The sequence below is a fragment of the Nicotiana sylvestris genome, chromosome 9 (assembly GCF_000393655.2).
Source record: "Nicotiana sylvestris chromosome 9, ASM39365v2, whole genome shotgun sequence".
NCBI classification, from domain to species: domain Eukaryota; kingdom Viridiplantae; phylum Streptophyta; class Magnoliopsida; order Solanales; family Solanaceae; genus Nicotiana; species Nicotiana sylvestris.
The window spans coordinates 102,919,510-102,991,336 of NC_091065.1; the positions used below are offsets into that span (position 1 = coordinate 102,919,510).

Consider the following 71,827-nt stretch of genomic DNA (forward strand, 5'->3'; position numbering starts at 1 on the left):
CTTTAAGAAGCAGTCTATTGAATAGTTAAACTCAGCTCTAAAATTATACTAATTCAATCAATTATACTTTACTTTCAAACTAGTTGAGATTGATGATATAAATTATTTAAATATTTTGTTCTTTTTTTTTTATAAAATTATTTATATTTCGCCATATTTGGGCATTTCATCCAATTTGTAAATTTAAGGCAAATTAAAAGTTTTCCCACTTATATTTTTGCCTTAAGTTCAATTAATTTGCATGGCTTATATAGACTGTTTGCTTTTTTAGCAGAAGATAATTTGCATTGAATGTGTTTATTCTTTAGCTAATTCAATATTAATTCATAGAGATATAAATTGTTTGAGATAACTTTTCTCAATGCAATTTTAAAATTTTCTCATTTAAGTATATTTAATTTCTAAATGCCCCACTTACCCAAACCAAGTCTGGTTCTTGCTATAAATCATGAGCATTAGTCGTACCATATGCCTGGTGTGATCATTTATGATAAAGACAATATTGAGAACTGAATTATTTTAAGCAAAAACACCAATATACATTCCCATTATCATGTTGCAGCATTTCTCAAGTCTGAACCAATGCAAATAGCTGACTGGAGAAGTTCATAGAATGTTGCTACCAATTGAATGATTTGACTATGTTACAAGGTAATTTTAGTTTGCATCTTAAACAAGATCTAGGTTTAAGTCCTTAGAAGAGTAAAATTGATCGTGCCAAGTTTTTCTTCTGCTAACGATGTTTCTGTTAACAGGAAGAATTTGCTCTACATTGTCATGACCAAGGTACACGAGGGCATAGAAACTTCTTAGAAAATGATACTTTAGCAAATTCCTTACAAACAAAAAATGGTAACCTAATAGCAGGGAAGACACCGTGAATAAAAGTACTGATTCCACTGTTCCATTGCCAATCATGCATCAATGAATCTGATGTTAAAGCTATCGGGGTGAATCTGCCACACATTTAAGGCTGCATATTCTTCCAAACATTCCTTTAGTTGAGCTTCAGTGTATCCCTGTTCCAAGATAATCAACATATCAGAGGCGAGAAAACCCATAGCAAAACAATCACCAATTCAAAGCAAACAGATATTAAAAAAAAGTCAAAGGAGAAAACAAAGAATCAAGTGAGGTAGCCTCAAAAATTATTTGATAAAGCTAGATATACATCCCAACTAATCTTTGCTGAGTATGAGTGAAGAAGCTACATCAATCTCTTTGTTCACCATAAGAGGACTCCCTGTGAATAATTTTGGGGATATACTGGTAGTCTAGCAATAGCCAGATTGAGCTATTTAATCTGATTTATTCTTTCCTTTTCTCTCTTTTGTATGGGGGAATGACAAGGTGGCTGGAGGGAAGTTCAGAACTAGCATACTTTGAATTTGCACCAAGCAAAACTTTTGCAAATAGCAAAAGGATGTTCTAACAAAGGCGCCATATTTATCATTCTGCATGCTTCCTTCCCGAAAGTATGAAAAGTCAATGCAGTGGTACCACCACTTCATTGAGAAATCATAGCACAAACAATTTGACTAGCTTAACAGATCATGTTCTTTTCTGTTTTAATCACAACTATCCACCATTGTTTTTTTATCAACTATATCATCAGATAATGTATAAGTGTGAAATGTAACATGTACATTAGATCCAAGTATATATCAAGCTACCAACTAGGGTAGTGCTTCCAGCCTGATCTGCATAAATTACCCACAAACTAACCTTTCTGGAAATCCAGTTCAGAGCCTGGGCGTAGCTTAGTTCCAGCCTGTTCATCCTAGCAGCCTCATCACGCAAAATTGAATAAATGTCAGATATTGCATCCAGACCAGATTTTTGCCTATCATCTGAATACAAGGAGAACTTCGACATCTGCATTAGCCGAAGAGCCTCATCCACATCACTTTGAGCAACTTTTTCTGAGAAACGTAGTCTGGCTAGTGCCTATTTTAACACAGTAAAATGTCATCAACAAAGTGTAAAAGGCAGCAATTAAAGAGGAGGCGATGTTATGAAATTCATTTGATTAATTTCCCGTTATCATTGTCTATTTGACCTCATAATTATAAGGAGACCAAACTATATTTACAACTTATTATCACCACTTGAGTTGTAGAACATATGATCAGGACAGGTAGGTTCAGAATTGTCTTGGAAAGTAAAGCCTTATATTTTCAAGGACCCATATTGTCCTACTGATAGCTAGCCCCAATTTCTGCTTTTTAGCCTGGGGAGAAAACAAGAAAACTTCATCCCTCTTTTTCTTCCACCTGGCACTTGCCAACTGTCACACTTGATTCAGTAAAAGTTCCCATTTTCAAGTGAGAGTTGAAGAAAGAAAAATAGTTCCAACTCTTACTATGATGCAATTAGATACTTTACTCTGGAAATTGATGCAGAAACTTACAGCTGATATTCTCAGGATGCTTAGCAGTGTTCTGACCGTTGTATAAGAGTGAGGAGTGTTGGATTTTGCTTCTTCTTGCCTAATACTAGAATATGCACCAGCAATATAATCCCCTAGCTCCTCTGGGCAAGAGGGAGACAACCTCCTAGCAGCTGAAATATAAGCCCTGAAAAAATAAGGATGTAGGTTGCTATGTCAATTCTAAGTCTCACTAATAACTAGTTAAGAGAGATTTTCTCTCGGAGGTTAAAACACTAGAAAGGTATTCTTGTATTTACCGAAGCACGGATGGTTCAAGTGGAGTGAACCCGAGAGCAGGAGATTCTCTGTTCTGATGCACATAAACAATGTGTCTAGCCATCTCAAGATCGGCATCCATATCTGCTCGATCTAAGATTAGCCATAAAAGATCAAACCTTGATAGAAGAGCTGGAGGAAGATTAATATTTTCAGCTGGCGTCCTTCTCATATCATATCTTCCCCTAAAAATGTTTTGAACAAAAATAGTGAGTGTTTTTAAAGTTTGTGAATTCCCAGTCAGCTGCCACCAAAAATAAATTGGATGACCATCTATTCAAAATTTAGCATAGTTTTACATACAGGGAAGGTCAAACTTCAGAGTAGGGGAAATAATATGTTTACCAGGCAGGATTAGCAGCAGCAAGCACTGCAGTCCTTGCATTCAGAGATGTAGTGATCCCAGCCTTTGCAATGCTAACAGTCTGCTGCTCCATTACTTCATGAATAGCTGTTCTATCAGACTCATCCATCTTGTCGAATTCATCAATAGCACATATACCCATATCTGCCAATACCTGAGAAGAAACATTGTCCCAGAACACTTAGGAAATAGATGATTTTGAGATCAACAATGTGAGGATACTGCATCACTGAAAGATACCTGATACAGTCCAAACTCCTAATGCACATTGCACATACTATGATGTTGTACAAAACTAGATGCAGTAGAGGAAAAAAAAGTAATTTGTTCTCACCAGTGCTCCGCCTTCAAGAACCATCTCATTAGTTACTGGATCTTTCTGAACAGCAGCAGTTAGACCAACTCCACTGCTTCCCTTACCAGTTGTGTAGACACCTCTTGGTGCAACATTGATTATGTGTTTGAGAAGCTGACTTTTTGCTACCCCAGGATCACCCATCAAACATATATGCAAATCTCCTCTGATCTGATTTTTTATCATAAAAGACAAATCATATTTTCTTAATCTCAGGAGATAGTCAGAAGATGAATTTCAATTTAGGCAGGCTGGAGCAGTTACCTTCATACCATCCTTCAACTTCCTATGAGGAGCACCTACTAGAAGAAGAAGAAGAGCTTTCTTAATATCCTCATGCCCAAAAATTTCTGGAGCCAAGGAACGAGACAACTTGTTATATATATCTCCATCCTCAGCTAACCGTGCAATCTGCTCTTCCTCATCTCCTCTAAGTTCATAACTGCATTCAAAACACATTGATCATATCTTCATTATTAAATTTTTTAGCAAGTATAAAAACTTTAATCTTCCATTTCGGTAGTGAACAAGTAAATGTATCTTTCTGAGAAAAGGGTTATGTGTAGCAAGTTACTACCCTAACATTCTAAATAGGAACCCAGAAAAGAGATAAATTTGATCTAAAGAAGTCTGAACCTATTCCAAACATAGTATATCAACAACATTTAAAGAGAAAAAGTAATAAAGAAACAGGCTAAATTACAAGATTTCAAATTTTGGATTTAAGGCTTTAAGCTGAATGTGGAATCAAAGTTTGACTCCTCAATGTGCTAAAAGTAGATTTGATCCTTTCAAGAAAAATCTGATACATTTTTCATTCAGTTAAGCTTTCAGTTGCTAGTACAAGACAGAATTCATCTCGAAAAGGACTACTAGCAGAACAGGAAGACGAAGAAGTTCAGTAGAAGAGGAGAAAAATAACAATGGCTTACTCTTCATATTTTTTCTTGAAGTGGGTAACAGACATCGCTTCCAAGTAAGTATCTGCAATTAAGCCAGCTCGCATAGCTCTAAATCCAGTGTAAGGCATAGGCAGAAAAATGCCTGACATTTCCACAACATCACCAGGAGATACCTGCAATTTTTAGAAAAGCGGCAGCATATGTTACACTTAAGTTGGTAGTAAAAGCTTTAGAGGAACCCCTATAAGAAGATGCTCACCGTGAGCTTTAGGTTTGTAGTAATTATTTGATATCACAGATTAACTCAATCTAAAAAAATCAGTTCACTGTTCTTATCATTTACTGCACCGAGACATACGTCTAGACAAGCTCCTTTCAAATACAACTTTAGAAGAAGAAACAAACGACAAAGATCACGAACCTTCCTTGTAAGTTCTCCTCTGAAATGCACAGTCATTGTTCTGGGAATGTGACCTTTGGGGACATGTTCAGCCAACTCTTGAATTTTGGCCTGATTCAATTTCAAGAATGTAAAACAACAGTGCTACAGGTTTGACATTGTGATCAAACTTTAATGCAAAAAACAAACCTCTTGAAACTTCAAAAACTTTGATGCCCTAAGTTGAAGGATGAGGTTCCCTTTTGCTTTATTTACATCGCAGCGTTTGGATGGGCACTCAAACAGAGGCATGAATACTCTAGCAGTTACTTCCTGTTCATCAAGTGAATTAAGATAGGCGCATTAGATCTAAAGCAATGTAGCTTTGACGTGTTAATTAACATTGTCGTGGCTCAATTTAAGGTTAGCATTGTGGCGCAATTGCATTTAGCATGTCAAAGTATTGAGAAATTAAGTTACAGATAAGCTTAAATAAAATTCATACCTGATAGATTTCAAAACCACATTCTTCACATGTATATACAGCCACCTGCATCAGCGGCTTGACATCTGAACAGCGTGTCACAATACCAGATGTCCTTACAAGCTGTCCAATATATGAAGCCTTGACTTCCCGAATTGTAAATGGCCGACCTTTTGGAGATGCTTTGACGTACACTTCACTGGATTCAACAAAGACAAACAGTTAGGTGGATACCTCATTCTGAATTTCCACCCACAAGCTGTCTTTAAGCTTAAGTTAAAGGACAAGCTGTTTTCGCCTGGGAACTTGACTGCCTAGTGTACTAAAACAAACAAATGATCATGCATATCATCATGTTGTTTCGAGATGAACTAAACAAGTCCATCTAATTCATGGCATACAGTTAACAAAACTTGTACTCTTAACAATGCTGAGAGAGAGAACAACAGATATTTATACGCAGAGAAAAGAGATAGCAAATCAATCCATAAAGTTAGATCCTTGAGGATAATTTTATGCTGCTTACTAGAATCGCTTGATCTCAGGGGGCATCTTTTGTTTTGGATCAGAACCATCAGTGTTCTCAGTTCCTTCCTCCGATCGCTGGGTCATCAAAATATCATGATCATCGTCTGGAATTGCCTCCGTTGGCTCTGGCATGAGCTCATCAATGGCACTTGCTATTATTTCAATATATCTTCGAGTATTCTCAGCGATTCTACGTAGAAACTCCTCATCCAAATCCTTGTACTTAAAGAGAAGTGAAAATGCAGTCTAAGAGCTACGTACTTCAAAAGAAAAGACAAAAAGTGTAAAGTCCAAAAATCTACAACAAAAGATTAATACAGAGGTAGTGGAACTTACATTAGCCAAGTCTTCGAGCTCAATCTCAATAGCCTTGATTTTACGATTAGCAACATCTTGCTAAGTAAAAACAGAAATTGAGAACAGTTAGCAAGTGTGTTCCATTGAGGCCAAAAAAGCACATTTTTTGGACGAATATATTCACTAAAATGGAAGCAGTGTTTTTCAACTGAAAAACAGCGATGGACTGAAAATGAAAGGAACTCACCAGAATGTTCATGTATTTGGCTTCACCATTAGAATCAGCAAAGTTTGACAGAAAATCTTTCGCCAGATCTGTAAATGAAAAACGATTAATTACAACAAAAGATAATTTGATCAGAATCTAAAGGCAGATCAAGAATTTGAAACCACTCGATGCAGTCGCACACACACACACACACAGAGACGAGCTCTAGGAATGAGGTCGAAGCTGAGACGAGTCTCTGTGTGTGCGTGAGAGAAGGGGGGGGGACCTCTTACCTTTGTCGCGGTTGTAATCAAAGTCCATTGTGTTTGGAGGGAAGCAGAGAGAGAAGCGAGAACAGTTGGAGAAAAATGAGGGTTTGAGGGGTAGGGTTTGGAGGAAATTGATAGACACTGGGATTTTGGCGGCAAAACTGTGCAGGTGTTTTGGCGGGAAAGACTGAGCTAGGTTATGCTCGCCTGCGCTACGGCCTACGGTGTACGTCTACACCAGACCCAACCAAAAAAAAAAAAAAAGAGAAGACCAGACGAAATGGTATCGGTGATTACTGATTATTGATTAAGCACTCGTCTGACCATTAGATTTGGGCAATTTTTTTATTTAAAAAAAAATTACAAACATTATTTGTTCATGGAATATGATTAGTTTTTAAATTTTTATTTCAAGTTTCTAAAATCTAGTTTAGGGTAGTTTTTTTGTGAATTTTTTTTTTCATTCACAAAGCTCCAACTTTTTCAATAAAATGCATGTCCAAACAAAACTTCAACTTCCAAAATTTATTTTTCAGCACAACTTTAAAAATTATATTTTCAAGTTTTCAGCAAATCTATGTCCAAACGCTAGCTAAGTGGACTCTTATGGAAAATTGAAAATAATTTCTTTGTGGTTTTTGCTCTTAATTGTTTGAAGGTATTAAAGAAGTTAAGAAGATGTCATAGTATTAAAATTTAAAATAACGCAACATAGTACTAGTAGTTAATGTTGCACTCCATGTTGCATACAGTATAATTTATCATTTTTTCGCATTTGAACATTAATTACATTATAGATCAACTAAATGTTAAGTATATTTTCATATTTTAATTCATTTCTGATTTTCATTAGTTTCTAAGAATGTGATACTTATTAGTATACTCGTAGAATGAATGTATTCATATTAAATTTTACTCTAGTTACTGGTCAACTTGATTTGGGAAGCCTGAAGTGCCAAAAGTTTTAAGAAGATAAATCTACTTAAATCGTGGGAAGGAAAATATATTATTAGAAAATATATCAACTTCTTAAGTCGAATGAAAATACGGATGGACCATCATTTGATGAACTTCAATATGATGAATTATATCAGAACTGATATCAATCTGATAAATAAATATAAACTGAGCTTAAATGACAAGTGTAATCACGTGATTTTTGCCCTATATGAGAAATATTCCCAAAAAATGCAAAATAAAATGATTTTCCTTGGTGTGCAATTTTGAGTATTTTTGTGACATTTTTGGATTATTATTTGTATTTGTCTGTGTTTGTTTATTTGCTAAATTAATAAAAAATACAAAAATATGTCGCATTTGCATGTAGGATTTAATTCTATAATTGTTAGTAATTAAATTAGTTTTATCAAAATAAAAATTTACAAAAAATATGCATCTTTTGCATTTTTAGCATTTAATGTCCAAATGAACAATTTTATGCTTAATTATTACTTAATTGTGCGTTAATTGTTATTGGTAGTTAATTTGCGCTTTTATAACTTAATTTAGTTCTTAATAATAATTTAAGTATTTTTATAATTTAGTTTTAGAAAATAAAAGAAGAAAAGATAACAAAAATACAAATAAAAATCGGATTGAGCCACTTCTTCAATTTTCAACCCCAGGCCCAAACAATTGTCCACGACCCAGTCCACTTCACACGGGTCGACCCGGTTCGCCCCATTAACCCAACACCCCTCTTCATTCAAAAAACAAAACAAAAGAAAAAACAAAAAGAACAAAAAATCCTAAAAACCTAAAACTAACTACCCGCCCCCCTCCATCTTCTTTCTCTCCCAAAACCTTCATCCCAAGCCATCCATGGCTGCTTTCCATGGCTGCCCTCGACCCCACTCCCTCATGTCCAAACGCCACTCACAAACAGTTCGTCTGCGTCGTCACTTCGTCTTCTTCGTCCTTCGTCAAGCTCGAGTTCGAGCTCGACGTCCATGGCTGCCCTCACCCTCGTCGTCACCACCAAGCTCACGTCAAACCCCCAGCTCCCCGCCACCACTTAACAACCAGTCAAGACCACCCCCGCACTCCCCAGCAGCGAACCAAACACCACCACCATCCACCACGAACAAAGCTCCAGCCATCGCCACCACCAAGCGACCCTTCCGGCGATCCACCATAACCCGTCACTGCCCGACGTCCAGTCCCCCCCCCCAGCTGCTGCTTCTTCACCTCCAAACAGACCTCGTCGACCATTGTTGCTGCGTCGATTGCCTCCCCGTCGTCACCACCGTTACGCCCAGTCGTTTCCATGGCCAAGCTCGTCAACCAGTCGTTTTGGCTGTGTTGTTGCTGCCTCAACGAACAGCTGCTTCTCTCTCTAAGTTGCTGCCTCACTTTCATCTTCTTCGTCGTCCGCTTCAAGCTCGCGCTGTTGCTTCATCGTCCACCATTTCGTTCACTTGAGTTGCTGCCACCATTTCGTTCAGTTGAGTTTTAGTCGAGGTCGTTGAGCGTAGTTTTGAGTTCGCCAAGTTTACAAGGAAGTCGAGTTCATCGTTGAGTTCGTCGTTGAGTCCGGGCAGATTTATTCCCATCTGAGGTTCGTTGAAACAGTCCATACAATCGAATCCGTCGTTTTTCATCTCCGGTTAGTAGTTTTTTTTAGTTTTATTTTGTCCGTATTTTGTTTTGATATTTTCGAATCTAAAATCAACAAATGTTTGTGTTGTTTATCGTTTGAATTAATTTTTAGTTCATGTTCATGTGTTGTTTGTTGAATTAATTTTCAGATTCCAAATGAAAGATTAATTAATTGTTTTTCATGTTTATTTCATGTTTGTATTGTTGTTTAAGTGAATATTTGTTAGTTTAATGTTGTTAGATTCAAATTGAAATTTAATTAATTATTTCTTCAATTTGTTTCATGTTATGAATTTTCCAGAAAATATTAATGTTGTTTGAATCGTTAGAGTCCGTAATGTTTGTTGCTTAAAAATAGATTTAATCCATGTTCATCTTTGTTTGAAGTTCATATGTAAATTCAGTGATTTAATGTGAGTTTATGTTTGTTTGTGATTTGTTAATTTAATTTGAATCATGCATATTGTTGTTTGTATTGTTGTCTCTTTGTTCATCCATTGATGGTCTAAATTAACCAGGATTGGTTCCCAATATGGTTGATTTATTTCCATTAATTTGGAGTTTGTGTTGTTCATCATGTTCATATGATTTGTTGTTGAAGATTGTTGAGAAATTGGTCATCTTGACTATATTTTGGTTGAGTTATGATTAATTGTTTGTTTAGAGCTGAGGGGTAGTTTTGGTAAATTGCATTGCATTCAGGGGTAGAATGGTAATTGCAATAGGGTCGGAGGGGTAGTTTAGGAATTGTACATTTTGTAGTTGTTTATTTGAAGCATGAGGGACAAAATGAAATGGGGTGGGTTGTGATATGGTTATTTAATATAAAGGGGGGACAAGACAAAATTTAGTGGGGGGAATCTTGCATTATTTTATGTTAGGCATGGGGGACAAAATATAATGGGGTGGTGTGATATGTTTATTTAATGTAATGGGGATGAGTGGGAAGATAATGGGTTTGGTAGAGAAAATGGGTTGATTTTAATTGATTAAAAGATTTATGGGATGAGATATAAGTAGAAGTCTTGAAATCAGATAGAGGGACAGACAAAAAAAAGAAGAAGAGAGATTAGAGAAAAAAAGGAGCTGAACATTTATTCCGAAAAAATATTAAAACTCTCAAGAAAAGAAAAAAAACCTACAAAGAAAATAAAAAAAAAGTTGAAAATTAGAAGAGAAAGTAGTACACACTTGACAAATATTCTGGTATACAGGTGTAGAAATTAAGGGTTGAAGATTAACTAGCCTTTCAAAAATCTGAAAATTTCCCTTGGTTTCTGTCCGTTATTTTCGGCATTCCTGGATTTTATTTTGAATTTTTCAAATCTGTCACTGGGATTTTCGTTGACTGGTTATTGCTGGTTATTGTTGTTGTTGCTGTGTTACGTATTACGTTGCTGACTTTCTTCTTCTTATATTGACAATATCAGGTACACAACTGTAATTTTGGCATTTTGTAAGCTGAAATGAAGAATGGAGTGTTAAATTTTTAATTTAGTTTAATTTAATTTTTTGTATTGTATTTAGGTTATTCATGTATTATTATTCTGTAAATCACTGTCATTTGGCATAACTAGGCATATTATAGCGACATATTAAATAACGCCTTAACCAGATTATTAGGAAATATATTTAAGCCTGATTATTAATTAAAACTGTTTAATAATAAAAAATAGAAGAAATAACGTAAAAAATGGCGTTATTGAATCAGTTTGGCAAAAATTGACTAAGTTCCTTATTCATAAGGTTTTTCGTCAACGATAAGTTAATCGGAATCATGTAGTTAATTTCAGTTAAAACATGAATTAGTTTGCGAATCAAGTATTAGGACATGATGTGAATTAAAACAAAGTTAGTTAAGGTTAAATTGTTTAAATTTTTTAGAAATATGGTTTAGTAATCAAGTTTTTTTTTCTTTCAATTTTCAGTATTTGTAAATAATTAGTTTCAATAAGCTTAAGTCTTACTAACAATTTGAATTTTAATCCAACTATGGGATAATTAGTTTTTTATTATTTTTATTTTTGACTATTCCATGTTGTATTTATGATTATAATTTTTATTACTTTCTGTTAATATTTGTTTTTCTCTTCTATTTAATATGTTATTTTCAAGAATGTAGATATTGATTTTATATTTATAGACAAACTTAGTAATAATAAAAAGGTAGTCATTAAAGGATATTCTTAAAATAAGGAAGGATTTCGCTAAAAATAAATAGATGTAAATAATACAAAAATTTACAGGATTCTCCAATCTCATTTATTTATTTAATTATTTTTAAAAAAATTACTTAGAATTTGGGATGGATTGTTTAGTGAATTTCACTTCCTTCCCCAAAGATAATGACGCGCTAGACTCTTTAGGCGCGATTTAATTAATTTTACCTTCTTAAACTCGGATGCGCATTTCATGCGACCCAAATCTAAATCCTAAAACATTGAATAAAAATGTGTTCCGGATTGCGGGTGCATTTCATGTGACGTAATCCAAAGACATGTTTTAAACGATGTTCACAATTCTTTTTTTTTTTTTTAAAATAATAATAATAATAATAAAGTGATAAAAAGTTAAAATTGGCACATCGGTTCATAATTGTATTAAAATCAGATAAATAAGCCAAATATGACAATTGAGCGACCGTGCTAGAACCACGGAACTCGGGAATGCCTAACACCTTCTCCCGGGTTAACAGAATTCCTTATCTGGATTTCTGGTACGCAGACTGTAATATGGAGTCATTCTTTTCCTCGATTCGGGATTAAAATTGGTGACTTGGGACACCCTAAATCTCCCAAGTGGCGACTCTGAAATAAATAAATAAATCCCGTTTCGATTGTCCTTTAATTGGAAAAAACTCTTACGTCCTTCGCGGGGTCGGAAAAAGGAAGTGTGACAACAAGTATTCAATTACAAGGAGCTACATTGCCATCATTGAGCCTCAAAGAAGACTGGAGACAACTAATCTTATTTGGAGTGAAGTAGCTCAGCGAAAGCATAGATTCATAATAACTTGGTTAGCTGCTCAAGCTAGATTGCTTACTAATGAGAGATTACACAAACTACACATACAGGTGGATGATGATAAATGATGCATGTGTGATGATCAAGTGGTGGAAACGAGTCGATATTTATTTGTGGAATGTTCATGGTCAAAAACAGTTAGGGATTCCCAAATGCAATGGGCTGGAGTTCAGGTAAAGCTGAAGAAATGCAACTTGTTATGGGCAACATTAAGAGGAAGCAATGGAAACAGGTAAAGAAAGAAATCATAGCTGCAATTTGGGCAGCAATGTGTAACTCATACCAAATTAATTATTCCATTTGTCCTACATTAAGTGCCATTTGCAGTAGGGCCACTTATTAAACTGTAACAAAAGTATCATTCCACTATCTTCCTCTTCATATAACATTATTATTTAGCTATTGAAACAACTTTTTTCCATATATATATATATATTCAAATATCTTGTTATAACAAATTGTAATTTATACTAATACTTTTGTTATCTACCTTCTAATTACGTAAATTTTGTTTTAAAAAGAATGAGTGATTGATGTCTGAACTTAGACAAAAAATTTGAAAGTCTTAGCAAGAGAGTATAGAATACAATTTAACTTCTAGCTGCAAAAAGACTAAGGTATCGTTTGGTACGATGGATAAGCAAAAATAATCTTGGGATAAAATTTAGTAACGTCTTATCCCTTGTTTGGTTACTAATTCTGGGATAAATTATATCAGGATTAATAATAGTACCAAAATAACTTATATTAGATGATGGAATAGTAATCCCATAATAACTAATCCCAACATAACTTGTCGTCAAACCAAAGGATCCCTAAAGATGTTAATAACAATTTGACGGTCAAATTTGGCAATGTTGACAATGAAAGTCAACCTAGCCAGTTAATTTAGGAAATAAACAAAACTAATGACCCATCTTGATTAAATGAATTTACAAATTACGAAATTCACTCTACGCCTACTTCCGTTTGGAAAATTCTACAACCATGTTCATGGTTGGCTCCTCACCAAACTAGTGATGCACATAAACTCAGCTGCAACGTGATTCGTAAAAAGAAGGCTTGATACATAGTTTACCACCCAATCTTTGGTCCAAATTCCCCTTACACACTTTCTATGGACGATAATAACCTTACACAAGAAACTTTTCTAAAGTGTATTTAGTACCCACCTCCTTTGACCAGATCCTGTTAATAAGACATCCGTGTATGTCACGCGTTTGAATTTACATAATTTTAACCCATTACCTTATAATAACTAACCCGACCCTACCCGACCCACAAGGTAAAAGCGTTAAAAACAAACTTACCCAAGTCAGTACTCAAAATCCTATACATCTAGAAGGAGCTACTGTAAAGGCGATTCCGGCGACCATCGTGGATTTTCGGTGGATTTATGCAGTTAATAGGTTAGTAATTTTCTTCTCCTTGCATTACCCGTTTATTTTAGTAGTGGGTGGGTCTGAACCTAGGTTTTTTTTTTTTTTGAAATTTCTTCTATTTTGCTTAGGGTTATCAGACTTTTAAAAGGGGAATCTTTTGTCATTGTCGATATGACTGTGAAGTTGTCGTCTTGTTGCCTTTACAGATAGTTTTTTTTATAAAAAAGATTTGTCTTGTGTTTGCAAACCGTGTGTAAAGTTAGGGTTTAACTGATTATTGTAATAGCATTGCTTTGAACAATGTGATATGCTCTTGTCTTTGTCTCCACTTTTATATTTCATTTGTAGTTCTTTATTTTCAATTGTTGCATGTGGAAAGTCCATTTATTTGTCCCTTCTTTGTTTGCAGATAATGTCTTTTAAAATCATTACCCTCAGGTGGTACCATGATGGGATATTAGTTCCTGGTAACTTTGCTCGTTATGTGGGTGGTAGTCAAGCATTAACTTTAGATGTAGATGTGGATTTACTGTCTCTTATTGAACTGATGAACTACACTAGGATCTATGATTTTCAAAGTGTGGCTGAGTTGTATATTTGTCCAATGGATAGGACAGATAAATTGGTAAATATTCTCACAGACAAGGATATTTTAGACATTTGTAATGAATTGGAAGATGGGGATACCTTAGATATTTATGTGACTCATGCTGCCCCTTTATGTGTTGTTGACATAAATGAGGCTAGTAAAGGGGTTGGTGGGTCTAATAGTGGAACTTTTAAGAGCACAACTGTCTTAGAAGAAGAGGAAGATAGTGAATCTGAATCTGAATCTGCCCCTGCTCATGAACCTACCCCTTCCCTTTCCCCTTCCCCTTCTCCTGAACCTGCTCCTGCCCCTGCACCTTCAAGAGAACAAGAGAGTGGAGTAGATAGTGAATCAGACTTTGATAATAGTGAAGGTGAGGATGACAATGAGAATGATTCAGACTTTGACAATAGTGATAGTGATGAGAGTGATGGAGTAGATTTACATGTTCCTGATGATAAGGATTATGGATCTGATGTTCATGAAGAATTTGTAGAGTGTAGGGATGAACTGAGGAAGTATAGAAGGAAAATGAGTGAAAGGCCAAAAGATAAAGGTGATATTAACATAGGTGATGCAGGAGTTGATATTAGTTTTGATGAATTAAGAACTGGTAGCAAGCAAGATAGGTACATAGGCTTAGTAGGGACAGATGAGCCTTACTTTGGATCTTCAGATGCTGAAAGTTTTCCTTCAGATGCTGAAGATGAATTTGATGAAGAACATAAGGAGAAAATGGTTGCCAAAAGGAGGAAGAAAGCCCTGATATTTGATCCAACTGTCAAGAAAATAACCTGGGAGTTGGGGCCGATTTTTTAGAGTGTTGAATAATTTAGGTTTGCTGTTAGTAAGTATGCAATTCATAAAGGAGTTCAAATTGAAAAGTATATTAATGAACCTGGTAGGGTGAGGGTAAGATGCATGCATCTAAAATGTCCATGGATCTTGGCTGCAAGCAAAGATGGCAGATCCAACAATTTTAAGGTAAAAAGGTATTGCCCTGTCCACAAATATTACAAAACAAATAAAAACAAGCTTTGCAACTCCAGATACCTAGAAAAGCATTACAGGGATAAGATTGTGTGTCAACCAAATATGAAAGTTTGGGAGCTAAAGAAACTCATTAAGGATGAACTGGACATGTATGTTGGTAGGTCTACTATACATAGAGCTAGAGAAAAAATTCTAAAGGAGATAATAAGTGATGTGCATGCTGAGTTCAAGAGACTCTATGATTATAGAGATATTCTATTACAGACAAATTCAGGTACAACTTGTGTTGTGAAGGTAGAAGATCAAGGTGAAGGCAAGCTTGTCTTCAATTCATTTTATGTTTGCTTCTATGCTATGAAAAAAGGATGGTCTGAGGGTTGCAGAAGGATAATTGGCCTTGATGGTTGTTTTCTAAAAGGCATTTGTAAGGGTCAACTTCTTGTAGCAGTATCAAAGGATGGAAATAATCAGATGTTTCCTATAGCTTGGGCCATTGTAGAGGTTGAGAACAGTTTCACTTGGACATGGTTTCTGAAGTGTGTGACTCATGACTTAGAGCTTCAAGATGGAAGGGATCTTACTATCATGTCTGATATGAAAAAGGTGAATATATTCTTCTGTTTCTGTTTTCTATCAATATTTATTTTTTCTAATTTTTGTTTCTGTTGGCAACTAATTCAATTCTTTTTATGTTTAAGGGATTGCTTAAAGCTGTATCAGAAGTGTTGCCTGAAAGTGAACATAGGTGGTGTGCCAGACATATATTAGCAAACTGGTCCAAAGATTGGAGAGGATTAGAGAGGAGAAACAACTTCTGGAGGTGTGCTAGAGCATCATGTGTAGCAGAATTAAATTTTCACCTGGACAGTTTGAATATGCTTGGGAATGGGATATGTGAGAGCCTCTTGAGGTATAACAAGGAAACCTGGTGTAGAACATACTTCAACTGTGACAGGAAATGTGATATAATTGACAACAATATGTGCGAGACATTTAATGCTTGGATACTTGCTGCTCGACACAAGACAATTATCACAATGTTGGAGGAAATTATAGTGAAGATGATGGAGAGAATAGGAAAGTTGAGGGAGTTTGCAGATACATGGATATGTGATATATCCCCAATTGCTATGAAGGTGTATCAGGATAATATGGCCCAATCTATGAGGTTTACAATCAAGTGGAATGGTGAATATGGCTATGAGGTTGAGGATACCTCATTAAGAGTGGTGCTGAAGTATTGTGTGAATATGCAAGCTCAAACTTGTACATGCAGGTCATGGATGCTGAAGGGTATCCCTTGTGCTCATGCCATTGCTGCTATGCATTTCAAGAACCTTGACCCAATTAACTACATATCTCACTGGTACCACAAATCCACCTATCTGAAGGCATATTTAACATTCATCCAGCCTGTGTCAAACATGCAGATGTGGCCAACATCTACCAATCCACCAATTGAACCCCCACCAATTAAAAAGATGCCTGGCAGACCAAAGAAGAAGAGAAGAAGAGAAGAAACTAAACATCCTACTTCTGGAAAGCTTTCAAGAAGGGGCATGGAGATGACTTGTTCAAACTGTGGTGGATATGGATACAACAAGAGGAGCTGCCCTAAGAAAGCAAGGCCTGCAGATTCTACTCCAGCAAATGCTTCATATATCCAAAGATGTGAAGGAAGAGGAAGAGGCAGAGCAAGAGGAACAGGAACTCCAACTACTTCTGCCCCTGCTGCTGCTGGTAGAGGAAGAGGAACTGCTGCTAGTAGAGGAAGAGGAACTGGTAGTGGTAGGGGAAGTTCTGGGTTTGGACTATTTCAATCAAGCAGTGGGTTCACAAGTTTTTCTGTAAGTAGTTCAAAGTTAATTTTATATCTTGTTTGCTTTAACAACTTTACTGAATATTTTTTGTTTTTGGCAGTCTGGTGGAGGTAAGCCAAGAGTGGTCTCTCATGGTGGTGAAAAGAGGTCCTCGGCAGATATTTTGGAGTGTGCATACAAGCCAAGAAGTGGTGTAAAATGGAATGGTAGACCAGTCATTACTAGAAGACAACTTGAAAGAACTACTGCAACTCGTTCCAGAACTACCTCATCTCAATCCAATTTAAGTCAAGCAAGTTCATCATCCCAGCCATCCCAGAACAACCACTGAATTCTGTTATTGTCACTGTTAATTTATTTTGGAACTGCTGTAATTTCCCTTTGGAACTGTAATTTATTTTGGAATTGATGTTAGGTTAATTCGGAACTGCTATTTAGGTTTGCTGTTAGTGTTGTTATTTTGTTAAGGCAGCCTGTTGTTATTTGGTATGCTGTAAAACTGGCAGCGTATATTTTTGTTAAGGCAGGCTGCTGCTATTAGGTGACTGTAATAAACACCTTTACTCTATGATGAAATATATTTTTAGTATTGTTTGATAATTTCTGGGCAGATGTGTCTTTAGTGTTGTATGAATGCTGTTATTTTGGTATGTTGTTAAGCATTTTTGCTGTCATTTTTGTATGTTGTTATTTCTGGAAAATTTCAGCATTTGAGTTGTATATCAACCACTATTTGACTGTGTTTCAGTGTTTTATCAATCATAATTTGAGTTGTGTTTTAACTGCACTATCATCTCACACGGCAACAAAGTCAAACGAAACAACATTAACAATTGCCAAAAAAAATCATTCAACTCACACAGCAACAAACTCAAACAAAACAACATTAACAATTGCCAAAAGATTTCATTCATTTCTAACAAAGGGATACAAAATCTACCAAAATACTTCATTCATTTTCTTACATTATATAACAATCTTTAGAACTACCTAACACAATCAACTTCAACACAATTGCAATTAAAATCAGCACACACAATCTCCTCCAATTTCTTTGGTTTCTATTTTCCTTCAACAATGCATCAAATGCCCTCTTTTTCTTCAGCAGACCCAAAATCACCATTTTCAAGTGCTCTGGAGTTGGGGGTCAAACCACATAAAGAAATTACATGTCGATCGTCTGTCCCTCTGAAAAATTGAAGAGAGAAAATTATTATGAAATATAAAATTGATTAGAAAAGTACAATTGATATTTACCTCATAAAATGGACATCCGTAAAATCGACGACCTGGATTATCAACGCTCCATGACTGTATCACTACAGCTTCTTCACCACAATAGCAAAATTTTCTCAGATTATGCATTTTCCCTAACCTTAAAATTGATCCCTAGAAATTTAACCCTTATGTCAAAAAATATAAGGAAGAAATAGAAGAAGATTGCAATATTGGCTTCGAGCTTCAAGAAGAGGAATAAATTTTGGCTTCAAGAAGATAAAATTTTCTTTAATTTAGAGCTTTCAAGGAGGAAGAAGAGGATGAAAATCGGGTTAGTATAGATAGAAATGGGTTAAGGCCCTTTTAATCTTTTAAAAAGGGTCGTTGGAATGTGTTTTTGACCGTTTATTAAAGACAGAAATTGTCTTGAAATAGTGTCTACGCGCTTGGTCCAGTTTGTATTACACGCGCTTAGACTTGGTCAAAGGAGGTGTGTACTAGACACGCTTTAGAAAGGTTGCGTGTGTAAGGTTATTATGGTCCACAGAAAGTGTGTAAGCGGGATTTGGGCTATAGTTCGGGTGACAACTTATGTAATTTCCCTAAAAAGAAAACCAATGGAGCTGACTGGCAAATTGGCAACGCTTCTATTCTCTATAAAAGAGATGTATATGCCATGTTGCCTGTAAATAGAGGCAAATCTACAGCAAATTTTGGGGTTTAACTAAACTCACTATTTTCTGCTCGAACCACTTATACATATGTTTTAAAAAAATAAAAAATGTAAAGATATGACAGATCATATTCATTCTGAACCTGTTAACTCTGTTGCGGAAGCCAAATGTATATAGTGTGAATGAGTCACAACTACTACACCAAAAATTATGGCAGCCACTAAATGATAAATAAGACAATAATACAACAATAAAAGGAACACCAGAATTTACGAGGTTCGGCCAATTTTGCCTACTTCCTCGGACACAACCAATATTTTATTCCACTCCAAAAATACAAGTGAAATAATACTAAAGAGAGAAGATACAAATGCCTTAAGAAGAAAAGAAGACAAATGAGAGGTGTGTTTAAATTCTAAATATTAGGCCTTCTTTCATAGGGTGAAGTACCAACCATTGTTTTCCCACCGATGTGGGACAAACATTTTGCCAATTTCAACAAATCTCCACCTTGGCAAAATTCCACATCTTCAATTTTCTCTCAATAACAAATTTTGGTTGTGTCTTCATCTTCAATCTTCAGTGTTCAACAATGTTGATCAAATCCAAACAATGTTGAAACTTGACCGCAGTCACCACCTTTGTCAGCATATCAGCAGGATTCTCCGTAGTATGAATTTTCTTTACCGTGACTCCGCCTTCTTCTATGATTTCTCGTACAAAATGATACCGAACAACAATGTTCTTCGTCCTTGCATAATAAACTTGGTTCTTCGCTAATTGAATAACACTTTGACTATCACAAAAAATTATGATACTTTTTTGTTCAACACCAAGCTCTTTTAGCAACCCTTGAAGCCAAATTGCTTCCTTCACAGCCTCTGTAATAGCCATGTACTCTGCCTCTGTTGTAGACAAAGCAACTGTTGACCGCAAAATAGACTTCCAACTAACTGGTGCCTTTGCAGAAGAAAACACATAACCAGTAGTTGATTTTCGTTTGTCCAGATCACCCGCAAAATCTGAGTCACAATATCCAACTACAGATTGACTGCCTTCCTGCTCAAAAATTAACCCAATATCTACAGTATTATGAATATACCGTAGAATCCACTTCACAGCTTGTTAATGCTCATTTCCTGGATTATGCATATATCTGCTAATAACTCCAACAGCTTGTGAAATGTCAGGTCTCGTACAGACCATTGCATACATCAAGCTACCAACAACATTTGCGTATGGTACCTTGACATATACTCCTATTAAGCTTCATCTTTTGGCGACATAGTAGTACTTAGCTTAAAATGGGGAGCAAGTGGAGTACTAACTGGATTAGTCTTTTCATTTATGCCAAAACGTTGTAGTACTCTTTTCAAATATTCTTTTTGAGATAAACATAGTTTCTTTGAACGTCTATCTCTTATTATCTCCATGCCAAGAATTTTCTTTGCCTCACCCAGATCCTTCATCTCGAACTCCTTCTTCAGTTGAATCTTCAACTTATCGATTTCTTCCGAATTCTTGGAAGCTATCAACATATCATCAACATATAAGAGAAGATATATAAAGGAACCATCTTCAAGCTTGCGCAAATACATACAATGATCGTATTTGCTTCTCTTGTACCCTTGCCACAACATAAACTTGTCAAATCGCTTGTACCATTGTCTAGAAGATTGTTTCAATCCGTACAATGATTTTTCAAGTTTGCATACCATATTTTATTTTCCAACAACTTTGAATCCTTCTGGCTGAGTTATGTAGATTTCCTCCTCCAAGTTTCCATGTAAAAATGCAGTTTTTACATCCATATGAACTAGTTCCAAATCCAACTGTGCTACCAAAGACAATATAATTCTAATGGAGGAATGTTTTACAACTGGAGAAAATACTTCATTGTAATCAATTCCATCCTTTTGAGCATATCCTTTGGCCACCAATCTTGCTTCGTAGTGAACACCTTCTTAGTTAGGAAATCCTTCTTTCTTTTCAAATACCCATTTGCACCCAATTGCTTTCTTTCCCTTCGGGAGATTAGCCAATCTCCATGTATGATTCTAACGAAGGGATTGTATTTCATCATTCATGGCAATCCTTCACTTATCTTCTTCTGAACTTTGGACTGCGTCTTTATAGGTGGTAGAAACATCATCAGCTACAATTGAGGCGACACAAGCAACCGTCTCTATAAGACGAACAAGTTTTATTATTGTCCTTTTTGGCCTGCTAGTTGCTATTGATTTAAGTTGTTGTTGAGGTTCCTGAGTTGGAATCTCCCTTTCTACTAGCTCTTCTTCCAGAGGATAATTTTCATTTGTTTCCTCCTCTGCTTCTTGTGTAGGAAAAATAAATTTTCCCTCACACTGCACCTGCTTAGAAGCACCCTCATTTAGTTTGGTATCTTCTGTTACCTTATTTACCATAGCAGATTCATCAAAGGTAACATCTCTGCTGAATATTACTTTCTTTGTCATAGGACACCATAAGCGGTATCCTTTGACTCTAGAAGTAATCCCCATAAAAATAGCCTTCTTTGCCCTTAGATCCAATTTTGTTTCTGTCACATGATAATATGCAGTTGAGCCAAATACGTGCAAAGAGTCATAATCTACAACAAGCTTTCCATACCATTTTTCAAATGGTGTCTTGCCATCAATAGCAGCAGATGGTAGGCGATTAATGAGGTGGCATGCATATGTAACTGCCTCAGCCCAAAATTCTTTGCCCAAGCCAACATTAGACAACATACACCGTATCTTCTTCAGCAAGGTCCGGTTCATACGTTCTGCCACTCCATTCTGTTGTGGTATATGTCTGACAGTGAAGTGCCGGACGATGCCATCATTTTCACAGACCTTATTAAAATGGTCATTTTTGTATTCACCTCTATTGTCTGTGCGAATACACATGATCCTCCTTCCTGTTTGATTCTCCACCATCATTTTCCATTTGAGAAAAATTTCCAACACTTCATCTTTGCTCTTCATTGTATACACCCACACTCTTCGGGAAAAATCATCAACAAATGTTACAAAATAGTGCTTCCCACCCAATGAAGGTATTTTGGAAGGACCCCAAACATCAGAGTGTACATAATCCAAAATACCTTTAGTATTATGCATTGTTGTACCAAATTTAACCCTTGTTTGTTTCTCTTTGACACAATGCTCGCAAAACTCCAAGTTGCAAGCCTTTACTCCTTTTAACAATCCTTGATCTGATAAAGTTTTCAAGGATGTACCTCCAGCATGTCCCAAGCGCATGTGCTATAGCCTGGTTGCTTCTGCCTCTTTTTCGTTACTGGATGTTACTGTCGTTGTCCCAATAACTATACTACCGCGATAACGGTACATGTTATTGTTCTTCCGATTGGCCTTCATTACCACTAGTGCACCGGAGCATACTCTCATCACTCCATTTTCTGCAATGATTTTGAACCCTTTTGATTCTAGGGCTCCCACAGAGATGAGATTCTTTTTCAAATCCGGTACATATCAAACATCTGTTAATGTTCTGATCATTCCATCATGGTTTCTTAATCGTATTAAACCAATGCCATATGAGGTAAGAGGGTTGTTATCCGCTATGTGGACGACTCCATATTCTCCTTCTTGAAAATCCACGAACCAGTCCCTGTTGGGACACATATGATAGCTACAAGCCGAGTCCATCAACCATATGTCTGATAATGTTGATGACTCTGTTGTAACTAATGAGAAGTCTGAATCATCACCATCAGTTACATTTGAATCCATAATGGTCTTTCCATTGTTATGTTTGACCTTATTCTTCAACTTCGGACAGTCTTTCTTCCAGTGTCTTTTTCTCGACAAAAGGCACATTTATCTTTGCTGGGTCTAGATCTTGACTTTGATCTTCTTTTCTTTGTCCTCGTTTGATTTTGAGGACGACCCCTCACAACCAGTGCTTCTCCTTCTCCGTCCTTTTGTTTTTCTCCCTTTCTTTGTTTATAGATGTACAAAGCCGAACAAACTTCTCTGAGAGAAATTTCGTCATTCCCATGGAGTAGAGTAGTTTCAAGGTGCTCGTACTCATCAGGAAGTGACCCCAACAACATCAAGGCCAAGTCACCATCATCAAAAGTTGCATCCATATTTTGCAAATATGTGACCAACTTATTGAAACTGGTGATATGTTTATTCATCGTGGTACTAGGAATATAGGTGAAGCGAAACAGTCTCTTCTTCATGTACAATTTATTTTGACTGTTTTCTTCAAAAATTTATCCTCCAGTGCTTTCCATAATTTACTTGCAGAAGTTTCCTTTGTGTATGGATATTTCTGCTCTCTAGCAAGGTGAGATCGAATGGTACCGCAAGCAACACGATTGATAATTCTCCAATCTTCTTCTCTAATAACATCTGGTCTTTTTTCTTCAATAGCAAGATCTAGCCCTTGTTGAAAAAGGACATCTAGACCCTCGCCTTGCCACATCCCAAAATGTCCTGACCCGTCAAAAATTTTTACCGCAAATTTCGCATTTGACACAATTCTTGTCATAAGCGAAGATGCCAATGATGATGTATTGTTGACACTTGATGTAGATTCTTCTTGTTTATTGTCTCCCATCTTTGACACAAATATTATTTAATAGCTGACGACACAAATCAAGATTATTTCCTTTCTGGTGTGGAAGATCAGACTAAGCTGCAACCACAGAGCATACTCAGACAGAACCTTGACTCAGTTACCAAGATAAATCTTTTCTGATGTGGAAGATCAGACTATGCTGCAACCACAGAGCATACTTAGACAGTACCTTGGCTCTGATACCAATTGTTGCGGAAGCCAAATGTATATAGTGTGAATAAGTCACAACTACTATACCAAAAATTATGACAGCCACCAAATAATAAATAAGACAATAAAGCAACAATAAAGGGAACACCAGAATTTACGAGGTTCGGCTAATTTTGCCTACTCCTCGGACACAACCAATATTTTATTCCACTCCAAAAATACAAGTGAAATAATACTAAAGAGAGAAGATACAAATGCCTTAAACAGATGAGAAGGCAAATGAGAGGTGTGTTTAAATCCTAAACATTAGGCCTTCTTTCATAGGGTGAAGTTGAGACTTTGGCACTCAACAAACTTTAAATCTTGAATTTGCCTCTACCTACAAAGACTTCAAAGCAGCGTGGATGTTCCTTCCAATATGTACTTAGCATCATGTGCATGCTTTCTGATTACAGCAAGGCCAACAGTCGCGGCACGATGCATTTGAGCTCCCAGCCTCCCACATTATCATGAGGTAGGACTTTGTTCAGAATTCTTAGACAACTTTGCTTGAGTAAGCCTGTCCAAGATAGCAGGTTGCAAAGGAATGGGATCAAGACAACGTTCAGCAGCAGCAACAATTACCTGTTCAGCAAGAAACACTCTTTATCATTTGTTGCTAGATAAAAATGGTTGGAGCATGCTACTTCCAGTATATGCAGTGACAAGTAACCAGATGATTATACTACAAAGTCAAACATACAAGGGAGAGGGGGGGGGGAGAGGTCGGGAAGGGAGCTAGGGAGGGATGGTCACTGAAGAAGGCAAAACAGGTATAAATCATTGACATAGTAGCTTTTAAGTACAAACGCATAGGACATTCCGTCTTTACCTCATCAAGCAAAAAATCAACAGCAGCTTCATCTTCAGCAGTATCCTTAAGAGTGGTCTTAAGAAAATGAATGTCCAGCTGAATTTGTTGAAATCCACTTCGGTTAAAAGTCTGAAGTCGGACAAATTCTTGTAAACTCTTCAAGAAAAGTTTGATAATAGCAGTTACGACGGATTCCTGCACATTAAGTAATTCTTATTCAATGATTTCTAAAATTATTGCAGGTTGTTAAGTTACAAACACTAGAACCAAACCTGTGTGTGTTCAACTTTAGTAAAAATTTCCATCTTCTGCTTGAACAATTTTGCTAAATGGGACTCAAAAAGCTGACTCCTGGCCTTTTGGGTATTTGAACGTACCAATTTATCATCTCTCAATGGATTACTACGAGAAGATGTATTACTCCCGTTGCTGTCTGTACGCCGATGCTTATGGTGGAGCCCTTCAGGCAATATTTGCTTTACTTCATTAAGGATTGTATCCAGCTGAAAATGAGATCAAACAGGAAAAGGTTAAGTTTTCAACTAAACTATTGTCATATTGTTGTTGTACTATTATTGGAGAAGAAACTGTAGTGTGTCATATAAGTTAAAAGGTGCCACTTTTCGCCCCTCTTGGTGCTTCAGTATCCTATTACAAAAACCTGATCTTGGAACAGGAAGAGAAGACGAAACACGCAGCACTTACCTCCTGGAGAAGCAGATCAATGAACATATGAACTTCCCTGGGCTCTTTGTGCTATACAAAGAGGGAATAGAAATAGGGATGTAGGGCAAAATTAGCACAAGCCATCATTATAATGCGCTTAACAGTGATTAGTGTTAGCTGACGATGTCTGCTTACCTTAACCCAATTGGGTGTTGCAAACCTCTTCTTCAACAGAATCAGTATCTTCCGAGTTTTCATGCTTATATACTGAAGCAGGAGATTGAAATAGAGTTAAAACTCAGTTTTTTTTTAATTATTATTATTTTTTATTAAACTCTAGTTAAAAAGTAACTCAAAGTTATGAGGAAAAAAAAGATTAAACTCTATTAGCTATCTACCAACGAAGGTAATAAAAAAATATCACAAGCTTCATTTTCATTAATATAAATAACATAATTCATACAGAAAAATTTAGCACCGTATGCTCAATGATTCAGGTGCTCCAATTTTCACAATAAAATGGAGAATAGTAATTTAAATGGAAATGACTGACAAAGTTTGCAGGCTAGACCTAAAATTGATTCCCAGAAAAAATAAATTCATATATCCAAAACAAAAAAATATTGTTTTTGTGACTAATCAAATGAAATAAGAATAATGGTTTTGTAACTTATCAGAAAAGCAAAAACAATGGAAATGCTGTTTTTGTATACTGCAATAACCTCTCTGTCCCAATGAAAGACTCTGGCAGTATACATTTGCAATGACATAAGTTTATCATCGAAGGCCTAAATGGGTATCAAAGCTACTAAATACAATTATGAAACAGCAAAAACTAGACAAAGTAAACTTCCTCTATAGATCAAATAAATTAATCCGTACACCTCTGGCAAAGTCAACCAGTAAAACAAAAAACAGGGAGATGTTTGTGGAAGTACGAAAATGTTCAGAATTCAGATACATACATGCTGCAAGAGTTCTTCACCAGCTGATTGAAAGATAAGACAGATTTCTGCAGGAATAAAAGCTGGACCATTGTCATGGCCCCGAGACCCACCACCAGACAAAGAAGATATTTCCTGAAATTTTGAGAAATTCAAAAAGCTCATTTAGATGGGGCAGATAAGGTAACTGTACTGAGGTAATGATTAGACAACTCCTTGCCTCGCTAATTCTGGTAATGGCATTTTGCTCAATGAAAACAGAGAGCTGAGCCAGCAAAAGAACAAGCCCAGGAAGTACTTTATCACCCTCCCCAAAGATAAGGTCCTGATTAGCTGAATATTTCTTTCCCGACAGCACGAGAAATTGATCATTAAGCTTCCCGAAGAAGTCCTGAAATCCTTCTTGCACCCAGTCAATGATCAAGTCTGTCAACGCTGATAGCACTTCCAAGTTCTCATCAAGAAGTCGACGAAAATCCTGTTATACGAAAAATCAAAGTAAAAGTACAATAAGTACACAATTAACTGGAAATCTAGAAGCTGCACTCTGATAGAGTGTATCTGAAGTCAAGATGCAATGGTGCTAGTTTTAACCATTGCTACTTTCTGATCTTATAGTTTTTTCCAGAATAAAAAAATTTAGGAGGTATGCTCAGTCATTTTCGCAGCATCTTTAGTACAGTTGTGTCACCTTCCTGATATTTTTGGCATCATAAAATTTTTCTGTCTGTTACTTGAGATCAAACTTAGAGTGACCCTTTATAACAGCAAAGATCGAAGTAGGTCAGTAGTTATAGCGGCAGAAAATTTTAATGCACCCTCATGTCATGTAGTAATATAACTTCATCAGTAAAGACTTTGGTTCACAGTACTCCACTATTCAAGAAGCTCTAGATGCATATCACAGAATAATCCACATGAAAAAGAACTCACTCGGTGTTACTGGTACATGGTTCTTACCTATACCTTGTAAAACAATATCATTTTAGTTCCCAAGGGATTCGCCAACACTATAGCTCCATTCATAGGTTTGGTGGAAATCCTCTTTGATCTAGTAATTCCACATGTTTTCTACAATTCTTAAATCATTCTCTGGGTAGAATCAAATGGTGAAAGAAAAGAAATACGGAGGCTAGGGTACGAAACCAATCATCAGAAACCAGCTTTAAGAACCAGTCCCACTGAAAACTAAAAGGACAGCAGCTTTGATAATCTTTGAACCTACTTATGAATTTTTGATACAGAGATTCACGATTAGTTCTTAATTCATATAAAGCCACAGAACTACTTTTACCAGTAAGGCATCCATGCTGCCTTGAACTAATGCATTTTTGCTGATCTCAAGGGCAGCCTGCAAAGGATACTCTTCCTCAATTACACCCTTTTGATTATCATGAACTTTTACAAGAGTGCCTGCCAATTTAAAAGAAAGTAAAGCAACAGTCAAACTCGGACTGGTTTAGAGCTCATGTCAAACAAGTGGTTTAATATTAAAGGTCATTTTCTTTGATAGAACTAATGTACCATCTAAAGGAAGTTAAGATTTTGGATTAACCCAAATAATATCATAAAAAGATAGTCACAATTTGTGCATTAAATTCTGAATGTCAGATGATACAACATATAAGATGGACCTCAGACTTCTGAAGAATATTTGCCAGTTTTTATCCTCTAAAAGACAAATGATAATCTAATTATTTTGGTTATCTTCTTGATAAACTTTGCTAAATCACGTCACGATTCACAAGATCCAATATAGGACAGAGTAGCTATCTAAGAAGAAATAATGAGGTTCTGGATTTACTTTGTGCAAATTAGTAGTTTTCCGTTTTACACATCCTTCTTAAAAATTCCGTTACATCTCTTAAACCTAAAAACTAGCATATTTAGTATGAGTCAAGTTTTAGATTTTTTATCCAGCAGTGCCAGTTTAAAAGGATATACCTGAAAAATCGAGCAGAAGATGACTAAATCTGCTAGCAACATATTGTTTGATAGCAACATGAGCAGCCTAAAACACACAGGATTTATCAGATATACCAAACCCATCACTGTAACAACAGACCTCAGTCGAACAAGATGAATCCATATAGTGTTCATTTCTATTATAAGCAACCTCAAATGTAAAATCACGTAGACCAGCCTTTGGCAGCACTTCATCCATCAGAAGCACATTTGTCCAAGTTACCCCTGAGGAAAAATTGTGTGTAAAAGAACAATTTGCATCAGACCATAATTAGCAGTCACTACGTGCATAAGTGGTGTCTACAAAGAGCCAACAACAACAACAACAACCCAGTAAAATCCCACTAGTGGGGTCTGGGGAGGGTAGTGTGTACGCATACCTTACTACCCGAAGGAGTAGAGAGGCTGTTTCCGAAAGACCCTCGGCTCAAAAAAACAAAAAGAAAAAAGAAACAATATTAGCAATACCACACAAATCATAGAAAAAATAGGAAAAACATAAAATCCAGAAGAAAGATGCAAAGCAAAAGCGTTAGTATTGCGATCAAAAATGAAAAGGTAGAAAAGTAAAACGAAAAGTGCTAAGCTTAAATAAAGCACGAAAAACTAATAGTTATACATACACACACACGCTCGTCAATCAATAACCATGAAAACAAACAACAATTATAAGGGTAGAAGAATTGGAAGACTGTAATTAAAAGAAATATATGAAGTTAAAAACCGAGTCAATTTTTTTTTTTTTGGGTGGGGTGGGTGGGTGGGTGGGTGGGGGGGGGGGAAATAAAGATTTGTGGACTGATTTTCTTGTACTAAAGTTTGTATTACATATACCTAATTTAGTAATTACAATCATATTCATCACAACGTTCCTAATCAATCAAAAACTTGCTTTCTTGGCTAAATTTATTGTTTAGTGCTGTCTCTTCGTGATCATGAGCCTGATAAAACTTTGACCTTTCAAAAAAGGTAGTCATTGACAGGGTTTGGTGAGACGCATACTGTAGCATGCCTTGCACCTCACTTTGGGGTTCAAGCACACCTTCGACAAAACTAATAGCTAGGTTACAGTAGCATATCACTAGAAAGTTTTTTGTGACAATTAAAAAGCTAAATACTTACATAAGATAAAACCAACTAAAAGAATCAAGAGTTAATCAAGGCCTAAATGATCCTCAAAACCAAGTGTGAAACATAGAAAGTATCAACTAGAAAGGAGAATCACAATTCTTCAAAATATGAGCGTGTGTTCCTCTTGGTATTAGCTTCTCTTATTGTCCTTCTGCATTAGCATATCATAATATTTCCGAACCAAACCCCAGGTAATATCACACATGGTCACTAAGTTTTACCTGTTGTATTAGTAAAGTCACAAAAAATACTTCAATGAATTGTATTTTCTGCGCAACTAACACATTGTTCAGTGACTTTAATGAGACAAAAAATAGTTTTGTGACTTTACTAATACAACATATAAAGTTTAGCAACCTTGCATGAAATTAACCAAGAAAAGAAGACAGTATCCTCCCTAGAGACATTGCGTTTCAGCCATGTATGGATCAACATTTCCAAAAGTGCTCTTGAGACAAAGCTTGCATAAGCATCATTCTCCTTCTGAAATGACAAGTGGACAGGATTTTGCCAAAGATAGAACAATAATAACAAGTACAAGTCAAATAGGACTGAGCTGCCTTGCAAGTTGGAAGATGGTAAGATGGCCTGTAAGGCAGTATCATTTATGGTCATATGAGAGAAGCAACAACAGTTCGTTTTGACAAAAAGCAAAGCACATAGAGAATTTAAAACCTTCAGCCCGCTGTCCTAGATGCTAAACCTAACCAAGCATAGAGCGAGTTGAACTAATGTGTTTTTGTCAAGTGCTACAAAAATAGCAGATGGCAGATGGTGAAAGATAATGATGGCTATGAATCCCTGGAGAAAGGCGAAAGAGAAGCACCTAACTTAGAAAACAAAGTAAAGATCAACACTAAATGTGACGATGGAAGTAATGGCGAGTGGAACTTACGCAACATGCCAACAAGGTCTGCTGAGGCAAGCTGCTTCTTGATGTACTGTTGTGTGGCTTCAAAGTGCCTAAAGTTTTCAACAGAGGTGCTCTGTTATACTGATCAGGTTTAGAAATTAATGCACAAATAATATCCAGAAAGCAAGATCAAGTTCAGCCATGAAGCGAAGAGGAGGAAAAAAGAAGTGCACCCATACTTTGTAGCTAAGGTTTTTGCAAGTCTAAAGAGCTGTTGTTCGGAATCAGGGAAAATAACTCGGTAAGCGCGGACAGCCTCAGCAAATTCACGAATAGAAGCCTAAATTTGTAAAGAGGACAATTTATCAAGTACAGTTCGAGAACTGGAAAGGAGAAAAATAAGTGATACTCCAAAGTTTGGCAGAAGCATATTTAAGCTATCATATCTGTTTTCTTTGGTATTGCCACCCACTGACAGAAAATCACCATTTCTTTTTTATGTGATACCGGCATGAGCAGATGCCACCTCTCTTAGTGACGTATATTCTCTTTCATACAAATGTGAAGGTCATGCCAGATGAAGTTTATTAATTGTTTATAGATGGTTAGAAGTTCTTTTTTAAGTACTAAATGCACTCTTAATCTTGCATTCCTTCCCTTTTTCTTTTGATAGGTTTAAAGTGGAAAAATTCCAAGCATATTAATTATATTGCTTTGACATACCTCATGAGCACAAGAAGAAGGCGATAACGGAATCCCCCCAAGGTCTGATGAAGAATGTCTTATTTCCTGAGATTCTAGATGAAGGTCCACAAGGAACTCTTCTAACTTTTTAAAGAGTTGCACCTTCAAATTATTAACCTGCAACATAGACATATAATTCCAAAGGCAAAGTCACAACAACAAGAAATTTGAACTTCCACTCCTCTTTATTGCACTACAAGTTTGAAGATTATAGGATAGCAGAGTTGTTGTATCTAGAGGGATGCAGTTAATTTTATGTCCCTCAATCTTTATATTTACACGAACTTGGATAGTTATTCTCGAGTTGTGTCCACCAGATTGAAGACCAAACCTGGGTGAGTTTACTCTTCTTTTTATTTCTCCCTTTTGCCGTTAGAGAACTTATATTTATCAGAAGCCTGCAACATGTTCCATGTTATGAGACCAGCATACGAAATGGTTGCGTTTTCCCTTATCCCAAGTCTCCAACTATAGTAATTGACCTCAAAATAAATTGAGAAATTCTGATATGTCCTTTACTATTATTTGAGACACTCTTCACATTCTCCAACCTTTACTTGGAAAAGACAAAGCCAAAAAAGAAATGCAGTCATTTGTAGTATATTACACAAAGAAAGCATATTTTAATTTTTTAGGTGTTGAGGACTGAAGGGAGCATAGTTGCAACAGCAAGAGGTGTCGCAGTGTGACCAAAAAGTGACAGGTTCAGCTGTGGAAACAACCTCTTGTAGAAATTCAAGATTGTTAAGTAAAATTGCGCACAATAGACCCAACGTGGTATAGCCCTTCCCGGGCTCCCTTGCATTGCCGGAGCTAAGTGCATTGGACTATCCCTTTGAGGTGTTGAAGAGTGGTTAAACAATACTTTTAGGCTAAAATGTTGACTTCACCACTCTAATTAATTACTGCCACAATAAATAAGGCTAAAATGTTGACTTCACCACCCTCCGAATGACTGGGTGAGGCATGACAAAGACCCAAATATTTGTTTGTAGATACTGCAAAATGTTTGTGAATGTCATAATCAAAGAAATTAAATTTACGAAAAGGTAAAGTGACTGTGACATAAAAATGGGAATGAGGGAACTTTGTAATACATATTTTGCTTCTATGGAAGGAGATGGAGATTCTTATGAAAAATCAAAACTTTCATCTCAAATCAGTTCTAGACCAAAGTGAACCACATGCACCAGAAGACAATAAGTGGGGGGTGGGGGGTGGGGGGTGGGGTGGGGGGAGGCGTGATACAGACCGGAAAATCTAATTGCTTAAGGAGCATAACAGCCTCTGCCCTGGCTTGTATGGATTCGGAATCGGAGAATACCTTGCCCTGAAAAGCAAACAAGAAGTAATATGCATCTGAAGTCCAACTGTGTTTTCTTAACAGTAAAACCAAACAAGTAGGGTACATGTCCAGAAAATTGCATTCCCTACTTTATGTTTATCCTATGCTCCTTCAAAAGTAGTCGCAGGGATCTACTTGGTGCATAGGAATTATACAAACACCGAATCAAGTGGCCACTCCCAACCAAGAAATTGGATCACTCACAGACCTGCAAGGCTTTAATAATGATAGCAACTGCTTCTTCTGAGGCTCGTTTGCACTCCTGAAATGAAGAGTCCCCATATGCCTAGTACAAATAAGTACCATCAGCAAAACTAAGATTTTTAAACGCAATGATATCATGAAAAGGGTAAAGTTATGGACCCAAGGATCCCTACAAACCTTGAAAATGGGCATGGCTCCTGTATAGTATTTTACTGCATCAGCATAGGCTTCTGATTTGATGCACTTTGCTAACCTAGCAGGTAGATCGTATATGAACTGCTTTTTTCCAAAGAAGAGAAAATTTGTGTCACTCAATCATGGCCAGGAACTAATACTTACATTATAGCAGCATAAACATAAAACTGAAATTTATCTGTCTCACCAAAGAAAGTGATATGATGAGCTGAATCAAAAGTCTATTCTGCTGCCAAATAATAATGCACTCTCTCGTTCCAATTTATATGATGTTCATTTGATTTTGGGACGCCACAACATGTTTGACACCATACTATTTCTATACAACTTTCACAACTTATAAGAATTCAAGTACATTACACTATTCAAATGTTAACTGTGATATGATAATTTCTCTCAAACTCATTGTTTCTTCCATTACGCTAATACAAATATAATAAATAAGTGAATTTAGCATCTTAAACTCCCGTTAAATAGGGTCATATAAAATGAGATTGAGAGAGTATTTTGTATTTCCATTAACAACAGATATAGTTTACAACTTCATCAATCTTTTCATCGGCAATCACCTTCACGTGCCCCTCATACAATCATGTCATCACATATAATGAACAATTAAACAGCTCCAAAGATCAGGCCGGTAAATAATGGCTCATTATTTTGTTCCACTTTTCATCAGGGTACGAAATGGCTTATTCCTTTATTCTTCAATTAATATCTTAATCTAATTACAATGTTAAGAAAATGGACTTTGAGCCTAATTCAACTCCAAAAGCTAGCTTATGAAGCGAGAATTGTTCAAGACCATATTAAGAGACAACTCATTTCCTCAACTAATGTGGGAACACGCACGCCCCTCCGCACTCCCCCCATCCCCCCCCCCACACCTAAACGACATGCCCAGGACAACTGGGACGTAGGGAAATTTTCCATAAAATCAGTGCCGGTACGATTCTCCCCCATATGCGGCATGCCTACGTCTGGACAAGTGGAACATAGAGAAATTTTCTATACAATCGGTGTGGGAACGAAATCTTGCCACCTCTTTTCCTCTTCCCCTTCCCTGTAATTATTTAATGTAATGAAAAAATGTAAGCCCAACATTGGAAAACACAACAATGTAGATGAGTTTGGCTCTGATACCATGGACTTGGTCTAACTCAACTAACAAGCTAGCTCATGGAGTGAAGAATTGAGGATGAGCATACGAGAAAACTGTTGCGGAAGCCAAATGTATATAATGTGTATGAATCATAACTACTATACCAAAAATTATGACAACCACCAAATAATAAATAAGACAATAAAGCAACAATAAAAGGAACACCAGAATTTACGAGGTTCGACCAATTTTGCCTACTTCCTCGGACGCAACCAATATTTTATTCCACTCCAAAAATACAAGTGAAATAATACTAAATAGAGAAGATACAAATGACTTAAGAAGATAAGAAAACAAATGAAAGGTTTGTCAAAATCCTAAACATTAGGCCTCCTTTTATAGGGAAAAATTCCCTACCAAATGGCTAAACCACCGATGTGGGATTTGCCAAATTCAACAAATCTCCACCTTGGCAAAATTCCACATCTTCAATTTTCTCTCAATAATAAATTTTGGTTGTGTCTTTATCTTCAATCTTCATTGTTCAACAATGTTAATCAAATCCAAACAATGTTGAAACTTGACCGCAGTCACCACTTTTGTCAGCATATCAGCAGGATTCTCTATAGTATGAATTTTCACCATGACTCCACCTTCTTCTATGATTTCTCGTATGAAATGATATCGAACATCAATGTGTTTCGTCCTTGCATGATAAACTTGGTTCTTTGCTAATTGAATAGCACTTTGACTATCACAAAAAATTGTGATACTTTTTTGTCCAATACCAAGCTCTTTTAGCAACCCCTGAAGCCAAATTGCCTCCTTCACAGCCTCTGTAATAGCCATGTACTCTGCCTCTGTTGTAGACAAAGCAACTGTTGACTGCAAAGTAGACTTCCAACTAACTGGTGCCTTTGCAAAAGTAAACACATAACTAGTAGTTGATCTTCGTTTGTCCAGATCACCCGCAAAATCTGAGTCACAATATCCAACTACACACTGATTGCATTCCTGCTCAAAAACTAACCCAACATCTACAGTATTATGAATATACCGTAGAATCCACTTCACAGCTTGTCAATGCTCCTTTCCTGGATTATGAATATATCTGCTAATAACTCCAACAACTTGTGAAATGTCAGGTCTCGTACAGACCATTGCATACATCAAGCTACCAACAACATTTGCGTATGGTACCTTTGACATATACTCTCGTTCAGCTTCATCTTTTGGCAACATAGTAGTACTTAGCTTAAAATGGGGAGCAAGTGGAGTATTAACTGGCTTAGTCTTCTCATCTATGCCAAAGTGCTGTAGTACTCTCTTCAAATATTCTTTCTGAGATAAACAAAGTTTCTTTGAACGTCTATCTCTTATTATCTCCATGCCAAGAATTTTCTTTGCCTCACCCAAATCCTTTATCTCGAACTCCTTCTTCAGTTGAATCTTCAACTTATCAGTTTCTTTCGAATTCTTGGAAACTATCAACATATCATCAACATATAGGAGAAGATATACAAAGGAACCATCTTCAAGCTTGCGCAAATACACACAATGATCGTATTTGCTTCTCTTGTACCCTTCCCGCAACATAAACTTGTCAAATCGCTTGTACCATTGTCTAGAAGATTGTTTCAATCCGTACAATGATTTTTTAAGTTTGCATACCATATTTATTTTCCAGCAACTTTGAATCCTTCTATCTGAGTCATGTAGATTTCCTCCTCCAAGTTTCCATGTAAAAACGCAGTTTTTACATCCATTTGAACTAGTTCCAAATCCAATTGTGCTACCAAAGCCAACATAATTCTAATGGAGTAATGTTTTACAAGTGGAGAAAATACTTTATTGTAATCAATTCCTTTCTTTTGAGCATATCCTTTGACCACCAATCTTGCTTTGTAGCGAACATCTTCTTGGTTAGGAAATCCTTCTTTCTTTGCAAATACCCATTTGCACTCAATTGCTTTCTTTCCCTTCGGGAGATTGGCCAATCTCCACGTATGATTCTGATGAAGGGACTGTATTTCATCATTCATGGCAGTCCTCCACTTATCTTCTTCTGAACTTTGGACTGTGTCTTTATAAGTGGTAGGAACATCATCAGCTACAATTGAGGCAACACAAGCAACCGTCTCTATAAAAAGAACAAGTTTTGTTATTGTCCTTTTTGGCCTGCTGGTTGCTATTGATTCAAGTTGTTGTTGAGGTTCCCTAGTTGGAATCTCCCTCTCTACTGGCTCTTCTTCCAGAGGATAATCTTCATATGTTTCCTCCTCTGCTTCTTGTGTAGGAAGAATAAATTTTCCCTCAAACTCCACCTGTTTAGAAGTACCCTCATTTTGTTTGGTATCTTCTGTTACCTTATTTATCATAGCAGATTCATCAAAGGTAACATCCCTGCTGAATATTACTTTCTTTGTCATAGGACACCATAAGCGATATCCTTTGACACCAGAAGTAATCCCCATAAAAATAGACTTCTTTGCCCTTGGATCTAATTTTGACTCTGTCACATGATAATATGCAGTTGAACCAAATACATGCAAAGAGTCATAATCTACAGCAGACTTTCCATACCATTTTTCAAATGGTGTCTTGCCATCAATAGCAGCAGATGGTAGACGATTAATGAGGTGACATGCATATGTAACTGCCTCAACCCAAAATTCTTTGCCCAAGCCAGCATGGACAACATACACCGTACCTTCTTCAGCAAGGTCCGGTTCATACGTTCTGTCACTCCATTCTGTTGTGGTGTATGTGTGACAGTGAAGTGTCGGATGATGCCATCATTTTCACAAACCTTATTAAAATGATCATTTTTGTATTCACCTCCATTGACTGTGCGAATACACTTGATCCTCCTGCCTGTTTGATTCTCTACCATCATTTTCCATTTGAGAAAAATTCCCAACACTTCATCTTTGCTCTTTATTGTATATACTCACACTCTTCGGAAAAAATCATCAACAAAGTTACAAAATAGTGCTTCCCACCCAATGAAAGTGTTTTGGAAGGACCCCAAACATCAGAGTGTACATAATCCAAAATACCAAAGGTATTTTGGATTGCTGTACCAAATTTAACCCTTGTCTATTTCCCTTTGACACAATGCTCGCAAAACTCCAAGTTGCAAGCCTTTACTCCTTTTAACAATCCTTGATCTGATAAAGTTTTCAAGGATTTACCTCCAGCATGTCCCAAACGCATGTGCCATAGCCTGGTTGCTTCTGCCTCTTTTTCTTTACTGGATGTTACTGTCGCTGTCCCAATAACTATACTACCGTGATAACGGTATATGTTATTGTTCTTCTGATTGGCCTTCATTACCACTAGTGCACCGAAACATACTCTCATCACTCCATTTTCTGCAATGATTTTGAACACTTTTGATTCTAGGGCTCCCACAGAGATGAGATTCTTCTTCAAATCCGGTACATATAGAACATCTGTTAATGTTCTGATCATTCCATCATGGTTCCTTAATCGTATTGAACCAATGCCATATGAGGTAAAAGGGCTGTTATCCGCTGTGTGGATGACTCCATATTCTCCTTCTTGAAAATCCACGAACCAGTCCCTGTTAGGACACATATGTCTGATGATATTGATGACTCTGTTGTTGTAAGCACGTGATTTTTGACCCTCCCCGGGAATTTTTACGTTCTTAAGCTTAAATATCTAATTTAGGACTAGTATAGCCATTTTAACTATTTTTACTTTATTTCGTTGCAGAAAGAAAAATTTCAAAAAATATATATATAAATTTTAGTTTATGTATCTCTCATAAATTTGAAAAATACAAAAATTGCACTTTACTTTTGTACTTTATATAATTTCGAAAATTACAAAAAATAAATAAAATATAGTTCTATTAAGGTTTTATAGTCATTTTAACTTTGAAAAAAATACAAAAATATTACCTCATATTTTATCTTAATATTTAAAACGAAAATTACAAAAAAAAAATAAAAATATATAGTTTCATTAGTATTTTGTAGCTATTTTAAATCTTGAAAAAATATTCAAAAAGATATAGTTTTGTTTAAATACTAGTCTTATTTTTGGTAGTTATTTTGCTTACATAGGACTAGTTAAGCAACGTGTTCCTATTTCTCGGGTCCTGACAAAAGAATAATATTCGGGTTTAAACTACCCGGTTTTAGGCCTAATTTTCGGACCGAGCCCATAATTAACCGTGTCCAGGACACGTGGGGAACCCCACCACGCGTGGGGGACATATGCCTCGAACCCCACCACGCGTGGGGCTCATTTTCATGGGCAAAGCATTACAAAACACGGACCAACGAAAAGGGACGGGGGGACTTTTAAAAAATGGGAAAAAGGGGTACTGTTCCCTTTTCTTCTTCATAAAGAAGAAAGAAAGGAACAGAAGAGAGGGGGGACGGGAGAATTTTTAAAAAACAAGATACTACTGTTCTTCTTTGTGCGAAAAAAAAGAAAAACGAAAAAAAAACGGGGGATTTTTGATTTGAAAAAAAACAACTACTGTTCATCGTCTTCTTCTTCAACAACAAGAAGAAGAAGCCCTAGCGTCAAAACCCACGAGACCCTCCTCATCGCAGCGTCAAAACACACAGACCTCCCCGTCACCTTCCCCATCGCCTACAACCCCGGCAGTCCCCGTCGCTGCTTCACTCGTCGTCCTCCTCGCACCACCATCTCGTCCTCCTACCAGCCTCCTCCATCACCCGAACGACGACCAGCTCCCCCATCGACTCCCTCACGTCGAAACACCATCTCCCTACTGTCCATAACCACCATAACTAATGACCAAACACCACCCCGTCACCTCCACCCATAACCACCATAACCAACGACCAAACACCACCCCATCGCAACCCAACAACACGACCAACGACAACAACCCATCCAGTCGAACCCCAGGCCTCCTCCTCACCCCAGTCACGAACCAGCAGTAACGCCATTAGCGTTAGTATGCCCAGCTGCCGCCGTTTCTTCGTTATCGTCGCGCACACCGTCTGAGGTCGTCGTCGGGTTGTGCTCGTGGCTTCCGGTCTGATATCGTTGAGTTCGACATCGAGGTTCCGTCATTGGAGATGTTTCCGATAGCTGTCGAGACAGTTTGGTTGTTGTTCTTGCTTCAAACAGGTGCATATACATTTCCAAACTTGTTATATTTGCTTAAATGGAATGGAATGATATGGATTTCCTATGTACTATTTGTGTATCGGACTTGTTGAATGTCTCTTCCTTTGTTTCGTTATTTTAAGTAGCTATTCCGCAATTTGTTTCTTCATATTAAGATTATTGTTATCTACATGCTTGTCTTAAGAGTTGTTTGTACGTATAGTAGTAATGTTAAAATCATAGGACTAATTTTAATCCCACTGAAAAATATTCGTTTCATCAAATAAGTTTAATCTACAACTCATGACCTCGCAAAAGTAGCAAAAAAAAATGTAGTTATTTTAGCCTTGTTTTTTTTCTTTCTAAAATAAATAAATAAAAAATTAAAAAAAACGAGACTAGCTTCGCCAAAAAAAATATATAAAAATGTACAGAGTGCAGAGCCTTCACAAAATATGTGTATTAAATTACTTAGATTCTGGGACGGGCCGTTTAGCAAATTTCGCGGCTCTACCAAAAAATAATAATGCGCTAGTTGTTTTAGGCGCGCCTTTAATAATGTTATCTCCCTAAACTCGGGTGCACATTTATGTGACCCAAATCCAAATCTCAACGGAGTCGAAATATGTCTCTAGTCACGGGCGCATTGATTGTGGCGTGGCCCGGGATGCATTTCCATGACGTTGCAAATTCTTTAAAAAAATAAGAATGAGATGAGCCTCGCCGAATAAAAAAATACAAACTGCGGGGCCCTCAGTAAATACTTGTTTAAAATTACTTAGCATTCAGGAGGGTCGATTAGCGAATTTCACGGCCTCCGCAAAATAATAACGCGATAGTCGCTTTAGGCGCGTCTTTAATAATTTAATTTTCCTAAACTCGGGTGTGCATTTCATGCGACCCAAATCCAAATCCTAAAACATCAAATAAAATATGTTTCGGATTGTGGGTGCATTTCATGTGACACAGTCCAAAGATATATTTTAAGCGATGTTCACATTCTTGTAAAAACAATAATAATAAAGCGGTTAAAAGTTAGAATTTGCATATAAGGTCATACTTGTATAAAATCAGATAATCAAGCCGAATATAACAGTTGAGCGACCGTGCTAGAACCACGGAACTCGGGAATGCCTAACACCTTCTCCCGGGTTAACAGAATTCCTTATCTAGATTTCTGGTACGCAGACTGTAATATAGAGTCATTATTTTCCTCGATTCGGGATTAAAATTGGTGACTTGGGACACCCTAAATCTCCCAAGTGGCGACTCTGAAATAAATAAATAAATCCCGTTTTGATTGTCCTTTAATTGGAAAAACTCCCTTGTACCCTCGCTGGTGCGGAAAAAGGAGGTGTGACAGCTCTGGCGACTCCGCTGGGGATTCTTTGACCCAGAACCACTGGTTCAGGGTTAAGAATTCGAGCTTAAAATAATTGTTATTATTTGGCTTTATTTATTATCTGATTTTTACATGTTTGAGCCTAATGTGCTAAATGCTGCTTTTACCGCTTTGATATTATTTGGACTGTATATAAACTGTGCCGAAACCCTTCTCTTCTTACCTCCGGGGAGAAGCTCGCCGGTCGAGACTCCCTATTCTGTTAGTGTCAATACCCGAAATAAGAAAGAGGACGGATAAGTTACGAAGCCGGACGGCCTTTTGGTTCCCGGTAAGTTGCCCCCTCCTCGACTCGAGTTGTCCGCTCGGGTACACTGTCTAGAACACTGACCCAGGTTTTTGAACATAGAATAACGTGACTTCATGCCGGATCCCTAGTAGGAACGTTTATTTGCATCATGTGCATTTGACTTAGGGGACTCAACATAGGGGTTGGGTCCGTCTAGGACAAGCAACCTGAAAATAATAGACAATCTTTCGGCATCCTATGTGCTACATGTTGTATTTAGTCAAGGGCGTATGGGTCATTTGGTCATTTCCAGCATGATGTTATTTTAATCAAAGCATGGGGAACATTTGTGGAATCCAAGAAGCCTTGGAATTCCCTATGTCCCCCACGCTTGCTTTTTGGGAAAGCACATGGGGAACATTTGTGGAATCCAAGAAGTCTTGGAATTCCCATATGTCCCCCACGCTTCATATGTTGGGAAAAGCGCATGGGGAGCATTTGCGGAATCCAAGAAGTCTTGGAAATCATTATGTCTCCCATGCCACATTTTGAAAGAAATAATAAATAATAAAAAAAAAAAAATAAAAAAAAAATTACAAATAAAACAAAGCATGAAAATTCAAAAAGATTTTGTATGTTGTCATCATTTTCCACATATAAGAAAATCGTGAAAAAAGGAGAAAATAACAACATAGAAGTCCGAGTAGAGTCGAAACTCTGCCGTAAATTTTGAAAATGAAAAAATGTCTTGTTAGTTTGTTTTATTAAAACAAAGGAAAAATAGAAAAAAAATCATCATTGTTCTGTCTTGTTTTAAAAAATATAGAAAAGAAAATAGTTTGTTTTGCCATAAAAATGAAAAAAAAAAAGGATTTTGTTTTAAAATGGGTTTTTATTTATTTATTTGTTTATGAAATGTCAAAATAAAAATAGAAATAAAAATAAAAAGAGTCCGGCGTTGAATGTGATTTTATTATTTGTTCCAAAAATAAGTATATATATAATCCAAAAAAAAAAATTTCAAAAGAAAGTTCAAAATTCAAAAGAAAAAATAAAAAAAAAACAAATCCGAAAATATTTTGATTCTTTTTCAAAATTGAAAAGCAAATTCAAAATTCAAAAAAAAAAAAACATTTTGAGAAGCATGTCTTTTATTAAAGGTGAAATTCCGAAAAATATTTTTTTTTTCTTTAGAAAAAAAAAAAAAACGAAAATTCAAAAAATATCTTAGAAGTCTTTCTTTTAAAAGAAAATCAATCAAAAAAAAATAATACTTCCTTGCTTCTTTTAAAGTAGATCCTTCGCAAATTCAAAAAAAAAAAGTTAGTTCATCTACTTATTCTTATTTGCCTACTTATTCTCATTCGCCCGAACTACGCGGGTTTGATTCTCACCGGATGTGAGATACGTAGGCAACCCTCATCGGGTCCAACCCCACCTTTTGCTAAGAAAGCCAAAAAAAAAACAACACAAATAATAATAATAATAACAAAAAATACATGTCAAATTTTAGTTTTTGTCATAAAGAAGTCGGGTGACGCTGTTTTATCAAGACATAGCCGAATGTTCCCGAAAGGGACGCCGGAAGGCTGACTTTGCATAAACAGCCACCTTTGGGTCATTTTAAGATTTGGTCCAGTTGACCCACACAGCCTTAAAAATCTTCGTCCCCGAGACGTTGACAGGCCGTGCTTGCAATATTGAGTTTTCTAATTTGAAAAACGACAAAAGAGTCATAAATAAGTCAGGTGATGCTGTTTTGTCATAAATAGCCGAATGTTCCCGAAAGGGACGCCGGAAGGCTGACTTTGCATAAATAGCCACCTTCGGGTCATGTTTAGAATTTTTGGTCCAAGTTGACCCACACAGCCTTATAAATCTTCGTCCCCGAGGCGCTGAAGGGCCGTGTTTACAACGCCAAGTCTTTTATTGTAATTTGAAAAAAAAATCAAAGAGTCAGCGGTCATGTGAATACCGTCTTTTGTCATAATAAGCCGAGCCAGCTTCGGCCGCATCTTAAACCGTTCTTGCCGAAATAGCCTTAGAGTATCTTTCAGTTGTCGAAAGGTTATTTTCGTAAAAGAATGGACGAGTTTGTAAAGTGTCGAAATAATCCTCCCCGGCCTCAAAATTCATGTGAAAATTGGAAGGGGCCACATTTGCAAAAAATAACCATTTGGTTAAAATTAGCAAACAGAGGAAGGAAGTTGCCATTTGTTTTGAAGTTTATAAATCTTTTGTCTAGAATATGCGGTTTGTTTAATTTTCAAGTTTGTGGGTAATCTTTAACTCCTTGAAACTCAGTTTATTTTAAATTTTTTTTTTAAAAAAAATATGTGTGTTTAGTATTGTTTATCTTTTATTGGTCCGAACTACGCAAGGTCTGATTCATGCGGGGTCATGATACGTAGGCAATCTCCATAAGATTCGACCGCCAGTAATACAGAGAAAGAAAATACAAATAGAATAAAATACAGGGGTCCCCAAAGTACTTCAAAGGGGCAAATAAGCAAGTCGGGATGACGCATGTTGTTTGAAGCAAAGCATGTTAGAAACGGTTAACTGCCTAGGGGCATTGCATCCTCGATGTGTTGTTATCAAATCTGTTACACTCTAAACGCTAACAAGTTTGTTGTTTTCCGAATCTCAAACAGTTAGTTGTTAAAGAATTCTGGCAACACACCCTTACCAAACTAGATCCAAAGGACCGATAACAACAAGCATGACTACTTCAGAGAATAGTACCGAGGAAGAAAGGCCGATGAGCCAGTTGTTAAAGGAAGCGATGGGAAAGATAGAAAGGATGGGACTAGAGATGAATGCAATGCAGCTAGCTCTAGCCAAAGCACAAAAGAGCCCTGAGCCATTGGGGCACATGCCGGAATACCCTCACTCCGGCCCTTCAACAAGCCTCCCAAATCCCCGTTACCATCAAGAAAGAAGCCCTCATGATTCCCAGGCTCCACCACCCCATCAACCTCTCCCCACACCCGATATTCCCACTTTTGTGGGACCCACATCAGCCCCCTTGCACAGAACGACCAGCGAGCCATTGTTTCAGGCTCACGATACGCAATACTATCCCCCTGAGCCTACATTCCATGCCCTCGAACCACATGCTCACAATCCACACTTGGAGGTACCTGCAGAGATCGAGAAGCCGGTTAAAGCCCCTGAACAGGATGAGGTGTTGAGAAAGTTCAAAAGCCTGGAGCAGTCCTTCAGGAACCTGCACGGATTGGGCAACCAGGTCAGCATGGCCTACAAAGATCTATGCCCTTTCCCGGATGTCCAACTCCCGGTTGGGTTCAAGATGCCTAAGTTTGATTTATATGAAGGGCACGGTGATCCCATGGCACATTTGCGGGGATTCTGTAGTAAAATGAGAGGGGCAGGCGGTAAAGATGAACTGCTGATAGCCTATTTTGGCCAAAGTCTGAGCGGATCGGCACTCGAATGGTATACCAAACAGGATTCCAGCAGATGGTACACCTGGGATGATCTGGCACAGGCTTTCGCGGGTCATTTTCAATACAATCTCGAGATAGTCCCTGACCGTCTCACATTGTTGAGGACCCGGAAAGAACCCGGGGAAAGTTTTCGCGAGTTTGGGTTCCGCTGGAGAGAACAAGCAGCCAGAGTCGATCCTCCCATGAGAGAGGGAGAGATGGTGGACTACTTCTTACAAACCTTGGAGCCAACTTACTTTGGTCATCTAGTGACGACAGTTGGTAAATCTTTCAATGAAGTAGTAAAAATGGGCGGTATGATCGAAGAGGGACTCAGGTCCAACAAAATCCTGAGCTATTCGGCAATTAAAGCAACCACTCAGGCCATCCAGAGTGGCACTGAGGGTGTACTGGGGAAGGAGAAGAAAGAAGATGTCACGACTGTTGAGTCTGGAGCCTGGTTCAGATCTAGAGGCCCGTCACCCTGCTATAGCCACCCACGACCCTACCACCAAAATTACCCCCGCACTCCATATAGCCCTCCACGACATTATTATTCACTGCCAGATCCCCATTTTTCCGTTCATCATGCACAAACCTATACCCACTCTCCAGCACACGCACAATGGCGTACGCCGGCTCCCCAAAATACATACCCACCTCCACCAAGCATATATCCACTTCCGAGGGCCTATAGAAATCCTCCAGGGTCAGGTTTCCGGGGGAATCAAGCTTTTAAGAATGAGAGAAAGCAGAAATATACTCCGCTGGGAGAATCCTATACTATTGTGTTCCACAAATTGAGGCAGTTAGGCCTATTGAATCCTATTGAGCCCAAATTACCAAATCCTCTTCCTGAAAATCTTGACCCTTCAGCAAGTTGTGAATATTGTTCGGGGGCTCCCGGACACGATACTGAGAGATGTTGGAAGTTGAAGAATGCCGTGCAAGAGCTCATCAACACAAATAGGATCGAGGTTCAGGTTCCAGAGCCGCCAAACATTAATGACGATCCGTGCCGGTGAAAATAAATGAAAATTGGACGGTCAACAATTGGACGGCTACTCCTCGTCCTATCCGAAGGGAGTCTTGGTAGTGGGCTCTGATTTTTCTTTCTTGTTTTGGATTATTGCAGAGTTGTAATCCAGTTTTGTTTTAGTGTGAAACTCTGTTATCCCGTATTTCTATAAAGCGAAAGCTTTTCTCTTCTTATTTTGTTTTAAGTCTGTTTTCTTCCTTTTCTCTTTCTAAACAAAGCTCTTTATACTGATTCCAATGACGTGGCATGCATAACGGATCTTCAACTTAGTCTAAAAATCAATCTGATTCCGAACTGATTATACAAAAGGTCAATCACGATGACGAATCGGGATACGATGATAATAAAGCCTTCAAAGAGACAAACAGAGAGTTAAGCTAGTTGGAAAAGAAATCCAAGCCCAACTTAAATGACGCATAAGACATCAATTTAGGGGATGCAGACGATATCAGGAAATTTAAAGAGGGACAGCAAGTGTTGAAACGGATCCTCCCACATCAGGCCAAAACAAAATGGCAAATTTGTCCCGAATTGGCAGTGGCCGTCTATTGTGACCAAGATGTTATCCAGTTGCACTTCATGTCAGACAGATGTCGAGGGAAGATGCATCGACATGGCTATTAATTGTTGTTTGTTTGTTTATACTTGGCATTTATCGGAGAATGAAATGACGGAGGCAATTTTTTCTTCTATCCAAACATTTTAACCTTTGCTTCCCCTTTTGAGCCTTATTTATTCTTTCATACCCCTCTTTTGAAATCAGTAATGAAAATAAGAAAAAAAAAAGAGAGAAGAAAATATAATGATAATAAAAACAAAAGAAAAGCCACAAAAAAAAAAGAAAAAAAAAGGAAAAAAAGGGAGTTGTGAACTACGTTTGACCTGATTCCTCAAAGAAGGATACGTAGGCGCCTCACGGCTCGGTCATAGTGTAACCAAAAAATAAGAATCCCCAAGCAAGAAACTGGGGCAGAAGTTATGTTTGTAATGTTGGGAAAGAAGTTCGATTCCAAGAGTTGTAATGGTTTTTACCCATCAGAATTATTTTGAACCCTTTTTGATGCCCTCTTTTTCTTTTAGCCATAAACAAAAAAAAACCCATGTTGATGTCCAAAAAGACCTCCCGATCAGAATTCGAGGAAAGCCAAGTTAAGCAAATAAAAGCAGAGAAAGTCGGCAACGAATTGATAACCTAAAGAATCCCCAGCAAAGAGTCATATTGGCACCATAAGGCGACGAGAATTGAGAGAAATGAGAGAGTCTCATCAGTGAAAACCCCTCGAAGGGCACTATGAGGCGACAAGGATATAAAGGGGGCTAGCAAGATAAGATCCGCATCCAATGGGCCGCATCCGGCGAAAGTTGGGCTTCTGCACATCCCCAACAAAGAGTCATGTCGGTAACACTCCAATCTCCAGCTTAGAAAATAAAATGAGAAGAGTCTTACCGGTGAAAACCTTCACAGGCACCATAAGGCGACGAGAATTGAGAGAAATGAGAGAGCCTCATCAGTGAAAACCCCTCGAAGGGCACTATGAGGCGACAAAGATATAAAGGGGGCTAGCAAGATAAGATCCGCATCCGGCGAAAGTTGGGCTTCTGCACATCCCCAGCAAAGTAAGGCCGTCGGAAAAATTGATCGATATGAATAGACTGAGTTGGTTAATCCAGAAATGCATGACATGATCATTGGGATTGATTGTACCATTCGGATAAGTTCTTTATTTTTCTTTCTCCAACATTTGTTCAGAAAGACTTTTTCTTTCATCTTTTTAAAGTCATCACTTTTTATTTTGGGTTTATAGTGTTTTTTTTCCAGTAGTTTGTTTTTTAGAAGGATTTTGTTTTTCAGAGCTTACTACTAATTGCCAAAATGCTGCGAAGCAAAAGGCGAACATGACATGCCAAAGATAATACAATGAAACAGAAAAGACATTTGTTGCAAGACCGAATGATGAGTTGGCCTAAATGTCAAGGGGGTATAGTGGAAAAGGGGTCGAGATGCAAGAGCATCCTTGGCCGATCATCGACCAAATTCCAAAAAGGTCGGACAATGTGGAGCAAGGAAAGAAGAGGAAAAACCACCCCCAACGAGAATGTGTTCACCAGCAGGGACATGATCCCCAACAGTAATATCATCCCCAATAAATAGTATCATCCCCAGCAAGTTCTGATAGTGTAATGGAACGCCGAAAAAAAAAAAAAAAAGAGAAAAAAGGGGAAAGCAACCATGTTTTTTTTTCTTTTAAAACTAACAAAATCTTTCTTTGATTTGAAGCAGGGAAAAGAAATGTTACAGATGGCGGAAGAACATGCCATAAAGAAGATCATCAAACCGGGGCAGAAAATTTTCTCATCGCGAAAATTTTCTAAAAAAAAAACAGGCGCCCACCTGAATAACGAGAGGAATACTTTTTTGTCTGTTCATTTCAGGCACCCACCTGTATAACAAGGGAATACATCTCATGTCTTTACCATCAGGCACCCACCTGTATAACAAGGGAATACATCTCATGTCTTTACCATCAGGCACCCACCTGTATAACAAGGGAATACATTCCATGCCTTTACCAATAGGAGACACACTTCCTAGGTCTAGTTTTGCCAATAGGAGACGCACTTCCTAAGTTTTACCCATAGGAGACGCATTTCCTCCTAAGTTTAGTTTTACCCAATCCTAAGTTGTTGTTGAAATTGGGAGCCCGCCCATAATAACAGAGGAATACATTCAGTCTTTTATTTTAAGTGTTGAAATTGGGAGCCCGCCCAGATAACAGAGGCATAAATTCAGTCCTTTTATTTTTTTCAAGTGTCGAAGTTGGGAGCCCGCCCAGATAATAGAGGCATACATTCAGTCTTTTATTTTAAGTGTTGAAATTGGGTTAATCCGCCCTCAAATAGGATCTGTTGGGTTAATCCGCCCTCAAATAGGATCTGTTGGGTTCATCCGCCCTCAAATAGGATATGTTGGGTTCATCCGCCCTCAAATAGGATATGTTGGTTTCAGTCTTTTTATTTTTAAGTGTCGAAGTTGGGAGCCCGCCCAGATAATAGAGGCATACATTCAGTCTTTTCATTTCAAGTGTTGAAATTGGGAGCCCGCCCATAATAACAGAGGAATACATTCAGTCTTTTAAGTGTTGAAATTGGGAGCCCGCCCAGATAACAGAGGCATAAATTCAGTCCTTTTATTTTTTTCAAGTGTCGAAGTTGGGAGCCCGCCCAGATAATAGAGACATACATTCAGTCTTTTATTTTAAGTGTTGAAATTGGGTTAATCCGCCCTCAAATAGGATCTGTTGGGTTAATCCGCCCTCAAATAGGATCTGTTGGGTTCATCCGCCCTCAAATAGGATCTGTTGGGTTCATCCGCCCTCAAATAGGATATGTTGGGTTCATCCGCCCTCAAATAGGATATGTTGGTTTCAGTCTTTTTATTTTTAAGTGTCGAAGTTGGGAGCCCGCCCAGATAATAGAGGCATACATTCAGTCTTTTCATTTCAAGTGTTGAAATTGGGAGCCCGCCCAGATAACAGAGGCATACATTCAGTCTTTTCATTTCAAGTGTTGAAATTGGGAGCCCGCCCATAATAACAGAGGAATACATTCAGTCTTTACTTTTCAAGTGTTGAAATTGGGAGCCCGCCCATAATAACAGAGGAATACATTCAGTCTTTACTTTTCAAGTGTTGAAATTGGGAGCCCGCCCATAATAACAGAGGAATACATTCAGTCTTTACTTTCAAGTGTTGAAATTGGGAGCCCGCCCATAATAACAGAGGAATACATTCAGTCTTTACTTTCAAGTGTTGAAATTGGGAGCCCGCCCATAATAACAGAGGAATACATTCAGTCTTTACTTTCAAGTGTTGAAATTGGGAGCCCGCCCATAATAACAGAGGAATACATTCAGTCTTTACTTTCAAGTGTTGAAATTGGGAGCCCGCCCATAATAACAGAGGAATACATTCAGTCTTTACTTTCAAGTGTTGAAATTGGGAGCCCGCCCATAATAACAGAGGAATACATTCAGTCTTTACTTTCAAGTGTTGAAATTGGGAGCCCGCCCATAATAACAGAGGAATACATTCAGTCTTTACTTTCAAGTGTTGAAATTGGGAGCCCGCCCAGATAACAGAAGCATACATTCCACGTCTTTACCCATAGGAGACGCACTTCCTAAGCAAGTTTCACCAGTAGGAGACGCACTTCCTAAGCAAGTTTCACCAGTAGGAGACGCACTTCCTAGGTTCAGTTTCACCAATGGGAGACGCACTTCCTAAGCAAGTTTTACCCAGTAGGAGACGCACTTCCTAAGAACAGTTTTTCCCAATAGGAGACGCACTTCCTAAGCAAGCTTCACCAGTAGGAGACGCACTTTCTAATTTGATTCATTTTAAGTTCGACCATAGGAGACACCATTACTAGTCCAGTTTTTTGAAGTTTACCCGTAGGAGACGCACTTCCTAGTCGAGATTTTATTCATAGGAGACGCACTTCCTAGTTCTAGTCACTGAAGTTTTCACCCTTAGGAGACGCACTTCCTAGTTTAGCTCATTCCGATTCAACCATAGAAGACACACTTTCTGGTTTGAGTCATTGAGGTTTTACTTTAGCAGACACATTTGCTAGCAAGAGTTTTGGTTTTACTCATAGGAGATGCACATCCTAGCCTTTAGTTCACTCTCATCATTGCATCAGTAGTGTAAGTGAGTTACAATTTTGCTAACGACTCACAAACCTTCCCAGTACAAACTGGGTTAGGAAATTTTGTTTGTTTTGTTTGTTTTGATTGTCAGGGACCCGCCTGTAGAACGGAGAACATTTTTCAAAATCAAGCAGTGACCCACTGGAAAGCAGAAGGACTACAACAGAAATCCCCAGCACTCAATCCAAGATAAAAGCAACAAGAAGCTCGCCCCAAGTATGCGAGTCAACAGTCTGAGAGGGTCAACAAAAGCTAGTCACAAAAAGAAAAAAAAGAGAGAGAAAAAAGAAAAAGAAAAAGAAAAATGAATGAATCCAAAGCACGGAAGTGGAGAACAGATGTGATCTGCTCAAGAACTAGCGCCTACATCTAGCAAGTATCAAGGTTAAGATCCAAAGTCTGTATGAAGCACCATTCAAGACTCAAGACCAAGTTTCAGAAGACTTAAGAGATAAGAATCCTTGTAACTAGTAGCTGATAGGCTTAAGGTTTTATAGTCATTTTAACTTTGAAAAAAATATAAAAATATTACCTCATATTTTATCTTAATATTTAAAACAAAAATTACAAAAAAAAATAAAAAAATATATAGTTTCATTAGTATTTTGTAGCTATTTTAAATCTTGAAAAAATATTCAAAAAGATATAGTTTTGTTTAAATACTAGTCTTATTTTTGGTAGTTATTTTGCTTACATAGGACTAGTTAAGCAACGTGTTCCTATTTCTCGGGTCCTGACAAAAGAATAATATTCGGGTTTAAACTACCCGGTTTTAGGCCTAATTTTCGGACCGAGCCCATAATTAACCGTGTCCAGGACACGTGGGGAACCCCACCACGCGTGGGGGACATATGCCTCAAACCCCACCACGCGTGGGGCTCATTTTCATGGGCAAAGCATTACAAAACACGGACCAACGAAAAGGGACGGGGGGACTTTTAAAAAATGGGAAAAAGGGGTACTGTTCCCTTTTCTTCTTCATAAAGAAGAAAGAAAGGAACAGAAGAGAGGGGGGACGGGAGAATTTTTAAAAAACAAGATACTACTGTTCTTCTTTGTGCGAAAAAAAAGAAAAACGAAAAAAAAACGGGGGATTTTTGATTTGAAAAAAAACAACTACTGTTCATCGTCTTCTTCTTCAACAAGAAGAAGAAGAAGCCCTAGCGTCAAAACCCACGAGACCCTCCTCATCGCAGCGTCAAAACACACAGACCTCCCCGTCACCTTCCCCATCGCCTACAACCCCGGCAGTCCCCGTCGCTGCTTCACTCGTCGTCCTCCTCGCACCACCATCTCGTCCTCCTACCAGCCTCCTCCATCACCCGAACGACGACCAGCTCCCCCATCGACTCCCTCACGTCGAAACACCATCTCCCTACTGTCCATAACCACCATAACCAACGACCAAACACCACCCCGTCACCTCCACCCATAACCACCATAACCAACGACCAAACACCACCCCATCGCAACCCAACAACACGACCAACGACAACAACCCATCCAGTCGAACCCCAGGCCTCCTCCTCACCCCAGTCACGAACAAGCAGTAACGCCATTAGCGTTAGTATGCCCAGCTACCGCCGTTTCTTCGTTATCGTCGCGCACACCGTCTGAGGTCGTCGTCGGGTTGTGCTCGTGGCTTCCGGTCTGATATCGTTGAGTTCGACATCGAGGTTCCGTCATTGGAGAGGTTTCCGATAGCTGTCGAGACAGTTTGGTTGTTGTTCTTGCTTCAAACAGGTGCATATACATTTCCAAACTTGTTATATTTGCTTAAATGGAATGAAATGATATGGATTTCCTATGTACTATTTGTGTATCGGACTTGTTGAATGTCTCTTCCTTTGTTTCGTTATTTTAAGTAGCTATTCCGCAATTTGTTTCTTCATATTAAGATTATTGTTATCTACATGCTTGTCTTAAGAGTTGTTTGTACGTATAGTAGTAATGTTAAAATCATAGGACTAATTTTAATCCCACTGAAAAATATTCGTTTCATCAAATAAGTTTAATCTACAACTCATGACCTCGCAAAAGTAGCAAAAAAAAAATGTAGTTATTTTAGCCTTGTTTTTTTCTTTCTAAAATAAATAAATAATAAAATAAAAAAAAAACGAGACTAGCTTCGCCAAAAAAAAAATATATATAAAAATGTACAGAGTGCAGAGCCTTCACAAAATATGTGTATTAAATTACTTAGATTCTGGGACGGGCCGTTTAGCAAATTTCGCGGCTCTACCAAAAAATAATAATGCGCTAGTTGTTTTAGGCGCGCCTTTAATAATGTTATCTCCCTAAACTCGGGTGCACATTTATGTGACCCAAATCCAAATCTCAACGGAGTCGAAATATGTCTCTAGTCACGGGCGCATTGATTGTGGCGTGGCCCGGGATGCATTTCCATGACGTTGCAAATTCTTTAAAAAAATAAGAATGAGATGAGCCTCGCCGAATAAAAAAATACAAACTGCGGGGCCCTCAGTAAATACTTGTTTAAAATTACTTAGCATTCAGGAGGGTCGATTAGCGAATTTCACGGCCTCCGCAAAATAATAACGCGATAGTCGCTTTAGGCGCGTCTTTAATAATTTAATTTTCCTAAACTCGGGTGTGCATTTCATGCGACCCAAATCCAAATCCTAAAACATCAAATAAAATATGTTTCGGATTGTGGGTGCATTTCATGTGACACAGTCCAAAGATATATTTTAAGCGATGTTCACATTCTTGTAAAAACAATAATAATAAAGCGGTTAAAAGTTAGAATTTGCATATAAGGTCATACTTGTATAAAATCAGATAATCAAGCCGAATATAACAGTTGAGCGACCGTGCTAGAACCACGGAACTCGGGAATGCCTAACACCTTCTCCCGGGTTAACATAATTCCTTATCTAGATTTCTGGTACGCAGACTGTAATATAGAGTCATTATTTTCCTCGATTCGGGATTAAAATTGGTGACTTAGGACACCCTAAATCTCCCAAGTGGCGACTCTGAAATAAATAAATAAATCCCGTTTTGATTGTCCTTTAATTGGAAAAACTCCCTTGTACCCTCGCTGGTGTCTGAAGATGTTGATGACTCTGTTGTAACTAATGAGAAGTCTGAATCATCACAATCAGCTACATTTGAATCCATAATGGCCTTTCCATTGTTATGTTTGGCCTTATTCTTCAACTTCGGACAGTCTTTCTTCCAGTGCCCTTTTTCTCGACAAAAGGCACATTCATCTTTGCTGGGTCTGGATCTTGACTTGGATCTTCCCTTCTTTGTCCTCGTTTGATTTTGAGGACGACCCCTCACAAACAGTGCTTCTCCTTCTCCGCCCTTCTGTTTTTCTCGCTTTCTTTGTTCATAGCTGTACAAAGCTGAACAAACTTCTCTGAGAGAAATTTCGTCATTTCCATGGAGTAGAGTAGTTTCAAGGTGCTCGTACTCATCAGGAAGTGACGCCAACAACATTAAGGCCAAGTCACCATCATCATAAGTTGTATCCATATTTTGCAAATCTGTGACCAACTTATTGAAACTGGTGATATGTTCATTCATCGTGGTACCAGGAACATAGGTGAAGTGAAACAGTCTCTTCTTCATGTACAATTTATTTTGACTATTTTTCTTCAAAAATTTATCCTCCAGTGCTTTCCATAATTTACTTGCAGAAGTTTCCTTTGTGTATGGATATTTCTGCTCTCTAGCAAGGTAGGATCGAATGGTACCGCAAGCAACACGGTTGATAATTCTCCAATCTTCTTCTCCAATAACATCTGGTCTTTTTTCTTCAATGGCAAGATCTAGCCCTTGTTGAAAAAGGACATCTAGAACCTCGCCTTGCCACATCCCAAAATGTCCTGATCCGTCAAAAATTTCTACCTCAAATTTCGCATTTGACACAATTCTTGTCATAAGCGAAGATGCCAATGATGATGTATTGTTGACACTTGATGTAGATTCTTCTTGTTTATTGTCTCCCATCTTTGACACAAATATTATTTAATAGCTGACGACACAAATCAAGATTATTTCCTTTTTGGTGTGGAAGATCAGACTAAACTGCAACCACAGAGCATACTCAGACAGAACCTTAACTCAGTTACCAAGATAAATCTTTTCTGATGTGGAAGATCAGACTATGATGGAATCACAGAGCATACTTAGACAGTACCTTGGCTCTGATACCAATTGTTGCGGAAGCCAAATGTATATAGTGTGTATGAGTCACAACTACTATACCAAAAATTATGACAACCACCAAATAATAAATAAGACAATAAAGCAACAATAAAAGGAACACCAAAATTTACGAGGTTCGGCCAATTTTGCCTACTTACTCGAACACAACCAATATTTTATTCCACTCCAAAAATACAAGTGAAATAATACTAAAGAGAGAAGATACAAATGCCTTAAGAAGATAAGAAGGCAAGTGAGAGGTGTGTCTAAATCCTAAACATTAGGTCTCCTTTTATAGGGAAAAATTCCCTACCAAATGGCTAAACCACCGACGTGGTATTACAGTCTATTATTTCAACCAATGTGGGACACTCTAACATACAAATTCACTGCCAGTCACCATCTCATGCCCTTACTTTAATCATAAACATTTGATAATAAACCAGCTCGCAAATCTGGAGTGTAGAAATGGAAATGGCTTATTCCTTTTTCAATAATCAGAAAGAGCAAGATTCATTTAGTTCTGAAGAGTGCTATAGGAACACCCGTAGAGATGCATCAAATTAAAATCTTCTAGCTTAATAACTCACTTTAGTACCTGAACTTTCCGTAGAAGATTGCGGGTCCGATGCAATTTTTCAATGTGTTCTCTCTTCTCAAAAAGCGAAGTATTAACCCCATCACTTCTAGATTGAACGGACATTATCTGCAAACAATTGAAAGACATCTAATACATTGCACACAATTCCTTTTCAGCTTTTACTTCCTGAGTCAAAAGTAAAACCAAATAAAGCAACTAATTCTTTGGACAACTAAAAGACAGGAAAGAAAGAAAATAAAACCTTTTCAAGCAGTTGTTGCATATTTGTTTCCATGCCAACAATATTGTTATTCATCCTGAAAAAGAAATCATTAAATAAGTTATGCGCCAACATGCCAAAAGAGAGTGCAAAAAAATTAAACCCTGTCAATCGTGATATCAACATCCGATCTGAGGCCAAGCATAACAATGCAAGACTGATGAAGCTACTTCATTTCTTCTCAATTATTCAGGAATCATGGCACGGCTGATAATGCCATAAAAATCTCGACGCACTAAGTTAGAATTCAGTTGCGATTGTACCCAAGTATCTGCCACTAACATGATGAAATAGCTCATATCTTAAAGCTACTTGAAAAGAAAAGGTTTACCTTTTAATAGTGTCTGTGGCACTTACAAACTTGTTGTAATTTTCATATGCCAACATCTGCAGGTCAGTATCAAGATTCTTAATCTCAGCAGCCATTTCAACATGCCTCTGAAGCAAACCTTCCAAATTGGACTTCTGCACCTATATATGCAGAAAAATCACGTTATCTAGTCAATCATCTTTTCAAAGACAATGGCATCATTAAGAGAATAGCTAACTCCAGGACAGAAAAAAGATTAGTGACAATCTCTCTGATAAAATAGAACATAAGCATTTCATATACGAAGCCAGAAGTCTTTCAGAAGAACACATTAAGTTAAGGAAAATAACCATGATCTCCACATAAAGTTTTATGTCATTTCTTTAAAGAGTTACAACAGTTTTGTTTCCAAACATATATGTTACACTCTCTTTCTTTTCTTTTCTTTTCCTTTTTTTTTTTTTGGTTTTGTTTGGATAAGGTTACATATATGCTACACTAAGATGCAGCTAGGTACATTGAAAGACGTCTTGCGAATCGTAATAAAGTGGACTTTACATGGGATCATAGTATGGTCGCACGGTAGTATAGGGAATTATACCATTGTGATTACACAAATATAATACAGACAATGAAGAAATGTGTCACCATAAAAAAAATATCTCTCATAACTCTCCCTCCATTAGAATGTATATATCACTCTTCCACTTTGGGATGTTCTTAGATATATATATCATCATTCTATATTAATAGGGGTAATAGTATATTCTTTTACTTTAATATTTTCGTCCATTACCACTAACATAATGCATACGTCAAACTACAATTTTAAACTCACTGACAATCAAACAATCATAAGAGTATTATGGGGGAAATAATACACTAAGTGTGAGAAGGATGAGATGCATACAAGAAGGTTCATGTATTGATCGGCGTCGAATGAGGTGGTGTTGATGGTATCCAATGTAGCGAATCTGGAAGTAGCTTTAGGCGACATTTAAGTAGAATTAGGATGATCAGGAGAATAGAAGCTTGATAACAGATCTCTCATTCTCTTTGCTTTATCGTCCAGCGGCACATCGTCTTCCCCCATTTTTTCTTTCAAACTTTTCTTCGTCTGACACTGAAAGTTTTTCTAACAGAATTCTTCGTCTGCTAACTCTAAATTCGACTGGGAAAATCCCTGTGAATTGATGCTAAATTTGATAATTGTGATTCGATTGCATGTTTTATTGCCTGTTTGGCCAAAGAAGCCAAAAGTGATTAGTAATTTTTTATTTTTCTAAAATATGCTTATTTTACATAGTTAGGTGTTTGTTAAGCTTGTACGGGGAAAAGTTTTTAAGTAATAGCTTAATGTGTTTTCAAAGGTAGAAAAAAGTAAATACTTTTAGGACCTTGACCTAGTACAAATTATTATTCTCCAATACTATCTTTTTTAAAAGCAGTTATGACAAAAGTTACTTTTAAGAATAAGTATATTTTGGAGCTTGCTAAGCAGGCTATTTAATACAGAGAAGGGTCTGAAATATTTCTCTACTATTAAAAATGGTTTAGAATTGTCTTCCGTTATACTATTGGGACAAAAAAATCCCTACCGTATTACTATTAAAATACATATACCCCTAACTTGACGAACTAGATACGTGGCACCCATCCAAAGCTGTTGGTCCATCTAGTCTTAAATTAAAAGCGACCCGCCCCATTATCCGGTACCCATAACCCAGCTCACTAGTTAGAACTCGGTAAAAACTTACCCGCACCGGGTGTATACACCTAATTTAGTTATGTTAACCATAAACAACAAATTAAAGTTTATTAGGAGTCCTATCTTTAAATAATAAATTTTTTAAAGATGGAGTAAATCTAATAAGGCACATTTCTATCTTTTCTAATAAGGCATACTTAGGGGTGCCGGCACATTTCTATCTTTTATTTCCCTCAATTTTTCTTCTAACATTGGTTTCATTCTTCATCGCTGATTTAACAAGAAGTTGAAATTTACTTTTTCAATGATGCAATTGCAAAATTAATGTATAATATTATGCGAAAACACAATTGAGAATATTTCGTGGGAGGCAAGTTTTGCAAGTACGCATATGTTACTTTTTGCTTAGGAGTAAGCAAAACTAAATTACAAATATAACTTGAATAAATGTGGAGTTATCTTTATGTTTTCATTGAATATATGAAAGTACCAGGAAAGAAATATAGTCTGCCTCCTCTCCTTTTTTTTTCCTTATCAATAAATCCTAATAAACCTCATCTTTGTTTTGTCGTATAAGCTATGGAACAATTTTTGAATAAATGAACATCTAGCTAAAAAACTTGAGTTTTCTCCAGTTGGTTTCTTGTGTTTTCGGTAACTTGCCGCTGGTTCAAGTTGACATTTGTTGCCTTACCCTTAGAAGAGCGTGAAGAAGAGGGAGGCACATCTTCCTGAGGGACAGAGATGGAAGTCTTCGCCATTCTTGTTAAAAAAATTTCAGAGGAGAGAAAAAATTATAATCAGAGGAAGAACACAATATAGAAGTAAGAAACTCTTTCAAATGCTTAATGATGCAGTGGAAATAAAGGGCGAAGGAAGGAGTATTTATAGAGGCCAATCATGTACATTGGAGTCGGCCGAACGGTAGCCAACCGCTGCAATCAATTCAAAGGCTCTTCAAAGGCTGTATGGGTGCGACCTTTAAACACTCTTTTGTCACGTCAATCACTTTATATAATGCAACTGACGTCGTGATGAATGTATCGAAGAGGCAAGAATTCAAGATCGTTTCTTATCATTTTCACTATAAGAAACGCGGGGACTATACGGCTAAAATCGGAGATTCCGATTTTATGGTCGACATGACATTCAATATCCTAGGAGGCTCGAGGTACAACTCGAGATCTGACCCCGAGGATTCCCTATGCTCGATCTTGGGGCAACACAAATCGACTATTGCTGTCATGGACAAGTGGAAAATTCCCAAGGCGCGTGATCAAAGCTGACAACGCCTGCAAGAATAGTGCAAGTCCGTACCGGACCTTTAAGTAGCTGTAGCAACTACTTTCCTTTGTAATAATTATACATGTACCATGTTTGGATTTCCCCTTTTATATAAAGGGGACCCTTGTCATTTATTGCACACACGATATTCAACATAAGAACAAGAATATTCTCTGCTCTCTAACTCAAACACTCTCTATTGTCTTTCCTTTGATTCATTGCTTACATTTATTGTGTTTCATTGATTGTTCATCATTTATTACTAATCATTGATCATAAAGAGCCCTCATCAAAGCTCTCAGAACCGTTAATCCTTCATCGACTATCCATAGTCTAACGCTTTAGCTCGACCTCGAGGCCCAGTATAGGCTAGCTCGAGACTCCGTTTCTCGGCTACTCGGTTCAAATAGCATTCTATCTTCAAGCTCTTACCTTATTTTCTAGTCCCACGCTTATCATCTATTGCCTAACAACTAGCATAAAAATAAATCACGTATTTTAAAACCACAAAATCAAAACTAATTGTAATTATCATTTTCGAGGTAAACAACATTAACATAAGGAACATAACAAAGAATAGAAAAATTATTAAGTATTTTTATACTATTATATTTAAAATTATGTGAAATATATATGGTAGTTAACTATGGTTATATACTAAGAATTGTGGTAAATTAAAATGACATGTGTCATTTATTTGTAGGATAGGTGTAAACACCTGGTGCGGTAAGTATTTACCGTTGGAACTCTACCGCTCTCTTCATTTCCCATTTTCAACATTTGCAAAACGGAAAATTCTATAGTAAAAATCAGGATGGAAAGCAGTGAAGAAGAAGATGATTTCCCCTGTATTGAAAGTGTGACCCCTCAATCAAAGATCGGCTCCCTTTATCAATCTAAGGTTGAAAAAAAATACTCTCTCTATGTGCCTTTTTTCTACTTTCTTTTTTATTTCCATTTTCGTTAATTACTGAGAAAAAGGAGTGATAACAAATTAAATAGCTCTTATTGTGAGGTTCTTTTTTCTTACATTTCGATCAATATTTTGAATCAAGTTTGTAACTTTTCATCTGAGTGTTCGTAATTTTTGGAGTTCTAATTCAAATTTGTTGGTGGGTTTTCATTATTTCAAGTGCTAGAGATGAAAAATTGGTGCTTTGATGAAACTTGCAAGTGTGTATTCTTTTCTTGAAGGTTATATATTTTCTTAGTTAAATTTTTTATTTTTGAAGTGTTATTTTACTTTATGAAATTCTTTTTCAGTTTGATTTCCTGGGGGTGTCCATATTTCATGTAAAAACCTAATTTTGCTTATGGATGAGGAACTGAACCTTTATTTTTGGGAGTTTAAACTATCTATCTATCTATATTATTATTATAAAAGCACGAATTATTTATGCTAAATGTTGAATGACTAAAATATTCTTAAAATATTGATCGATTTTTATGTTCTTAAATATTTGTATAATTTAAAAATATAATGTAAATCACCTACGGCTAGAATTTTATTCCGATTTAAATTATACATACGCCGAGCAAAAAAGGAAAACGTGGGAAGGTGAAATTAATTTTATATTTTTCTTAGTGTTTCAAATTGCAGTCACTAACTTTTGTTATATCTTGTTAGTCATGCTAAATGTTGAATGACTAAAATATCATTAAAATATTGATCGACTTTTATGCCCTTAAATATTTGTATAATTTAAGGATATAATTATAAATCACCTTCGGCTAGAATTCTATTCCGATTTAAATTATACATACGCCGAGCAAAAAAGGAAAACGTGGGAAGGTGAAATTAATTTTATATTTTTCTTAGTGTTTCAAATTGCAGTCATTAACTTTTGTTGTATTTTGTCAGTCTTTTTTTAGATTATGTATTCCACAAGTTTCATGTTGATAAATCACCGGAGTATCCGGTGACTACTTTTGCTTACCATTAAAACGACTCGAAGTCCCCCAAAAAAGTCTCACTGCTTGTGTATTAATGTTAGACTCAAATATAATAGTATTTTCTTGTAAGTATAGCAGGTTCATATATTTAAGATTACCAGTTTAATTTAGTTTACAGAAGAAGAATTAACCGCTATATGTATATGGTGGATTTGAGAATAAAATGATAGATTTTAAAAGGTATTTTTTTTAAAAAAAAGATAATTATTTGTTGATAAAATTATCATATTTAGAACTTTTCCTAATTTGAAAACTTTGAATTCAATTCATATTTTATATTTGAAAACTTTTGAGTAACTTTTAATTATGGGTAAATTGTCGCATGGATTAAAAAGCAAAAGTGAAACTTTATTGAATTTAAGAGTCTTTCCTTGTAATAAAGACTGCGTTAAAAGTAATACATAAATATATTTTATCTGCTATAGAAACTTTTGGCTAAAGAATCCTTAAATGAAAGGGAAAGACGCCTCAGTTAGAAAAGGAATGGTCTACATTTTACCATAAATTTATAATAGTACAAAAAAAAAATCACGTCCTACAACCATGATGGTTTTTTGTTAATCTTTTTTTTAATTCATGTCGTAAGTAGATATTTGGGGATATATAAAGAATTAAAATCCAAGTAACAAATATTCTCACACTATCTATTAAGATTCAAGTTATGTTGGTTAATTATTTTATCGTTCTCTTTTTAGTTAAGGCCCCACGTGCGAGACACGCGAAATAGGGGAGAAATTCAAAAATAGCCAGATTTACAACTGATCGTTCAAAAATAGCACAGTTTTAAAAGTAATCGAAATTTAGCCACTTTTCATGTAAAGATAAATCTGAGCAAAAACACTGTTCAAAGCCCGAAAAATACGCCAGTATATTATACTGGAGTTCCAGCATAAGTATGCTTGAACTCCAGCATATTATTTGGAGTTCCAGGATAAGTATGCTGGAACTCCAGCATAATATGATGGAGTTGCAGCATAAGTACACTAGAACTCCAGCATAATATGCTGGAGTTCCAACAAGTATAATTGTCCAGTATAATATACTGGACAACTATACTTGCTGGAGTCAGCAAAGTATACCGGTCCAACATAATATGCTGGAGTTCATATACAGGTGCACCGAACTCCAGTATATTATGCTGGACCGGTTTCTGTTGCAGCAAAATAGTGGCTATTTTTCATTGACTTTGTAAATGCTGGCTATTTTTGAATGACCAGTCCGAAAACTGGCTATACCGTGCTATTTTTACGTGAAATAGAGACTAGTTAAATTAAAAGAGGGATGGGTTATGGGTACTGGCTAATGGGCGGGTCGCTTTTAATTCAAGACGAGATGGACCAACAGCTTTGGATGGGGCATGCCACGCGTGCACTCCGTCAAGTTAGGGGTATATTTGTTTCAATAGTATGACGGTAGGGGCTCTTTTGAGCCAATAGTATAACAGAGGACAATTCTAAATAATTTTTAATAGTAGAGGGATATATCAGACCATTTTCCGTATTTAATACTATATAGAAACTAAAAATTTGAAGTTGTAAAGTTTTAATATTCTTATTTTGGTTTTGAACTTTGAAATAAAACATTGTTCCTTTTTCAAAAAATTTGACAAGAAACGCATGAAATAATTTTTTAATTGTTCCTTGTGACCACGTTTATTTTGAGAGTTGTTATTTAATTTAGTTTTCGTTAGTTAAAGAAAAAGAAACTTAAAATGAGTTTTTTGTGGTTTCCTTTAATTTGATTTTTACATTTAAAAAAATTCAACTCTTACCAAATTGTTTGTTAAACATATAAATCAAATCAAAGTAAACATAAAACATATTTACTTGTTTCAATTTTTTTAGGTTACACATATTTATTTATTTATTGTCTATTCTGTTTTTCAAGTACAGTCAACTCTCTCTATAACGGCATCGTTTATTCCGGTATTTTTTTGGCTCTTATGGTGAATGGCTGTATACACCTATAACATCATTTGACGTTTAAATACTTTTTGGCTGTTATAGATAAAAATTATCCAAAATTGATTATTTTTCCTTCTTAAATGTTACATATAAAAGATAACAAAAATATTCAAATTTAAAATCTCAAAAGATGCAATATTTCACTAGTTAAATATTGAAGAAAGCTAATACATTATTAATAAATTCATAACTAAATGTATAAAGATTTGAACTCTAATGCAGAAATTTTAAAGCTACCTAGAAAAATAAATTATTTCAAGATTGATGAAAGAAATTTGTAATATAGCTTGTTTCGTAGATTTAATTCTCTTAGTAGCGATATAACGTTTGAATTGGCGAAGATTCGTGTTAAAATTTTCAATAAAAAGGTATCCAATAGCTTTTCTTGAAGACAGTCTAAGAGCTTAACAGTTAAATTTTCTACCTAAATATTTTTTGAAAATTTGTCCAATAAAAAAGATATCATGTGTAAATCTTCAACTCTTATATCTTATGCAAGATAGAAATTTTGTTTAATGGAAAAAATTGTGTGCATATTTTTTTAGAATCAATATTAGTAATCTTAAAGGTTCTATATGGTTGTTATAGAGGGGTAGTTTTACAAAGAGCGTTCTGCTATAAATATGGTTGTTGCTGTTATATGTAAAAAGCTATTATAGAGTGGTAAAATATAACTTAAAAATCGGTTCTGAGGAAAACTTGACTTTTATAGTTAATGGCTATTATATAAGAGTACTGTTATGGAGAGGTCTAGTTGTACCTGTTTACCTCGAAAATACTAGTAACAATTAAATTTGATGGTGGTTTTAAAGATACGTGATTTAGTTTAATACCAATTAATAATCAAGAAATATGAAGTCTAGATGAAGAAAATAAGTAAGATCAAATCAGTAGATAGGTCAGTCTTGACCTCGAGCCTGGTGACCTCGATACGGACTAGAACAATAAAGCAAGAATAATAAAGCTAAAGGACAATTCTGATGAATAATGAACGAAAAAGTAAGATAGTATATTCTTTGCCAATGATTCGATGATGTTTACAAATGATTGGGGTCCCCTTTATATAGAAGGGGAGCCCTAAATAAGGTGCATTTCCATTTACAGTAAAGAATCTTATTGAGGCAGCTGTATCACCACCAAGTACGGATTTGTACTAATTCGTACAAATCAATTCCAAAATTTATGCCATGATCTTTGGGACGTGGCGAGAATCTTGTCCTTCTGTAACAAACTCACAACAACACTATCTCGGAGTCGGCATACTTGGCTCTGAGGTTCCTCGAACTCTTAGGTCTTCAAGCTTCTTATTCTGCCTTTGAGCCTGAGCTTGGTCTTTATCGAACTTTTGCCCTCGGTGCGATGTCTCGAGCCTACTAAATCGGGGGCACCTGATTTCACCGTATACAGATAGCCCCCGCATTTCTTAGAGTAAAATGATAAGAAACGATTTGATTCTCAACCCTTCGATGCCTCGATCATGATGTCAATCTCTTGACGTCAGCGATTAAAGTGATTGAAAGGCTGAGTCTGCATAGTTTCCTAAGGCCATCAATTGGAGGAGATTGACAGTCGGCTATTTGGCTTCCCAAACATGCTTAAGCGGCCTCTATAAATAGGCCAACTTCACAATTTTGCAAACTTTACTTCTCAAATCACCCTTAAAATTTCACTAGCTTCTTCAATTTCTCTGAGTTCACTCTTCTCTCAATTTGTTCTTACTTTAGCCTCAACATTTTCTCTTCTCTTGGATTTCTAAACCATAATGGCTAAAACATCTAAAACTGTTCCCCAAAAAGAAAAAGCCTCTTTGTCGTAGCGGCCGACCAGAAGTAGAACGGTGGCGCCACCTCGTATAGAGGAATGCTTTCCCCTATCGTGCGAAATAACATCCGATTTCAAGATTGATAAACCTGCGTCAACACCAGGCCTATGTGAGCCCATGTCTCGATACATCTGCTTGATAACCGAAAGTGAGCTCGAGCAGGTGAAAAAATACTGCTACTAGGATAACAAAGACGTGGTGGTCCCTTCCCCTGAAGAGGACATTACCACTCATAAGGCAGGGTACTTAAGCGTGTATACCTACCGATTCACGCTGGGTCCAGCAAATCCTGCAGATCCATCTCTAGGTCCTATAGATCCAGTTATTCTTGATTTTTACCAACAATACCAGGTGACGCTTGGCCAGATCTATCCTTTATTCTGGCACATCGTCAATCTGATCAGATACTTCTCGAGCCAAGTCGAGGGGATGATTTTTACCCTCGACCATCTGATTAGGATATATAGCCCTCGTCTTTATCGAGGTGGCCTGATAAATTTGCAATGCCGATCCACAAAATCTCTCTTCTCCAGCATCGATGCGGGACCGAGGATGGATGAGCTAGTTTGTCCGAATCAGGACCTCCGACCTGATTCCTGCTGAGAGGATGCCATTCCCCGAGGAATGGAACATGAAACGTAAGTACATGTTCATCGATAGTGATTTTATATTTCGCCTTTCTTACTCTTTCTCGACCTAATCCTTTTCCGATGGTGTAGCTGTTGCTTGGTTTCTCGGTGCGGTCCCAGACCTTAAGGGTTAGGTCTGAAAACTGGCCTCTACTTCTTCATACACGGAGCGCAACTGGTGTGACTTGGCCAAAGGTCGACGGGAGGCTAAAAACCATGGTGAGTCTCCTTGTTTGCATACTTACGTTTCTTAGTGGAATAGTTACTTTATCTTTATGCAGGCCTCAGAGATGCTGTTGCTATGTGGCCGCCCCCGCCCGGTGAAGAAGAGATCCTAAAACCTTCCAAAGAAAAGAAAAGAAAGAGGGGGTCGCCTGCAAATTCCTTGAAGCCAAAGAAAAGCAAGACTCGAAAGCCTAAGGCCGACACTGTGGTCCTGTCTCCGAAAATGGCACGACGCCTTCGGAATGAAGATGATGACTGCCTGTTGGTAGTTTAAAAAAGAGGAAGCACTGACGCTTCGAAGACTGCCGAACCGATGGTGGCTGATACGGTTCATTGTAGAACTGAAGAAATCTTTGAGGGGAGTTCGAGCAAAGTCTCCGAGCCATCAGATGGAAAAATTGTGCCTCGTCCTGGGGGACACTTGGTGGGTGAGCTCGAAGAGACTAATTCCGAGGCCCTTCAGAGAGAGGACAATATCCCAAGTGAATCACTTAGGGTAATCAATGTGGATGATTTGCCGCAAGGCCCGGTGTTCTCCGTGGGGCAATTCCGAGATGCCCAGGACATGAGGACTCCTGATATGGGAACGACCCATGAAGGGAGTGATATTTTTTGGGATTACCTCGCGGGGATCGAAGATGGCCCCAAACATGACGCCTCGTTTATTTTTAAAGAGGCCGAAAAGCCTCTCAAACAAGTATGTTTTGTCTTCATAACTATTCTTCGAATTTAACTTTCACCTTTCTAAGCCTAATTCCTTTTCTTTGTGAGAAGGTCGTATCACTTCACCAACAAACATTTGCCAAATCTAGGGCTGAGCTTGCCCGATGCGAAGCCGAACTCAAAAATCTCGTGGAAGAGAGGGACAACCTTAAGATCCTCTACATCAAAAAAAGGGGAGATCAGCGATCTCCAATTCGAGTTAGCAAAGGGTCGTCAAGAACAGACCGAGCTTATTGAAAAGGTAATATAGCCTTTGTGGGTCTGTTACACATTTACTCAATTTGGCGACTAACATTTCAACTTTGCAGATCCAGCAGAAGGGCGAGTTGGTGGAGCAGCTTCGAGAGGAGCTCAAGATGAAATAGGCTGAGACCCTGGGGTAGAAACAACACATGGACTGTCTCGCCTAGGAGAAAGATACACTTCAGGAGAAGTTGACTTCGATTGAACGCTAACTTCAAAGTGTAAAGGAGGAAAGCCTGGCCCGAAGCTGCAAAATCGAGGAGCTCGAAGCTAAATCTGCCGCTGAGCTTGCAAAAGCCAAATCTGATGTGCTTCATACCGAGCTGACGCCGAATCCGCTAATACTCAGGCAAAGGAGATCTCCGCTGTGGCCGAAGTTAAGTTATCATGTTCTCTTGACCACAGTAGGCAGAAGTCCCGGAGAGAAACCCTCGAGGAGGTGCACGCTCGTGGCTTTGACCACTCAGCCGATATTTAAAAAGCAAAGACTTTGGAGGAAGAAGCTGCTGCTTTGCTCTCTGATGACAAGGATTCGGCTAGTGGCTCCGAGAGCGGGGGGGGGGGGGGTGAAGATGAAGTCCCCGAGGAGGAGGTTCCTGAAGATGTGGCTCCTGAAGATGCAACTCCTAAGGATGTGGCCTCGAAGTAGATTTAGGTTCCTTTATTTTGTTTTTATGTTTTTGTGCAAGGGCCCCTCATGGGCATTGTAAATATATTTTGCAAACATCTCTTATAAATATAAAGAACCTCTTTGCTTCATCTTTGATTTGTGTTAAATTCCGTTTCATCTTTACTTGTGAATAATTTGATTGTATAACTCTAATGATCAGTCTGAATATTGGCTTGGACTCAGAACATAATAAACCCTTAGGTTTTCTATTGATCAATATAATACTTCTTAAGGTTTTTGTTAATCCTCAAGCTAAGCTTAAATTGATTTGATGCTAGCTCGGGATGTCGGGACTCGTGAGAGCAAAGTCTCGAACCCTATATATTTTGGCCCTTAGGCTCTTTTATATAGACCCTTAGGCTCTTTTAGGTTGGCCCTTGGGCTCTTTAGGTTGGGCCAATATGGCCTCTAAAGCAGCTACAATTTTTCCATCTTTTTGACTAAACGATTTAGTGAAAATCTATCTATGCTTTAGCATATGTTTTTTGTACCCGTTGGGTTTTTCAATGGTTCAACGGATCGGTACCTTATTTGTAATTTATTTGTGTAAATATAATCGAATACCTCTTGATGTTTTCCCGAAGATTGATGTTATCGAAGCCTTTAAATTGTTCGTGGGCTGATTTTATCGAAGCCCTTTACGTTTGCTTTTGCCGAGGGTAGCCTAATTTAATGTTACACCCCAAGTTTTCATACGTGAGAGTACGTCGTAAGTCATTGATGTAAGCTCGGAAATAAGATTCTATTTAGAAGCAAATAAAGTAAGTTAATCATGTTACCTTGGAGGTTACAAATATTTAAGATCATGAATAAGGAGTACCAAGAGGGTTGGAAATCTTAGAAGCTAAACCAATTGAGGAAAATAAGTTTCGTCGAAAGTCGACAAGTTTCGAATGTTATAACATGTACTTTGGGGTAAGACTAGGGTTATTAACATGATAAGAAGGTTATTCTATGAGTTATTTTAGTCGTATGATATTCATTTTCTACATTTTGAAGGCAAACAAGTTGTGGAACAAGAGTTGGCAAAGGTCATCACAAGTTACATTCATAAATTTGCTGAAATTTAGGTCAAATGTATCTGAGAATTTCTCCAAATATATTTGGAATCATGGGGTGTTCTACCTACAAAATTGAAGTTCTACGTGTCTAGTTTCTAAATCATTAAGCCGTTCATCAATACGACATCGGAGTAGACAGATATTCGCGTTTTCGCGAGACCGCGCAAGCAGCTCCCAATGGGTCCCACTTAGGCGGTGGTTGACCTACTTCAATTTATAAACGATTTGGACGCCTATTTTTGCTCATTTTTCAACTAAAATTCGTTTCCAAACCTCTCCTAACCCTCCTAAACATATAACACAAGGGTTTGAAGTGATTCCAAAGTGATTACACCATATTTCAACATCAAAACTTAGTTCTAGTGAAGAACAACACCTCTTTGAGGTTGTGTTGTCATTGAGGGTTGTTGTGGGCTGTATTTGGATGAAATTCCAAGTTTTTTATGCGGTCTAAGGTGAGTATAACAACCTACTAATTGTGCTTAAGCTTGCTTGTATGTTGGTTAAGTTGTTAGGATGATAAACTACAAGATAATACTTGGATTAGCTTAAGTCACTTCTATGGTGTTGTATTGCTATTAAGGGTTGTTGTAAACTGAATATAACTTGGATTTTGACTTGAAGTTACTGTATAAGGTATGTATATTGTGATCTTTCTTGTGCCTAAGGTTATCTTGATGTTGATTAAGTTAAATGGATGGGCTAGACATGAACTAGTGAATAAAGTTGCTAATTGAGGATAGTTGAAGTTGTGGATTATTTTCGTTGTTATAAATATATGGTATAAGGCTGGAATCATTGATTAATGACTTCATTATCATGTTAATGATACTTTTATGTTGAAGTAAGAAGTCTATAAGGATTGATAAGGGGTATACGGATTCCAATCGGAGCTTGCCGCTCGTCGTAATGTAGTTGTGACTTGTTGTTGTTATATGGTGTCTTGATATTGATAATTATGTATTGATGGATTGCTCTGGTAATTGTTGTTGGTATATGGTATTGGAGGAGGCCCTTGTTACAAGGGAGATGCTGCCCAAATTTACGTAAACGAGCTACTAGCTTAAGTTATAGACTTAGCCTTTGCTCAGCACTGATTTTGAATCTCCTTATACTATGATAGATTGAGTTGACTTGTTTGAAGAGTTGCTTGGAAGGGATTAGGGACTCAACGGGTTTAAGGTATGTTAAGGCACTTTCTTCTTTATTTTGGCATGATCTAAAGTGAAATGAATACGCTACTTCATAACGGATCTACTCCTAGCAACTAAGGTTGTCCATGTTGTTCTTTCCTTATAAAGTTATTCTAAACAAGTGTGTATGATCCTTAAATCCCACTAAGGTTCATATTGAGGGTATGGATGTCCATAGTGCTCTTAAGTCACTCCAAAAGGTTTAGAAGGTGATTCAATAAGTCTAGCATGCATTATATATAGTATCTATTTTACTCTACCGAGCCGCTCTATAGTCGGCCGGGTACGACACCCATTGTGCAACCACTGATCAATTGGGTTTACCGAGCTCCACGTGGTCGGGTACGATTCTATCGAACCTTATGATGGTCGGGTACGCTTTTACCGAGTCCTCTTTGAGGCCGAGTACGATATGATGATGATGCCCACAGAGGTGAATGTTTTAAAAAGCTTATGTATATATATGTATTATGCATTTCATATCAGTAACCTCAAGAGGCACTCTGATGTTACAGGTTGTATCTCCTCTATCTCTCTCATTACATTACTGTTCTTGTTTATGCTTTCCTGCCTAACATACTCGGTACTTTATTTGTACTGACGTCCCTTTTGCCTAGGGACGCTACATTTCATGCCCACAGGTCCCGATTGATAGGTTGATAGTCCTCATAGTAGGCTATCAGCTCAGCGAAGGTGTTGGTGCACTCCACTTGCTCCGGAGTTGCCTATTTGGTCAGTATGCTTTGGATATGTATTGATTGATATGGCGGGGCCCTGTCCCGACCTTTATGATTTTATGTACTCTTAGAGGCTTGTAGACATATGTCAGGTGTATGGATAATTGTATGGCCTTGTCGGCCTATGTTTCGAGTTTACTAATGGTCATGTCGGCCTTATAGGCCCGTATGTCACATATATTAGTTTGTATATCATGTTGGGTCTTCATATGTTGACTATTCCCTTATGTTTTATTCTTGTTATCTCAGGACGAGTTTTCTAGCTCATTTACTCATGATAACATGATAAGAAAGATATGTTACGTTGGTACTCGGTTGAGTAAGGCACCGGGTGCCCGTCGCGGCCCTTCGGTTTGGGTCGTGACAGAAGTGGTATCAGAGCAGTTCTGTCCTAGGGAGTCTACAAGCCGTGTCTAGTAGAGTCTTGTTTATGGGTGTGTTGTGCACCACACTTATAAGCAGGAGGCTACAGGGCATTTAGGTCTGTCACTCTTTCTTCTTACTCTAGATCGTGCAGTAGAGCTCAGTTGTAAGAATTCAAACTCCTAAATTCGACTTTAGTCATAATACAACGATACCTACTTCCACAAAGATAGTTGGTAAGAGATTACATGTGGATGTGAAAGAGTTGAGTCAGAGGAACTCGATTTCACATCATACTTATGATGAGTAAATATGAGGTCTTCAACAGATCGTGTGTGTACTAAGATGTGTATGCTTCTTAATAAGGAGCCTTAAGGCAAGGATATCTATTCACGAATATGGTGAAAATCTATGAGGGATTCAGAAGCTAGATACAAGTTTCAACAAGTAAAAGAAGTAAGGTGAAGAGGGGTACGAGGCACCCAGATAATGAAGATTATCAATATTTTCAAATCAGGCAGAGAAATATAAGTATTTTGGTACCTTCATCAATGACAGAGGTAAGTACAATTGGCCACACCCATCTCAGTTATGTTCTATGGGAGCTAACAAATATTATTTAAGAGAAAGATGGGATATCAGGATCCAGTTGGAGTTAGAGTAACCCAAAAATTGTGGATGGGTTGTTATCATTAACTAACGTTTCCGAAAGATGGTGCAAATGTGGTAATAGATCTCCTTCTAAGACACCCAGATAGTGAACTCTAGAGTAGTACAATCAGATACGAATACTGGAATATTCAAAAATTTCAGAAGATAGGCAGTGTGATCCTAGAAGGGACAAATATTTACCTTAATATGACACTAGCCCCGAGTAAAAAAAAAGAATGTTAGGCATTCCAAAGAGCCAGTGAGATGAAGCTAAGGGAGCTTAAAGGGAAAGAACTTTTTGTTGAAGTTTTTAGAATAAAGTGATCGACAAAAAAATATTATCCGGAGAATAAGAAGAAAATAAATAAAGCATCATGAGTAAGATGTGATATAGGGGTGATAACAGTAAATCAAAATATGACACGATGACAGAGTCTATAGTCAAGTGAAGGAAAATACAAGAGGTGACAAGCCTTAAGGCAATAAAAGAGTATAAGCCATAAAGTCATATTCTTATTTCGAGAAATGAGTTGGTGACTTCAACGTGATTACCAGGAGGAAAGGTTAGACCCCAGAGTAATAAAAATCAGTATGGGCTGGTGAACAAGATAAAACCGAACATGAATTAGGGACCGGAGGATTTGATAATGGTCGACATCGTGAGAATTTCAAAGATCGTGCTCCAACAATAATAGAATAGACAACAGACGAATAACCTTTAAAGGTTATTTAGGAAGTCGCTTACCTAAAGCAAGCACTCTGAGCAGAGTTAATCTTAAGGGACTAAGTGTGCCAGTTACCGTAGGTGTCATCTTCGTGCGTAAGAAATTTAGTTATCCCTGGTACAGAAGGTTACCATAAGGTGATTAAGGTTCATTGATAATGTGAAAAGACGCCAAAGATGAAGAGGTAAAACAACTATAGGTAGATCGTCGTAGTACTAAATCTTAGTACTCCCCTGAAGAGGGGAATATGGTGTGATATGGCATTAAGTCGGAGTTAAGCGGTTCAGTTAACTATGGAATGGTAAAGGACGAATGTGGTAAAGAAGAGAAAGGGATGATGTTGCATTTATTCAGTTCCTACAGATATGTTGCAACTCCAGAACATTATACAAGCACGACACCGGGGAGAGGCAGTAAAAGTTTCCGGCCAGGATGTTATTGATAAATAAGTGTGAATGGACACTTGATACATCAGGAGCTAGTGGCGAGAGATAAGTTAAGACAAAGGATATATCCCAAGAGGGATTATGCAGAATATATATATATATATATATATATAGATAGATAGATATGAGAATGGACCAATGAGTAATTAGTAGTTGATTCAGGAAGTGCCCAGTTATGGCTAGACAGGAGGTCATTGATAAATCAATAGATCATGCAAGATAAATGTAGTGAACCGCAACATAGTGAATTCAGTCTCGCAGATACGAGATCGCAATCATTTGAAAAAATTTCAGATAGGAGTTGAGGCAATTAAAGGTACCATTTTTAAGGTTTATAAAAATAAGAGAGAGTGCCACTAAGGAGACAATAAAAATTTGAGCTTAGAAGTAACCCTACGAGCACAAAGGCATAAATTTATGTAACTAAGGATTATTATGGGCGAGTAAGAATAACGAAAATTACCTTCGGGTGTACGATATATCAAGCTCGCAACTTTACAAGAGCCAGAAGGTCTCCCTAAGTACTACAATGAAAGACTAGCTGAGGAAATAAGGAAGAAGGTTTCCACCTAAGCATAGTGA

The 71,827-nt window shown here is 37.3% G+C and overlaps 4 protein-coding genes across 6 annotated transcripts; 1 reads left to right on the plus strand and 3 right to left on the minus strand.

Annotated features, from left to right (window-relative positions):
• Positions 1-575: 575 nt before the first annotated feature.
• LOC104243263 (DNA replication licensing factor MCM7) lies at positions 576-6,625 on the minus strand. Its single transcript, XM_009798428.2, has 15 exons — positions 6,518-6,625; positions 6,264-6,331; positions 6,056-6,115; positions 5,718-5,941; positions 5,213-5,390; positions 4,918-5,040; positions 4,750-4,839; positions 4,359-4,501; positions 3,691-3,868; positions 3,406-3,597; positions 3,053-3,225; positions 2,689-2,892; positions 2,411-2,576; positions 1,726-1,947; positions 576-1,019 (listed from the first exon to the last, which is right to left on the minus strand). Exons 1-15 carry the CDS (start codon positions 6,543-6,545, stop codon positions 915-917), a joined length of 2,154 nt encoding a protein of 717 aa, XP_009796730.1. The 5' UTR covers positions 6,546-6,625; the 3' UTR covers positions 576-914.
• Positions 6,626-15,007: 8,382 nt separating this feature from the next.
• Positions 15,008-16,844, plus strand: LOC104211906 (uncharacterized). Its single transcript, XM_070157639.1, has 3 exons — positions 15,008-15,682; positions 15,778-16,773; positions 16,824-16,844. Exons 1-3 carry the CDS (start codon positions 15,008-15,010, stop codon positions 16,842-16,844), a joined length of 1,692 nt encoding a protein of 563 aa, XP_070013740.1.
• A 6,395-nt stretch (positions 16,845-23,239) lies between these two features.
• On the minus strand, positions 23,240-28,722 carry LOC104236055 (vacuolar protein sorting-associated protein 51 homolog). 3 transcript variants are annotated; one of them, XM_070156747.1, is made up of 12 exons: positions 28,604-28,722; positions 28,361-28,406; positions 28,132-28,205; positions 27,960-28,026; positions 27,310-27,428; positions 26,236-26,493; positions 26,037-26,150; positions 25,267-25,338; positions 25,111-25,161; positions 24,678-24,908; positions 24,424-24,600; positions 23,240-24,176 (listed from the first exon to the last, which is right to left on the minus strand). In XM_070156747.1, the coding sequence occupies exons 3-12, from the start codon at positions 28,177-28,179 to the stop codon at positions 24,060-24,062; spliced, it is 1,254 nt and encodes a 417-aa protein (XP_070012848.1). In that variant the 5' UTR covers positions 28,180-28,205; positions 28,361-28,406; positions 28,604-28,722; the 3' UTR covers positions 23,240-24,059. The 3 variants fall into 3 exon arrangements, with proteins under 3 accessions (XP_070012848.1, XP_070012849.1, XP_070012850.1); XM_070156748.1 differs by having other exon boundaries at positions 24,424-24,561; positions 28,361-28,722; XM_070156749.1 differs by lacking the exon at positions 25,111-25,161 and having other exon boundaries at positions 28,361-28,722.
• Positions 28,723-28,779: 57 nt separating this feature from the next.
• Positions 28,780-32,644, minus strand: LOC104218791 (vacuolar protein sorting-associated protein 51 homolog). The gene is made up of 8 exons (XM_070156750.1): positions 32,597-32,644; positions 32,435-32,510; positions 32,262-32,339; positions 31,961-32,038; positions 30,688-30,825; positions 30,204-30,304; positions 30,007-30,097; positions 28,780-29,594 (listed from the first exon to the last, which is right to left on the minus strand). Coding segments are annotated over exons 1-8 (717 nt in total). The 5' UTR covers positions 32,599-32,644; the 3' UTR covers positions 28,780-29,441.
• Between the last annotated feature and the right edge of the window lie 39,183 nt (positions 32,645-71,827).

What these genes read in the sequence shown, in the direction of transcription:
- LOC104243263 (XM_009798428.2), bottom strand. Translation starts at nt 6,545, where the DNA reads ATGGACTTTGATTACAACCGCGACAAAG. An exon ending in CCTGAGATCAAGCGATTCTA is followed by an intron (nt 5,391 to 5,717) that starts GTAAGCAGCATA and finishes TGTTGAATCCAG; the next exon opens with TGAAGTGTACGTCAAAGCAT. An exon ending in TTCTTGAAGGCGGAGCACTG is followed by an intron (nt 3,226 to 3,405) that starts GTGAGAACAAAT and finishes GTTTCTTCTCAG; the next exon opens with GTATTGGCAGATATGGGTAT.
- LOC104211906 (XM_070157639.1), top strand. Translation starts at nt 15,008, where the DNA reads ATGCATCTAAAATGTCCATGGATCTTGGCTGCAAGCAAAGATGGCAGA. An exon ending in TCATGTCTGATATGAAAAAG is followed by an intron (nt 15,683 to 15,777) that starts GTGAATATATTC and finishes TTTATGTTTAAG; the next exon opens with GGATTGCTTAAAGCTGTATC. An exon ending in AAGGAAGAGGAAGAGGCAGA is followed by an intron (nt 16,774 to 16,823) that starts GCAAGAGGAACA and finishes TGCTGCTGGTAG; the next exon opens with AGGAAGAGGAACTGCTGCTA.
- LOC104236055 (XM_070156747.1), bottom strand. Translation starts at nt 28,179, where the DNA reads ATGGATGAAGTGCTGCCAAAGGCTGGTCTACGTGATTTTACATTTGAG. An exon ending in GTGAAGAACTCTTGCAGCAT is followed by an intron (nt 25,339 to 26,036) that starts GTATGTATCTGA and finishes CTCCTGCTTCAG; the next exon opens with TATATAAGCATGAAAACTCG. An exon ending in TTGATTTTTTGCTTGATGAG is followed by an intron (nt 24,177 to 24,423) that starts GTAAAGACGGAA and finishes CTTGCTGAACAG; the next exon opens with GTAATTGTTGCTGCTGCTGA.
- LOC104218791 (XM_070156750.1), bottom strand. An exon ending in TCATTATTAAAGCCTTGCAG is followed by an intron (nt 32,039 to 32,261) that starts GTCTGTGAGTGA and finishes TTTGCTTTTCAG; the next exon opens with GGCAAGGTATTCTCCGATTC. An exon ending in GCAAAAACCTTAGCTACAAA is followed by an intron (nt 30,098 to 30,203) that starts GTATGGGTGCAC and finishes TCAGTATAACAG; the next exon opens with AGCACCTCTGTTGAAAACTT.